The sequence below is a fragment of the Electrona antarctica genome (genome assembly GCF_951216825.1).
Source record: "Electrona antarctica genome assembly, chromosome: 7".
Taxonomy (NCBI): Eukaryota; Metazoa; Chordata; class Actinopteri; order Myctophiformes; family Myctophidae; genus Electrona; species Electrona antarctica.
In genome coordinates this window covers 57,604,627-57,676,715 of record NC_136812.1, presented here as the reverse complement: position 1 = coordinate 57,676,715, position 72,089 = coordinate 57,604,627, and the positions used below count along the sequence as shown (strand labels likewise).

Genomic DNA, 72,089 nt, shown 5'->3' with positions numbered 1-72,089 from the left:
CGATTCGAAACTGGCCCCTATAAAAAAGTACACATGTTTTTCCGCTGTTTTACTTTTAACTGTGTATATGATTAATTCCCTTTTTTTCATAGAAGTGTACGTCTTTAAATGTTATGAATTGAAAATGGAGGGCACTGTCGTAGTTGCTTTTCATGGTTTTAACCTCCAACTTCCAATCAATCAATCAAGACATTGAAAATAGTTTTCCTGTCTTGTTCACGAGCTGCAAATGTAGCTAAATGCAGCTGAGTGAGCAGATAATGGGGTTAACACATTTGATGCCATTGATATGTATACTCGTCCTGATTCATTAATTTTGTGCAATGCGCGTGGTGCTTTTGACGAGTAGCCTAGTATCGTATAAATTATACACCATAAAAATGTCCCTCACATTTGTATGAAAAATTACATGGTGTACTGTACATAATTCTACATGCATTAAAACTCTGAACTCTAACTAGTGACGGACTCTGGGAGATCGGTGAGGTTATTGCTGAGTCTAATGAATTCTAATGAAATTTAAATGAATGTAGACATGACACTCCGACTATCTAAAAAATAAAAATCACACCCGTGTGAAGTGAGGGGTGCTCTTAACGTACATCATGACGTAAAATAGACTAGTCTATTTGCTCAGACACTATGACGTTGTCCATTCATTGTCAATGAATGAATTGTGTAGGACAAAGTAGGTGGACATACACTAAACCTGAATATAGGAATCACACTTGTGTGAAGTGAGGGACACTCTTATCATAAAACATCAACACTCATAATTGTCGTCCCTACTTTTCTGTCATTCCGGCCAATAACAATCGGTGTCTTCACTTTTCTGCCCTCACCTTTTATCCACAAATTACAATACTTACTTTGCTCACCTTTCTCGACCAAACCCCTCTCACATAGTTTAATATTGTGTTTAGGATCCCAGATGGCCGCAGCACCAGGAGGGAGTGGGGTTGAGGTGAGCGGGCGGGGTCGAAATATGCCCTTACTGGGCTGCATTCAAGACAATTGCCTTGTGTCTGACACCTGACTTGTGTCTGAACACAGCTTTGATGGATGTGTTGTTCTGCCCCACTCCCCCCATCAAACAAAATGTTTGGTCAAACCATATAGGCTTCCATTGGAAATGCATTGGAGCGACCATTATACACAGACACAAGACAGACACAAGACAGGTGTCTTGAATGTGTGAACGCAGCCCAGTAAGGCCACCCCCTCCTGTTGCTGTGGCCATCTTGGAAACTAAAACACAATAGAAACAATGGGAGACAGGTGGGGCCTTATTCAAAAAATCGCTATGGGGTGATGATTGATTGTCTCTAAAATTCACACACACTGCTGGGCTCTCCATCTCTATCCTCTCTCTCTCTTTCCCCCACCCACCCCTTTTTCCTCTCACTGTATACGTTTTCTTCCCCTGTATACCTCCTATATGATGATTGTCTGTTTTTGGCTATATAGAAGTGTATATTTGTAGCCTGGCTCAAGCCCTGTATCGCTAGCCACGCCCATTAAGAAAATATGTTCTGGCGATTCAAAATAAATAAAGTGAAACAAAATGAAAATTCAGACTGAGTGTAAGGCTAGTATATTTTTATATTTGTCTCTAAATGTTGTGATGAATTGAACATGGCCTGAACTATTGTAAACTTGACGTGTAATGCTTTATGGTGTCAGTTAACAGTGTTGTATTGAGTTGTGCTTGAAATGTAGCTGTAATTCTCCAATCTTGTAACGTTTAGCACCCTGAGCTGGAATCGGACCCCGATCTCCAACTCAGCAGAGCAGGCAGGAAACAAGCCACGTAGCCAAGAGTTTTTGATTGATTGAAGTATTAACAGTTTGCAGAATTACAGTACATTTCAAGCACAACTCAATACAAAGACTGTCAACTGTGAGTGGACGACCCAATAAAGCATTACACTTGTTTACAAGAGGGTCCACCTTGTTCAAATCATCAAACATTTAGAGACGTACAAATAGACATTCTATATAGCCAAAAAGAACAGAACAGGAATTCATCATAAAAGGAGGTAAAAGGGAAAATAAACATATACAGTGGGTGTGTGGTGGGGGATTCAGATTTTTACAGGGGCCAGTTTCGAATTGCAGCCGTCCGTAGGTGCCCTTTGAGAGTGGTTTTGAAGGAGTCAAGGGATTCCCATGTCTTAATGACAGTTGGTAGGGCGTCCCACATTTTGGTGGCATAGGAGCGAAAATAATTTAGTCCGTTGTTTGTGCCGAATCTGGGTTGCACATGGTTTGTTGCACTCCCTCTGGTGTTGTGGGTGTGGACTTCGTTAACATTATAGAAGTATTTAGACAGGTACGCATGGGTATCTTGGTGGTATATCAAATATTGTGGACCAGACCCATTGCAAGATGCTGTACTCTGTCATCGACCCTAAGCCATTCCAGCCTGTCAAAGTGGGCAGGGGTGTCGGTGGGTTCGGGGGGTGAGGCCAAGTAGGAGCCTGACCAGTTTGTTTTGGGAAGTCTGGAGCCTTGTTTTGAGGGCCTTTGAGGTTCTGTGGTACCAAGAGGTGAGATGAGATTCAATTTATTGTCAATGCACAGCACAAGTACAGTACAGTACAGCGAAAAGTATTTTCGGATCTCACCAATAGTGCAAACATGTACAGTAGTAACAGCAGATATGGGCTGAGCAGTAGTCATTTAAATAAATAAATAAATAAATAAGGATATGAGCAGGAAGAAAAAAACATTGATATGTCCATATTGCACGTGGCCCAAAGCGCAAAGTGCTAAACTAAGGTCCAGAGACCATATTCCACAAGTCCAGTGACCATATTGCACGAGTCCACATAGTGCTATCGACTAGGATGTGTCCAGAGTCTTGGATACAACAGGGATGGTGGATGGGTTGGGGGGGGTCAAAGAAACCTTGCACAAGGGCTCCTGTTAGGGTCTTCAAGGTGTTTGTGTTGACCAGTGAGGAGATCCTGTAAAGGAATCTTGTTCTTTTTTTTTATTACGTTGGTGGCCATTTTATCACCGGAAACCTAGGTAGGTTATTGTCTCCACCAGGCCGAAGGCATGGGGAGAGAGTATGTTTTGCACTCCGTCCGTCCGTGTGTCCGTCCGTCCGTCCGTCCATCTGTGAACAGCTAATCTCCGGCACAATTAACCCGGTCGATGCCAAATTTCGCACACACACTCCCTGGGTGCCAACGATGAACCTCTGCCCCAGAATTTCCAGAACGGCCTGTTATAGCGCCACCAGGAGGCCGCTTTGTGCAAAACAAGGTTTTGGACAGTACACCTACAGATTTTGTCCAAACATCACGCAAATTGGTACACAGTCTCTCTAGAGACATTCAACGAAACCGGTCTTTCAGATTTCTCAGACTCCATCCTGATTGGCTAAGATTGGCTTCCAAAGTTCGCAGGAGTGCTCAGTTTCAAACAAGATGCTGCAAATCATGAACACATCGTGTGATTTTCGTGAAATTGTGCATGCACATTCCCACTAGGCCGAGGAAGAAATGCCACGTGAACACTATACCACGTATAACTGGCGTTTTCAACGCGCTATAACTGGCCGAAAAGTGGAAAAGGAAAAACCTTTGCCTGGAATTTTTCACATCTGCTCTTTATAGCGCCACCAGGAGGCAGACATATGTAAAACACATTTTCTAATATTACTCATTCAAATTTTATCCGAATTTCACGCAAATCGGTACACATGCTCTCCATAGTCATGTGATCAAGACGGGTTTGTATGATTTATCATAATCCACCTTCATTGCCTAAGATGGGCTTCTAAACTTTTCAGGAGTAGCCCGCTTTGTACCCGTTTTGTACAAATCGCCACAACTACTCAATGCAGCGTCCGATTGCGGTGAAACTGTGCATGCATATTCCCACTAGGCTGAGGAAGAAATGCCACTTGACAGTTTTCAAATCAGCCAGCCACACACACACACACACACACACACACACACACACAAAACATGATTATATTACTCCTAAACATTTTGCCAAACATCACACACACTCCTATCCTCCTGGTGGAGACCTGTGCCCAGAAGGGCACTTTTTCTAGTTATTGCATCTTTTCGTGTGATAATAACTCATAGCGTGTAGCTATCCCTTGGAGGAGCAAGTTACAAGATTATTACTGCTGCTAGTATGAACTACTGGTTGTTTATGGTCACATGTATAACAGACAAGCAGATATGAGAGAAATAGGCTACGTCTATTGTTCCGTGTTAAAAGATATATAAAAGGGTACATAGAGCAAACAACACCAGTGAATCCGTTCATCTTACCTGCTGTGTTTCAGGGTTGAGCTGCTTAACGACGATACTGTTTTCAAACGATACGTGTATGCCTATATTATATGAATATGAAGTGTGAGTGTCAACAGTCACACCAACACGTACAGATATGGTTGTCAGTTGTGTACATGCGCAGTCTAGCGCTGCTGCTGGAAGCGTGCACGGTCATAGAGTATATGTGCACGGTGCACGCACCCAGAGCCATCTAATAGAAGAGTTGCGACATTGAGGGGACAGAAAACAGCCCGGTCACGTGGTTCATGTACTCGCGACTGCAATGCATTCCGTAAACTTCCGGTTTGGCCCTATTTGAAGCCTTCAAATAGGGACAATTAACCAATAGAAGTCTATGTAGAAGAGCCGCCATTGGACTGGCCCCATGAAGTGAACGGAGTTTGCGTAACTCTGTCTTATTCTATGGCTCTGCACGTACCATAAACGGTCATTAGGGGGAGCCATGGTACAGTGTAATACAGTGGAACAACTATAGCCTACTGTGATCTCATCAAAGTCTAACTTCACTAAATCATTTTAAATATAAACTATTTGATGAATCAAATCTAACAATTAAATGTCTTCCACTCCTACACACTACACATACCTTTTTTCCTACTATGTATTTTTAATTTATACTGTGTGTATCCATTGTTGTATTAATTATGATGCTAAATAATGTGTTTGATTTATATGATTTATTTGTATTTGTGTTGCTGAAAATGAGCACCTGTGCTCAGCTACTTCCCTGGGTAAATAAAGGATAAAAAAATCACACCCGTGTGAACTGAGTGGTGTAAGGTATTATATAGCCTGATCAGCTGTGGTCTGACATAATGTCTGACGTAATGAAATCACACCTGTGTGAACTGGGTGACCATAGCAACCATGCTCATTTTTTCGTACGAACAGACACGTAAACCAACAAGGCTGAAATCACACCCGTGTGAACTGGGTGACCATAGCAACCATGCTCATTTTTTTGGTACGGACAGACACGTAAACTAACAAAGCCAGTTCAGTCAGACAACTCACGAATAGTTAAACCAATATTTATTGCAGAATGAGTAACAAGTGTGCATATGATATTAGACTTGGCGTTCGGCTCTGCTGGATTTCTCCCTGCTCGGCATGGTTAAGCAATAACACAGAATATTAAGAGCAGGGAGATAGATATACAATAACCCCCCATGGGGAACGATGTAGCAGAGCCCACTGGTGGTGCTGGGGAGGCAGTGGGAGTAAACAGGCGCATGCCAACAGACCGGGGACAATGACAGCAGGAAGATAACAGCAGGAAGAACAGAGACTGAGGTGAGCTTAAATAACATGGCAATTGGTCAGCTGACTGCCACGTCAACGTATAGCAGTAGGAATGAGCATGAGTGTAGTACCTTAGTAATGCCCGTGGACGTGGCAAGAACCCCCTTGAGTGTACCTGCCTGAACTAACTCCGCGAGCGACGTCTCATTTCAGTCAGACAACTCACGAATAGTTAAACCAATATTTATTGCAGAATGAGTAACAAGTGTGCATATGATATTAGACTTGGCGTTCGGCTCTGCTGGATTTCTCCCTGCTCGGCATGGTTAAGCAATAACACAGAATATAAAGAGCAGGGAGATAGATATACAATAACCCCCCCAACACACATACTTTCGGTGAACTCTCACCGTTGATCCGGGCAGGTGACCCACTATGGATACACAGTGACAAAATGCAAATATGCATTTCTGGAACCTGCCGGATATGCTAACCCCCCCCAACAAAGCAGAACCGGAACGCCATACGGGAATACTCAACCGATACACATCCATGCAGATGTCATACTAACCTTAAGCTTAAGCTGAAAAAGGCCTGCTTGGCTGCGCTCGCCGATAGGCCATTCCTCTATTGCCACTATAGAGGAATATTCTACGCTGCTTTCGCAGGGCTTACGTGTAGTGCAACCATTCACCGTTACGCCGACGTCCTCTGTCAGCAAGAGGAACGCCACCGGCCCTCTGTCAGCAAGAGGAACGCCACCGGCCCGCTGTTTCTCTAGAGCCGCTATAAACGTAAGCTTGAGAAGAGAAGCCGGTATGCTACTATAGCCATTTAAGCTTGAGATAACGACCTGTAAGCATTCCACCCAGTGACCACCATATATGCAGAAACAATTTATTGTACTCAGAAGAGAACATTACGGAACACTTGTACTCATTAGGTTTTGGGCCAGCACGATCTCTGCCTGGTTTAGGCGCACGTAGCGTTCATAGGCATCTGGAGACCACCGCCCCAAGGACTTTAGGGTGGCGACCGGCACTTTCAGGGATGCTGTAGTGGCCGCTCCAATGCGAAGGGAATGAGGAGAGTAGAGCTCGGGAGACTGACCACAGAACTGGCACAGCAACTTCAGCTTTCCGGCGAACCAGGACCTCGACATGGGTTTTGCACCGGGGGTGAGAAACAGGGGATCATGGGGGCGAGCCGTGGCTCGGTAATGCAGGTAGGCGGATATGGAAGAGAAGGGGCAGAAATCAGAATTTGTTTTAGAAATAACGACCGATACCCCTTTTTTAACTATATCGGCTTTAGAGTGCTTAAGAAACAAGGTGAACAAATTTAATTAAATTTAATATCAGAAATAGTGAGGTCATGCTGAGGATCGAAAGAGAGAGAGAGGGTGGTGAATTCCCCACACCTTAAGAACCCATAAAAAGCAGTGAGAATAATGGCTTCTAACATTTTGTCCTCGTAGATAGAAAAACACCCCAGCCTAAGCTTATGTGACCGGTGTCAAAAACAGGTTTCTCTTTTTGTTTTGCATATTTATTATTTATTGTATATCTATCAGTGACTTATGATATCCTTCCTTATTATATATATATTTACCACTGTCGATTGGATATATGATCTTATTGTGCAGGACTAAAGAATGATGTCAGCGTCATTAACTGACAGCTGTCAGGTGTGGGGAACGGAGGAGGAGGAGCTGCCTATCAGGAACAGACTTTTGTATCAGTTGAAAAGGACACTTGGAGAGGAAGGTTGTATGTGTGCTGCTCTTGTGCGTTATCGAGAGGTTGACAGGAGGACCGAGAGAGAGAGAGAGGGCCGTGGATCAGTTGGCGCACCACTGTTACGAGTCGAGAGAGAGAGGACTCGTGTGTGACCGAGCTGTTGATGACGGAGGGAATCGAGTGAGCTGAGCCAGGGGAGGTGTCATCAGAAACGTTGCTGTACCTTTGAACATCGGCGGGCAGGAAAATGTCCGTGTGAGTGAGTACCGCTCTATGCAACGTTGTCTGTCTATTCCACCACCCGTTAAAGGCTGCTCGCAGTGTATATCTATGGAACGGAGGAACTGGCTTTCTATTTATGTGATTTCAGCTCCATGAGGAATTGAAGTGGACGTATTGTGTTGATTCAACATATCTGATGCTGGACTAACCTGAAGAGCCTCCCTGTTAAGGAAAAGAACTGTCTAACCTAACGCACTTTAGCACACTTTTGTAGTTGAACGTTTTTAAGGATTTTGTATTTTGTTTCTTAGTTAGTTTTGCTACTGCATTTTAAGGATTAATAAATATGGTATTTTAAAGGCATTTTAGTAGCCCATGTATAGGACGAATAAACATTTGTTATATTTTGAGTTCCTGAGTCAGTGTCAGTCTCTCTCCGCCTATTTATGGTTTTTGCTCTCTTACCTGGTAAAACGTGAACCTGTGTGTGTCCTTGAACAAACTGAAGTTAAGAGTAATAATGACAAAATAGTTTCCGTTTCTCTTCAATTAAATAACGGATGGCGTAGTCATAGTACAGGATTGTTTATTAAGGTATACAACTTTGATATCTCTAGCACCTTAAATGGTGCAACTCTAATAATTAAAGGTTGTGTGTCTTATAAAATAATAAGAATATTCTCTACTGCCCAAATTCTGTGTGGCTGATTCGGCCTTGGTCGCACTTACGCACCAGCTGGTGCACCAGAGTAAGAGGCAATCTTTTATCTTTCCCTTGAGGTTGGTCTTTTTTGAGGCCGTTGAGCAGCAGGCGGATGGAAGGATGGCTGAGAATGCTACGAGAAGCGGGGTCCAGGCACCGAAGATGAAATTGGACGCCGGCTAACATGGCTTTGATAGAGGAGGGTTGCAGTTTGCGAGATTTTGAGGAGTGCACTATGAATGCGCATATGATGGGGATGTTTACTGGAGTTGTATTAATAGAGAAACTTGAACAGAAAGAGGAGAAGAAAAACGGAATCATAGCTTTTTAATGTATTTTTAGACAACCCTTTCTCATTCTCATGAGTTCAAAAGATCTTGCAGATAACATGAGTTTAGTCGAGGATCGCTCGGCAGAATGGAGGGCACGGCAGGCTGGTTGGATTGGCATTGGGGCACAGCGCTTTGAACTCCTGGAATTTAAAGCGGGACAGAGCATCGGCTATAGAGTTTTTAAGGCCCTGAATATGAGCAGCGTGCAGAATGAAATTATCATCGATACAAGTCCAGGTCAGTCTCCTAATTAATCTATTAATAATAGGAACGGAGGAACGACCTTTATTAATGATGCTGACTGCTGCCTCGTTATCGCATAGAACCAATATATGTTTACGCTTCCATTCCTTTCCCCAGATCAAGCACGCCAGGACGATAGGGTACAATTCGTAGAGTGCGATGGATTTTTCGTTAGGAGCCAAAGCTGTGATTTCGGGAGGCCAATGCTTAGCAAACCATTGATTGTTAAAAAACCCTCCGAACCCGACGGCGTCAGTGAAAAACCGTAGCGATGAGGAGGACTCGACAAAATCATTATAAAAAAACGAAATGCCGTTCCACTGATCCAGTAGCGCGGACCAGAAGCGGATGTCGGATTTGCAACCTTCGTCTAGCGTGATTAAATCATGAAGATTGGGAGCTGATTTAGCCATATCTAGGAGTCGAGAAATAAAAGAGCGGCCCTGGGGAATGATTCGCATAGCAAAATTAAGGTGGCCTAGGAGGGAAAGAAGCTGGCGTTTTGGCATGGAAGTTAACTCTAAACTCTTTTTAAGAAATTCCCTGGTGCGAATTAATTTCTCGACGGGCAGAGAAGCTTGCATGAGAATGCCGTCTAGTGAGATGCCGAGGAATTCTAGCCTAGTACGAGGGCCTATGGTTTTTTCCTCTGACAGAGGGACTCCTACCGCTTTAAATAGGTCCCTCAAAATAGAGATGCAGCGAGCTGGAGGTGAACGAGCGAAATCTACGACCAGAAAGTCGTCTAGCAGGTGGAGAACGAACGGCAGTTTGAACGTGTTTGACAGAATCCAACATAAAGCCTCTGACAGTGAATCAAAAATGCGTGGGCTACTCCGGCACCCGAAAGTTAGTTTGACAGCAAAATAGAATTTCCCACGCCATTTCACCCCGAAAATATGCCACTGGGAAGGATGAAGAGGCATGACTTTAAAAGCATCCGTTATGTCTGCTTTACCCAGCCAGGCGCCTGGGCCTGCGGACTTGATCATTTGAATGGCATTGTCAACGGAGGCGTAATAGAGGGAAAAAGGGTGCAAAGGAATTAACTCGTTAATACTAGGAACTGAGCTATTATGAGGGGCGGATAGGTCTTTGATCATGCGCTTTTTGCCAGAATATTTGCGAGTTGCTACTCCTATGGGGCTGACTCTAAAAGGGGAAAGGGGGATTTACTGAAAGGCCCGATCATATGAACTTTTTTAATTTCCTTTGCAAGAAGCTTGTCGACTACGGTGGGTTCTAGAAACGCGGACTGGAGGTTTTTGCAGACGTGGGATATTTTGGGGAGCCAGCACAAACCCTTGGACTAAACCAGACAGATAGTTCACAAAAGAGCGGTTGGGGTGGTTCTTGAGGGCCTTGGACAAAGCATGAACGTTCACAGGCGTGGATGGATGCTCCTTTATTATTTCGCCGATTTTACAGGCTGGCGGGCTCTCCGCGGGCAGACTGATCTCGGGTGGGCATCCCCGCACCAGCTGCAAATATGCATATATTTACAATTATTAAAAGAGCATACATTTTCATTGAAGTTGTTGCAGATAGGCGTGTGCATCCCTGGCGAATAACGCACCTGTTTTTTCGAGGTCCAGGGTTTTGCGGGATAATTATCCGAAGTAGGCCTATAACTGTTACTGCAAGCCTGGGGCTGCTGCTCCGCCTTTGGCTCTTTGGCGGGCATGGTTCTGGGGCAAAGGTTGGCCGAGTGGTTAAAGGAACCGCAAATGTGGCAAGCTAGCATCTTATGGCCGGTGAAATGTCTACTAATTAGAGCCAAATCAATAACCGCCCAGTCCACGCGCTGGTTAAATTTCTGAATATGCATGTCTGCTTTGGCGGAGAAAGATTTGTGGTATTCGTAAAACAGAGACCCGCCGTAGGTTAATGCTAGATCTGAAATAATGGCCAGATAGGTATCCAGCTCCTCTCTGCGCTGAGGAAATACATCGCAAATACAGTCTCTATAGACACCAAAGGCAGAAACAAATTCGGCTAGGGTGAGGGACTTGGTCAGCCTGGGATCCGATTCTTTTAACAAAAAGGAGATATCTCCGCATTCCACCAGTCTCCTATCAGAAGCATCCGCGTTAATCAGGATCTTGACCAGGTTAACGCCAAGCCCTGTCGAAAAGCGGACAATTAGAGGCGCGCTTTAATACACAAAAAGCTTATGCAGCTAAAATAACGCTCAGCTCAATGCTTTACCTGCGAGTATATGGCTCCTGAGGCCCTCGGAGATAGCGGCAGCTGGAGGGATGAAAGGAGAGCCTGCGAAGGGGGCCGGAACGGCTGTTCCCCAGGTTTTGCGTGGACACACGCCGGTGAACGAGCTATGAGTTGGAGCAGCAGGACTGACGGGTTGGAACAGAAAAGGCGTGGAGATGCTAGCGGCTGCTGGGGAAGCTGTAGCCGCTGGGAGGGAGCCTGCGGGCGGCGTAGGTGGCCCGGACGGCCCTGGGCTGTTGTTGTTGCTATTCTCGAGTGCGCTGATCCTGGTGTTCACTAGATCTAGCGACGATTTTAGGCTTAACAGGGTGGCCACAATGATGTCATCGTTATTCCTGCTGTTCACTGGAGCCGACACGGATGGAAAACTTTTGCTCTTTTTTGCCGCGGCAGCGGGACCGGGGGGGGGGGCCTGCTGAGCGTTTTTTTCACGGGGCCTTTCCCTTTGCCAGCATACGTGGCGGTGGGTGCTGTGGCTTGCTCGCCGGCACGGTTCTCCTGGACCTGATCCTCTTCTGCGTTAACCAGAACCTGCAGGAGGTCTTCGTGGCTCAGGCCTACGGGGGCGGGGACGCTACGAGCGTAAAGGCTTTCCAAAATGCGTTCGACCGGCCAGTCGGCTAATTTCTAATTCCGACTCGGAATGAGCGGAGGACATGACGACGATAAGGCTAACTAGAGCTATAGACAACAGGCGCATGCCAACAGACCGGGGACAATGACAGCAGGAAGAACAGAGACTGAGGTGAGCTTAAATAACATGGCAATTGGTCAGCTGACTGCCACGTCAACGTATAGCAGTAGGAATGAGCATGAGTGTAGTACCTTAGTAATACACGTGTATATGCGCCCGTGGACGTGGCAAGAACCCCCTTGAGTGTATCTGCCTGAACTAACTCCGCGAGCTAGTCTCATTTGTAGGAGTGGTTTACACCACTCAAAAAACCATATACCCAATATAACATTCAGGCAGCAGGCTAAGGGCTGATTCATACTCCTATTTTAGAGCCGAATAAAAGTCGGTTCGGCTCTGTAGAGCCTACAATGTGACGTCATTTGAGGTTCGGGGGGGGGGGGGGGGGGGGGGGGGGGGGGGGGGGGGGCGGGTACCGCCCTAAAGTCGGCTCTTCGGTGCTACTGAACATTTCTGACGAGCCGGCTCGTCACGCATTATATCGCGCATTATATAGTAGATAATTTCCAATAAGTAAGGGATAATGTATGGCTGATTAACCACCTCCGCTCTGTATCGGTGGTTCGCAACGCTCGGCACGGCAACTCGCTCGGCTAGCGCCTCGCTCGGCGGTGCCTCAAGTAGCTCAAGGCCACCAGGCGCGCCTCCGTCAGGACATCAGTGATAATGACAATCACTGATATTTGACATACTGAAACAGTGAGTATGCCAGTATGGCCATACTGGGCCCATAAGATGGATGATAACGGGACATACTGGGCCCATAAGATGGTATGATACCAGTCGAATGGGGTGCCAAAAGTGATGACCTCATCACATTTCTTAAGACAGCTATGGCTGTTTTTATATAATGGTTGAGCCCCACGGCAACATTGATCCGGTTGCTATTGCAACGCACCGTCACCACCAGCTATGGGGCATACAATCTGACCACCGTTTACCTTGGTTACAAACAGGATTTTCAAACCTCCATAAGTCGGAATTGTGGAGAGCTGTCATTGGTGGATCTTCTGACATCCAAAGTGTGGATGTCATTTGTGACTTTGTACAGCGCCACTCCCGACATGTAAACATTTCTGACGGCAGGTAAACAGTGAGCGCTTGCGCTAATGATAGCAGAGTGTGTGTGTTGATTGTGTGTCTTGAGTGTGTGTGTGGGGTGGGGTGCAGGAAAACTCCTCTTAAAGTGGACGTGGATGGTGGCAATGGGAACTGGGATTTATGCTAATAGCTAGCAGCACAGAAAGAACACATTCAAAACAGCGCAGCTAGGTTTCCTGATGAGTGTGAAGATATGACCATATTACACCCACCCTCCGTTCTCTCCACTGGCTCCCCATCACCTTCAAGACTGAATACAAGATTTCACTTCTCACTCACCAGTGCATTTACAGCATTTATTTTGCCTTCTAAAAGTTGTTAATGGCATGGTCACATATTATGCCAATTATGAAAATTGCTCAAGATATGCAAGTTAGCATCCGGCAGTTTCTACATGCTGGGGACTCATACTCAACATTTCTAACATAAAACCTTGGTGTACTCAACCATGGGGATCTATGGGCTGGCAAGTAGACTAATATGTTTTTTTTACTTTTTAGTTCTTGCCATGCATTTAACTGTAAGCACTCTGAGATTGTAAGCACTCTGAGATTGTAAAGAATGTAAAGTGCTAAATGAAATGCATTATTATTATTCAGTTTATCCAGACTTCAAAGTGTAAAATCATAGAGGAGAACATTGTTATGGCAATACAAGACATCAGAAGCCCCAAACACATTTATTTTATATATATATATATATATATATATATATATATATATATATATATATATATATTGATTGACAGGCAAAATCTCTCAACAATGACATCTGTACCTGTACACAAGGTGTAACAATAAAAGTCCAAACTTGAAACTTGCTGGCAAATTGTTATTTTTTCATTGCAGCTCAAAAGGCTTCAGAACACAAAGAAAACCCCAGACCACAGAACATCTACTGAATGTTCAAAGTTCAGGTTGTTTGAGTGTAATTGAGGTCATAAAACCAAAAAGAACAAATCAATGAAAATTAATGTCTGAAAGCTTTAAAAATGCATGCGTACATTGTTGTCCTTAACCAATATTAAATGAGTAAAATAATTGTGGTAGTGCCTCCCATTTGGTGTGTAACAAGATTACATTCAAATAAAACAACAAAGTAACATTCTATTTAAAGGAGCATTCAGTGATTTGGGTGATTTGGAAAACCACCCAGTCCGCCCCGGTAACAAAATGTGCACATGCACGCTCTACAGTGGGGGGGAAGTGCAACAGGCCAACAGCATGTGCACCAAGGCCCGCCCCCACTCGATCATGATTGGAGGAAGGCCCCTCTCATCCTGATTGGATGAAGGCTTTGCCACCCGCCACCAAAACTGAAACTAGGGTTTTTTGACCCCAGGGGCTCACTGGGGACAGGGAGGAACTCCTTATATGGTCAGCACACTCTATAGTAGGGATGATTATCCAGAAAAAAAGAAAAAATAAGTGAGATTTGAATTAAGTCAAATCACTGAATATACCTTTTTTTTTAAAAACAGCAAAATAATTAGCAGTGCACGACTGTAATGCAAACAATAGTAATAAAGTCAACATTTTAAGGGTTTAAAATGAGAAGAAAACAAAGGAGCAGGATAATGGAGGCCTCTATTGACATGATTGATTGATTGAAATTGACAGAAATGTAAAGACCGCAACAGAGTAGAGTCAAACAATTAATCCTAAAGGGATAGCACAAAAAGGTGGATTTTCAGGCCCGTTATAAAAGATGGGGAGGCATACTTTGATGGGGAGGCATACTTTGGTTCGACATATCATTGGTTCGAAGGAGCATTGGTCCGAGGTGCGTTAACACAATCAGTGCCGGAAGTCCTTCAAAATAGGAGCTCTGGGGTGCCGGAACAACATGGCCGCTTTTACTCGGAAACCCATGACCCGGAAACAATCCACTAAAAGTAGTTTACTTTACATAGCTGGCTTACATTGCGATCGTTTTAATTTGTACGATATATGATCCAAAAAGCGTTTATATTTTGCGGGAGATACGGATGAGGAGCAGAAATGAAGCGCCAGTATATTGATCCGTTCAACACCACGGAGAGCGCCCTGGTTTAGGAGAGACGAGTCATTATTTCCGCCGCGCTAACGGCTAATTCATTGGTAAGCTAACAATTGCCTAGAGTGTAGCATACGGTAGCCGAAAGGCGAACTGACAAATAAAAAAAGGAAAAAATTCAGAATATTCTTATCTCAACCCGTATCATTGAGGATGCGCTAAGACGTCCTCACACGTCGGATGTACGCGTCGATTGGGACCCCTAGGACGTGCTGACACGTCGGATGGACGGAAACGGTTAAGGGTCGGGAGAGGGTTAGGTTTAGGTATCCATAATATTGTCCTTGTCCATCGACCTCCCTACGAACATACAGCTGTTTAATTTGATCCTCCTAGTGAGCTCATTTATAGTGGAAACTGTCTTTCTTCGGTCAGCGAGTTATTTCAACTTTGGTCACACCGTTTAAAGTGGATATCTTTTTTCTTGTCCTGTGTGAACTGTGGACACAAAGGTGCCTCTTAAGATTACTTGGTAATTTGAAACTCTTGTCACAATGTTTACATTGGAAAGGTTTTTCTCCAGTGTGGATACTAGGGATTATTTATAGTGACTCATAGGAACAGACTATGTGACAACCGGGTATAGTCTGGTGACCACCGGAGACGGGTGACAGTCGGAATGTAGACGGCACCCGGGTGAGCAGTATGGGTTAATGCCCCAGCCTGTGTCCTCCGTGAGGAGGAAGCCCAACAAACCTTGGTGATGCCTTTAGGAGGGCCATTATAATCCACCACTCCTGAATGGAGTGCCTGGTGCTGGGAGTCTGGTGCAACGCACAGGTCCCGGGCCTGGTGAGAGCAGGAGTGGACCTGGTGAGACATAGTAGGGGCCCGGACAGGGTCAACCCACAGAGCCTAGTCCTTCCACGTGCCAGAATTTGGTTCTCCCAGTCCCGGCAGAGTAGTTCCGGAGCAATGGATTGTGTGGCCTTGCTCATTCCCTGATGGACTGATCGAGGGTAGCTACTGGGACGTAAATCGGGATTTGATCAACCCCGGCTGGGTCGCCTGAGTGAGGGGTATGATGTTGATAGACCCGAAACACTGTTGACCTCAGGAAACATCACTGAGGATACGTCCCAGGTGCATCCATGTGATGTATTTTTAGTTATGGGATGTCGCGGTTTACGGAATTTCGGTAATACCGCGATAGGAAAAGCCACGGTGTTGATACCGTCAGATTTCCGACCTTACGGTATTTTAATACAGCATTGGCGGGCGACGCATGCATAAGGTCGCAAAATCGCGAATACAAGCGGGCCAAATGAGTTTTCTTCAAAGGGTGGCTGGCATCTCCCTTAGAGATAGGGTGAGAAGTTCAGTCACACGAGAGAGACTCAGGCCCTTTCTGAAACCAGTCCCTTGACTTGAAGTGCTCTCGGGAGGTTCCCTCGTCAGGAAGTGCCCCTCCAGCTGAATCAAGTTCCCTTGATTAGGGTGCTGGGTATAAAAAAAGTTTGAAATACACTCGCCCTCCTTGTGCAGAAACAGGAAACAGACACCATTCGTTGCCATGGTTACCATCATGCAATTGTGTTACCTGTTATTTTGTTTGTACAGTTATATTGCATTGCATCGTGTATGTTTGTGTGACATGTGGATTTCATTATTATGGAAAAAGGAAATACAGCGTGACTGTCAAAAATGACATGTCATATACATCTATGGTGTTTATAAAGCATTGTGTTAAAAGTTGTTTTATTTGTGTGGTTTCATTTATAGTTTTTCACGGTGGGGTAAATAAAGAGCCCTTGTGAACATCAGTTGGAGCGTTGTCTATTCTGCATCAGATGAAGATTGTTTAGGAGCAGTTTATTTATCATTTATTTGTGGGACATTTGTAGGTCGCGGTTTCCATGCGGACAGAGAGCAGGGCTGCACAAGGCAATCGAGTCTAGATCGGCACAGACTCGCTCTTGAGGGCTTTATAAGCCACTTCCACTCAAGGCTGCTTGGTTTCGGACGACACTTAATATGGCGCAGCCTCGTGTGAACGCGCATATCGAGGAGGAGGTGGTTTCAGAAAGGGGGTCAGAGTAGAGTCGCTGCTTCTTTGCCTGGAAAGGAGCCAGCTTAGGTGGTTCGGGCATCTGGTTAGGATGCCTCTCGGGCATCTCCCTAGGGAGGTCCTCGAAGAACGTCCCACTGGGAGGAGACCCCGGGGCCGACCAAGGCAATACAAAATAAAAAATAAGATATGTACAGGTTGGGGAACAAATAACAAAGTCACTAGAGATGGGTGGGGGGGGGGCAATCTTTTTTATCTTTATTTTTTTTACGTACTGTAAAATGTCAAACCGTGGCCTGTCTAGTGGATACACTGGTGTGTCTTCAGGTTACATGACTGACTGAAACTCTTGTTACACTGTTTACATTGGAAAGGTTTTTGTCCTGTGTGGACACGAAGGTGTCTCTTCAGGGAACCTGAGAGACTGAAACTCTTGTTACACATTTTACATTGGAAAGGTTTTTGTCCTGTGTGGACACGAAGGTGTCTCTTCAGGGAACCTGACTCACTGAAACTCTTGTTACAATGTTTGCAGTGGAAAGGTTTTTCTCCAGTGTGGACATAATGGTGTTTCTTCAGGTGACCTGACTTACTGAAACTCTTGTTACAATACTCACACGGGAAAGGTTTTTCTCCCGTGTGGACATGAAGGTGTTCCTTCAGGTTACATGACTGACTGAAACTCTTCTTACATTGTTTACATTGGAAAGGTTTTTCTCCAGTGTGGACACGAAGGTGTGACTTCAGGGAACCTGACTGACTGAAACACTTGTCACACTGTTTACAGTGGAAAGGTTTTTCTCCAGTGTGGACACGAAGGTGTGTCTTCAGCTGACCTGACTCAACAAAACTCTTGTTACAATGTTTACATTGGAAAGGTTTTTCTCCAGCGTGGACACGAAGGTGTGTCTTCAGGTGAGCTGACTCACGGTAACTCTTGCCACAGAGTTCACATTGGAAAGGTTTTTCTCCAGTGTGGACACGAAGGTGTTCCTTCAGGCGAGATGACTGACTGAAACTCTTGTTACAATGTTGACAGTGGAAAGGTTTTTCTCCAGTGTGGACATGCTGGTGCTTCTTCAGGAAACCGGAGTCCCTGAAACTCTTGTCACGCTGTTCGTCATCATGGTCTCCACTGGTCTCCTCCCAATCATCACTGTCTTCAGTGACTTCAGTGTCAGATTCAAGTTCAACTTCTACTTCAGAGCAGTGTGATGATATGACTTCATCATAATGTTCTTCTTCCCCTTTCACTGCTAGTAATGACAACGTTGACCCAACAGGTTCCTCTGGTCTTTGAAGTAGTTCCTCCCATTCCTCGTTAAACTCCCAATCATCACTGACTTCAGTGTCAGATTCAAGTTCAACTTTAATTTCAGAGCAGTGGGAAGATATGCCTTCTGCATCATCATCATCATTATTGTCTTCTTCACCTTTCTCTGCTAGTAATATCAATGTTGACCCAACAGGCTCATCTGGTCTTTGAAGTTGTTGTTCCTCTTTAAGCTCCTCCTGCTCTTCTTTAATGTGTGGAAGCTCTGGTTCCTCCTGGAGCAGACTGGGGCTCCTCTCCTGTTCAGGAGAAACCTCCTCTTTACACACAGCCATGTTCAGGATGTCTAGGAGCAGAAACATAGCATGATGGTCAACACTGGATTCCTAAAATGTAAATCCATTCAACCCACAGAGCCTAGTCCTTCCACGCGCCAAATTGATGTGATCCTCCCGCATACCCAGTCAAGGCAGAGTAGTTCAGGAGTAGCGGATTGTGTGGCCCTGGTTTTTCCCTAATGGGACTGATCGAGGGTAGCTACTCGATGTAAGTTGGGAGACCCGAAAACCCGATGACCTTGGGATACATCATTGATGATACGTCCCAGGTGCATCCATGCAATGTATTTGTTTTGTTTTAGCGATCAAATATCACAAACTACTGTAGCGATCAGCGCCAAATGTCTTGTTTGCGCTGCCAGTCGGCTGACCAAGTTCCAAGTTTCCACACCTGAAATATATGGTAATGTTTTGGAAAGAGTAAGAAAGTGCAGACGCTAAGATTTCAAATACCCTGCTCTGTTTTTACTCACCATTGAAACGGTGGACACCGAGACTCACTCAGGGCAATGTTATTGATCTAGAAGCTGTTATGTGGTAACCATCTTAAACATCATGACTTGCAATCATAGACAGCCTCTATGCATCATCATCATCATCATCACTTTTGTGCATCGTTCTGGCACTAGCTGCTGCACTGACATATGTCAGTATAGGTGTCGAGTTTATTCCGTGAGTGGGATCATTATAATATTAAGTGCCGGCCCAGCTTATATTTGTAACTTCATGTTTGTGTCATTTATGTATAGATGTTGGTGCTATTAAGAAGTTCACTGCCTATACAGTAAATACTCTGTGTTATATAAGAACAGAGATCCTCTTATCAACCAATTACAGTATGTCTCAGGGATGTAGATATTAATACAGCTAATTGGGGGGTAAAATATGTTATACCAATACTATATGTGGAATGCGAGGTCGTACTACCATGGTATGGGACAGAGGGGCAGGAAGTGTCAGATGACAGAGAAAGAGGAAAAGGCGGGTGTAGAACAAAGCATGAAGACCTAATGTGTCGTTTCCTATTTCATTCAGTAGAAAATGTAACGGGCGGGATGACGCGTTTAAGTAAGTCCTTGTAATGTGTCATATGTTCATTAAATGCTCTAAATTCAGTCATAATGATGCGTTTATGCAGTCGCTATATCTGTGAATTAATAGTATGTATCTTGTGTTTCTTTTGTGTTTTCAGTTATTACCTAAACGCCACTACAGTCTCTGATAACCTTGTAATGATCAGATTTAAGGACAATCAATGCTATTGTACTAGATCTAAACACGGGCCAGACAAGGCAAATAAGGCTTTATACTGTACACACGTTTAGTAGAAGTATGTTTGTACGTGTGCGAGTGTGTTATGAGATAATAGTAATAAAATGGCCAAAATCAAGTGATTGTTTGCGGGCATTATTGCAACGCCGAGGCTATGTATGTTTGAGTAATGTAAATGTTACAATTGGTGTGTGTTAAATCACAATTACCAGACCTGTTTGTTATAACTCCCTTGCGGAGGGTTGAGTCAGTAGTTAAGCAAAGCTATGAAACAGCAAAGTTTAGTTATATCCGTACAATAGGCTAAGTCCTTAGCTGTCAGCAGTCATATTTACACTTGCATTGGACCATCTCAAGAATGGCCTTTGAGCTGTGAGGAACAATGATCGCTCTAATTTATTTTCGGTCTGAGCAAACATCAGCATCTACTGAGCAAACATACGTCACCTTGACACCAACTATCCAAACGTTAGAAAAATCACACAGGTGTGATTTATTTTGTTTTTTCAAATGGATTTTGGTATACGAGTGAATCAATGCATATTTACATAAGGTGCAATACAAGTTACAACATTTTTGAGTGGTGCAACCACTCCAAGGAACAGCAATGTCCCTATGTCCACATACGTGTCCCTATGTTTAGAGTACCAGTAGGGGCAAAAGTGGCGCTGCTGTGCTAGAAACGGAGAGAGAGAGAGAGAGATAGTGTTGCACTGTTGCCTGCTAATTACAGAGAGAGAGCGAGAGAGATCTGGCAGATGTTCCTGCAAAGCTAAGGACTTAGCCTATACTGACATGTGTCAGTGCAGCAGCCAGTGCCAGAACGATGACGATGCACAAAAGTGTTGATGATGATGATGCATAGACTGTCTATGATTACACGTCATGATGTTGAAAGACATATTCTCAATAAAAATAACTCAGTTAGTGACTGACTGCCTGGGCTGTGCTGTTTTATACCCATATGGTTGATTACGTATTTCAACGGGATGATACAAAAAATGAAATAGTAACATGGACCATTGGATTCCTTGACCCTGAAAATATAGGTTTAGCCATTAAAATCAATGTTCCATCTTATTTAGAAGCCAAGATATTACAAAACATACATTTTATATATGCCATTTTGTAAATTCCACAGACATCTGGGCAAATGCAAATATTGATTTTCTGAATCCTTTTGTAAATTCCAATGTGGCCACCACAGACATCTGGGCAAATGCAAACATTTTCTAAATGACAATACCCTTTCCAAAAATGTATAGTTTTGCAACTCTTCAGAAACAGACCAAAATACTAAATGGATGAATTTGAAGAAGTGTTGGCCATGTAGTATAAGAGATATGATCACGGTGATGGACTGAGAGGTTAAGGAGATATGAGCACGGTGATGTACTATGCTTGACCACCGTTTTGGTGATAGTGCAGGAACAAACCCTCAAAAAGGGATACCCCTCCCCGAGGTATAACAAAACTGGACATAGTGTTTTTAGGATGTTTAGGATGTCCCCTTCATGAATTGGATTGTCCCGAGATTTACTTTTACTGCAAAAGTCATGAAATTAATACATGAAGTGACTCACCACTAGGCATGCCACGGTATGAGATTTTACAGTACGGTACGGTGCCGGTATTGAAAACCTATACCTCGGTATTCCACGGTATTTATATTAAAAAAGAAAAAAAAGAAAAAAAAGATTGCCCCCCCCCCCACCTATGTCTAGTGACTACCCCCACCTCCTTATACGCCCTTTTTTGTTCCCCAACCTGTAGGCCTACATATCTTATTTTTTTATTTTTACCTTTTATGATAATTTGAATTTTGTTATTTGTCATGTGACTTGTCATGATTATGAATTGATTACCCAGGACCGAATGGAAACAAGACTGCAAGGACTTTTTTCAGTGATCCCTTTGGACATGTGTTTGACTGTACCCTATACTGATTACATTTCTGCCAATAAAGTATTCAATCAATGAATCAATAGCTATTCCCCACTGTATTTCACTGTACTATGGCTCCCCCTAATGGCCGTTTTGTACCCTGCACGCTGTAGTGCAATCTGCGCATGCTCACAACTGCGTGCCTCTGTGTTGACACTTGACAGTTCACACTTTTAGTTTAGTACATGTGGAAATATGGAATATACAATTGGATCTGGGTGTCTTTCAGCAACACTAACTCAAAGGTAGGAAGCAACTTTTCAATCTACTGCAGCTGTGTGGTGAAAATAAATGTTTTGCCTTAGTCTGGGAGTGGAGTTGCACTGCATGCGCCGCCCACCAACGCTGTATTAAAATACCGTAAGCTATAAGGTAAACCGCGGCATGCCTACTCACCACATAGGCAATGAAGGGGTGACACGCTGACACGCCGAGACACAAGTCTCTAAAACGGTCGATTTTACTAACTAGCCCTTACCCGTTGTGAGATATTGCACCCCCTTGTGACCGTGGGGGGTACTGCGCCCTGGGTGCGTTTTAATTCACTAATACATTCATTATTAATGCCTGTGTGAAAAGTGGGAGTGATTGGTGCAGGCACACATTCAGACACACATTCAGACATTTGGTTAATTATAGTATGATGATGATGATATGATGATTTATTTTATTCTGATAACTCTACTTTTAAGATCATGGCTGTTTTAATCTGTCTCATTGAATGCACCGTTTGTATACAAGGCTTACAACAGACCAGCTCTCACCGGGGCAGCTGTCAGCAGCCTACCACCGCTAACCTGACAGGTAGCAGGGGCTAACTTGACAGCTCTGCTCCTGCTGGTTTTTACTGTTGGTTATTTAATTTTCATGTTATAACGACATCCACACAACCACATAGACCTGGATCATCACCAGTACCAGGCCGTGGTGGCAAGCACGGTTCCTGATTCTAGCAACCGGCGTCAGCAGGGGCTAACCAAGCAACCGCTACCGGCTGAGAGAACTCAACGCAACCAGCTCTCCTTGGGTCTACCAACGCTGAGACTACACACCGCACCGGGCCACCTATGTGGCCCTCGCGGGTAGGTGCCTGTCTGGGCTGCTACGTGACTTCCCCTAGCCTTATTCATAACCTGACCTACTCAGTTCATTTAATTTATTCAATTTACTCGCAATAGCTACTTTTTATACTTTTTTTATTGACACCATTGAGCGTTTTTATCGGTACCAAACCCACTTTGGGGGGGGGGTTGTGGGGGACAGTAGGGTTATACTACACTTAAGAGTTATCAGTACAAATCTATTACTCTCAGTATGTAGAAAGATGTTCAAATTAATTCCCTGATCAGATCATAGAATAAAATGACAGATGATTTACTAAATCAATACAAATCTATAGTCAGATTTGTATTGAACGTTGAACGGGATCCGTTTTATTTACTAGTTTATGCTCACTTCCGGAAGTCTGGAAATGTGGCTTTTCAAAATAAGAGCTCAACTGGGAAACACGGGTGTGATTCTTTCACACTTGTTTCTGGAAGCAGCAGGTCCAACACTCCCACCTCAAAATCCCTTTCACTCTTCAACAGTTGAGCTGCATGTTTTCTTTGTTAATATATCTATTTTGTATTTACATACATGTAGGCCTACAAGTCGACGGGACCTGTGTTGGGGGCCCGGTCAGCTCTACTCCAGCCCCCTGGTCCCTCGTGGCAAACACGGAGGACACCCGCCCCCCTTACTTACATGACATGCCCAGCCTCTCACCACCAGAAATAGCTGAAAAAAGCTGTCAAGATAGCAAACGACCCCTCTCATCCAGTTCGAACTACTTCCCTCTGGTAGACGGTACAAAAAGCCCAAAGCTAACCGTAACATTTTTAAAAATTCCTTCATCCCAAACGCCATTAAGGCACTAAATGATACCATGTCTCGCTAGATTTGTTGTTTTTCAATGTATTTGCCACTGTTGTCCTGCACTTTTTTGCCATGAGAAAATAATTGTGTAAGTGTTGTTGCTGTTGTTGTAACCGTTTGTTTTTTACTGTTGTTGAGAACGAAGACAAATTTCCACACGTGGACAATAAATGAAACTAACTAACTAACTTCCTTCTACTGAGCAACATAGAATATTCCCCCACACTGTCCGTTCATGATGCTCCGCCAGCAAAACCGGGACAGTCCGATGGCTCACCGAGCACTCATCTCCAACTCCAAATGGTGCCCTCTCCACGCCGGCTACCACCCCCTAGTCAGTACTCAGTACAGTCTTCTCCAAATGTCCCGTCTCCAAATCCTGGTCAAATTATTCCAACATTAGCCAATATCTGGAAATGGCCCAGGAGTACGCCATCACAGAAGCCCAACCCTCCCCCAGGGCTCAGGCTTTCAACTCCTCATAAAAATCCCAATCCCCAGTCGGTCCCTCCAACAGTTCAAACCCCCAAAACAGGGTGATAAATAAAAATTCTCCGTCCACAGTGCATCCACCATCGATGGCGATTATTTGTGATTCGATTTTACGAAATGCGAGAGTCCCTCGAGCCAAAATCCACTGCTTTCCCAGAGCTACCATTCCCGTCATGCTCGAAAGGTTACCAGGTGTAATCGATTAATTACCATCATCAATCAATAAAATCATAGTCCATGTCGGGACCAATATGATATACCAATGATGATTGATATACTGGTTAACAGCAAATTGTATTTTCTTTTATATCCGGCCCCATTCCAACGTTGACTCGAGGCGACGTATACTACAGTAGAATCCTCAGTTTCAACACTTGGATCAAGCGCTTTTGCTCCACCCACGATTGTAACTTTATAGTTAGTGTGGTTGCACTATAGTAATTGTGGGCTCGCCCCAGCGACATTCTTTATAATGAGAGTCTATGGAAGAAAGGTCCCCCACAGATCACTTTTTTGTGCCCTTACTCCGTCATACTTTCACTTTGAAACTTCAAACTTTAGAATATTCACCTAACTTGAAATAGTTATTTTGAAAAAGTTTATACTTTTTTAGATATTTAACTTTATTTATCATTTTTCCTCCCATAGACAATCTATGGAATTTTATCCCAAATCAACCTCACTTTTGCAGCCTCATTACTCTGGCATACTTTGTCATAGAAATGTGATTTAAACTTTAGCAAGCTCACACGACTTTGGACTTTTTCGTGGTTCAAACCGCATTCGAATACGTTACATGTTTTTTCCCCGAAATTGCAGTTCAATCGCAGGCTGTTTGGCCTAATTAGTGCCCTATTACATTGCGGGCCTCCTCAGTAGTGTGTGGAAATTGAAATTCTTCCCTCGGAAATCTACCAAACAAATTGTCGTCCCGGCCAAAATATTCACTTTATACGCATGTTCTTTGTTCATTTTGTAGCCACTCCTCTTTCACACAATGTCACTACCAACGCACAGAGACATACAGAATGTGAACTACGGCCCTTACGTGACACCAATACCGTCAATCTTGCCTATTAACCTCCATTCTTAACTTGCTCTTATAACCACATTTGTATCGTACCAACACCACAATCGCACATGTACCTCAATATCTCTGGCCAGTGGCCACTCACAGCAAAAGAATAATTGCATTCGACTTCAACTTTTTACGATAGAGCAATTTGTTCTGACATAGGTCATGTCCATTGAAACCTACCAACTCATACTGCCTGCACTGTTGATGTCTGCCGCAGCTGATACATAATTACGTCTTAATTACAGGGCTGACATTAGAGTTACAAGCTCACTACGAGTTGCTCTGCAAAACCTTGTGAGGTTGTAGATCTGCTATTTGTGCAATTTGGCTCTACACACACCCGCATGCATGCTCACACGCCGCGGTGCACACACACACTCCCAAATTGCAGCTACTTGTAGATCAGCTATTGGGCTAACGCTCCCCATCACATAGCCCCTTTCGGGACCCTCGGTTACCTTTTCTTAATTTGGACGGCGGTACACTAGGGTCCCTCGTTGGTTATTCCACCCTCCATAGGACGCAGATTTACCTACTGTCTGTTCATGGAGACCTGCGCTGTCACTTGAGTGTTGGTGAGAAGTTTCAAAGATGCCTAAAACAGCTTTAGGAGACAACAGAAACGTGTGCAAAACAGCGCTAATCGGAGTTGCCGTTAAGTATTTTTAATCTTTTTTTAAAGTTTTGCTTCGCTGAGATTCTCTCTTCCACACTTCCCATGTCCTGCATGTACGCGGTCGGCCAATCAGAGGCAGTAACTAGGACGCGCAACTAGCCAGTCTCGGTGCGGGAGGCGGTACAATGGGAAGTCAACAAGGAAGTAAAGGAAGAGAGAGGAGAGAGAAGTTCAGCAAAGCAAAATTTTAAAAAATATATTAAAAATACTTAACGGCAACTCCGATTAGCGCTGTTTCGCACACGTTCCCGCTGTCTCCTATAGCTGTTTTATGCATCTTTGAAACATCTCACCAACACTCAAGCGACAGTGCAGGTCTCAGTGAACAGACAGTAGGTAAATCTGCATCCTATGGAGAGTGGAATAACCAACGAGGGACCCTAGGGTACCGCCCTCAACATCAGTAGGCCTATATTATTATAAGGAAAACAACATAGCCAATTAACATTGGATGTGTCTTGACTTACCTCCATCCACGGACCTTCTGACTTATTGAAAATGTTCATTTAGTAACACTGCTGCAACAGACTCCATTTTTACTGTTTATTAGGAGAGGGTTTTCAGACGCTCTTTGTTTCACCGCCATATAAAAAGTTGCCCACTTTGACAGGCTGGAATGGCTTAGGGTTGACGACAGAGTACAGCACCTTGCAATGGGTCTGGTCCACAAGATTCGCTACACCACCAAGATACCCATGTACCTGTCTAAATACTTCCTTAATGTCAACAAAGTCCACTCCCACAACACCAGAGGGAGTTCAACAAACCATGTGCAACCCAGATTCGGTACAAACAAGGGATTAAATTAATTTCGCTCCTATGCCACCAAAATGTGGAACGCCCTACCAACAGTCATAAAGACATGTGAATCCCTTGACTCCTTCAAAACTGCTCTCAAAGGGCACCTATGGACGGCTGCAATTCGAAACTGTCCCCCGTAAAATCTGAATCCCCCACCCACCCGTTTCCCCTCACTGTATATATTTATTTTCCCTTTTTACCTCCTATGATGATTTATTTTTGACTATATAGTTGTGTATATTCGTACGTCTCTAAATGTTTTGATTAATTGAAAATGGTGGGCCCTATTGTAAACAAGTGTAATGCTTTATGGTGTCGTCCACTCACTGTTAACAGTTTTTGTATTGAGTTATACTTGAAATGTACTGTAATTCTGCAAAATGTTAATACATCAATCAATCAAAAAAAAAGTGTTCCGTCAGCAGCAGTAAGGGAGCAGCAATACTACTTCCGCTCTTCAGAATAAGAGCACACCTTTAACCATCTGTAGCTCCTTAGAAATGCCTTTTGGATACGATATAGTGAGAAAAGGCTTTTCTCCATCTGCTTTTGGGATCCATTTGGGTCTACGCTTCCACGGAAGCTCTTCTCTGAGGTCTGAGCTAACAGAGGAGGAGGTTAGCCAGAAAGGCTAGCTATAACAGGGTGACGTCAGCATGCATGTAGCCCCCGATGCTAGCACACGAGACACGATACTAATAAATATCGTACAAATACAATAATAGTGTTACTTATGGTAATATGCAACAAAGACGCTTACCTGTAAGACTACGGCCGTTTGTCAACAGTTCGCCTCGGGAGTATCTCTACGTGTGAGGACTCAGTACTCCTAGACAGCAGTGTTGCCACATTGTGTGAGAGAAACAAGCAACCACGTCCATGAAAACAAGCCCAAAAGAAGCCTGCAGGCTATTTGAAAATAGCAGGTCTACAAGCTCACAACTCGTCGCAATGCGATGCGTTGTGAGCTTGTAGATCTGCTATTTTCAAAACTATCATGGAAAAATGTGACAAAATGTGGAATATTCTTTGAAACATTTTAACAACAACACAAATATTGTTCCTGGCACAAAACATTTTTAAATGTAGGGTCCTTGACGAATACATTGATCTGGAGGTCCTTGACATGGATATGTGTGAGAATCACTGGTAAATTAGGAAACAAGCCCAATTAAGCGGCTACACTTAACAAGCCCCATAAAACGCAACCAGCAACTAAGCAACTTTACAGAAAAACAAGCCCAAAGTCGCTTATACAATCCCAAAAGATGCCCAAACATGGGAACAATGAGACGGTGGAATAGCAGCAGTGTTGCCAACTCTTGTGAGAGAAATAATCCAAATCTTCCCTCGAAAAATCAATCCCAAAAGATGCCCAATAATATCGCCATATAATAGCCTACTATACATATTTGATGCATTTATCATTATAAATACTATGCATGTCTATAATTATGAATGTTTTTTCGTCATTTATTATACTATCACACACATAGTAGAGTCACTGTAACGAAGACTCTGACTAGGACGTTGGGCTATATGATATATGACATGTTTAGTATGACAACCCCTATATTTGGGCCCGAGCCGACCTAGTGCTGATATCGATAGATATGGTAGAACCATATATGGATAGAACCATATATGGATAGATCTAACTGGCTTAGTCATCGTGACAAGCCTGGTCGGAGAATATATAGAGGGTCGGCTTCAGGGAGAAGGCAGAAGTCGAAGCATCCTGGTTTAAGTTCTAACCGGACACCACTGCGGGGGTCCTAACCTAAGTAATCAGCAATACAGCCTTGAGCTATTTTATATGGTCCTTCGAGCCGGATTAGGGCTTACCGCAGTAACGGGATGCTGAAGTCTTCCAGACACATACGAACCAAGGTATCTGGCTTTACAACCCATATACCTTGAGTAGCCAACCCCTGACTCAGTGGCAAGATTCTAACCAGATGGTAACCCAGTTGCTGCCAGAGTCTGAACACTCTGGCAGTCCTGGCTGCTCCGCAGGTGAGCAGCAGTATCTCGAAGTTGTGAGATCCACTCTGTTGCCGCCAGAGCATGAACGCTCTGTCGGTCCTGGCTGCTCCTTAGGTGAGCAGCAGCGTCTCGAAGCTGTGAGATCCACTCTGTTGCCGCGCTCTGGCGGTCCTGGCTGCTCCTTAGGTGAGCAGCAGCGTCTCGAAGCTGTGAGACCCACCCAGTTGTCGCCGTCAGAGCATGAACGCTCTGTCGGTCCTGGCTGCTCCGTAGGTGAGCAGCAGCGTCTCGAAGCTGTGAGACCCACCCGGTTACCAGAATCTGGATGCTTAGAGTCAGAGAGCACTGGTGATGTGCAGGAGAGAGAGCACTGGTGATGTGCAGGTAAGAGAGAGCACTGGTGATGTGCAGAGCACTGGTGATGTGCAGGAAAGAGAGAGCACTGGTGATGTACAGGAGAGAGAGCAACCATTGACAGGGAACGCCCTTAATGGGTGGCATGTGATTTGATCTTGAGGTTTTTATGACCCACCGTAACAGCAAAGGAAGAAAGCGCGAAGCTTGGACGCCCTCAATGGGGTGGCTTGAATGGCTGATGTTTGCTGTTCAAGCCTCAGTATGCTTGTATTGGGGTGGCCTGAGGGGTCTACTGTTCAAGCCTTCTTGATATGGTACAGATTTCCATGGGAAATCTGGGGGTGGCAATGAATGAAGGCTTTCACCTAGAGCTTCTGAATGAAGGCTTTCACCTAGAGCTTCATGTGTCATCGTGTAACGAAGGCTTTCACCTAGAGCTTCTGGTGGATATCATGAGAGCATTGTCTGGACAGCATGATGATGCAAGGGCATCGGAGCTATATCAACCCTCCCATAGATGTTGGAGCAGTCGGAGGACGGCAGAGGCTTCGTTCACCGATAGGATATCGAGATGAAAGTGCAAGCTGACAGACCAGAAGTCCAGGTTCATAGGGACCGAAGTAGTCCAGCAAGGAGGCTGGACGGTCACTCTTGCAGAAATGACCATGAGCATAACCGGAGACGAACAGTCATCATGCATGGTACGGTAGTAGCACCCAATTCTGCCGATCGTACACCAAGTAACCAGCAAGACGGCAAGAAGCCGTATGTCAGTACTGTAATAGCGGCACACACCATCTTGGGGTATGCGGCAGGTTCAAACGACTGAGTTTAATGGTGAAACGAGATTTGATATGACAGATGAAGCTGTGTTATCAGCAATGGACGTCGTCATGCAGGCAAGAAACTGTAAACTACAGACTAGGAGTGAAATGTGGTGGAAGGCACCCTCTGGCTCTTCACAGTATTAATAGGAGCCGGACCCGGTTGAACCGGAGAGCAGATGAACCTTTGCGGAACCCTAGGACACCTAAGATCGAGACGGGACAGGATTTACAAGAGGAATTACCGCAGCCAGCAATCTTGACTATAGCAGGAGAGTCCTTGCATGTGGGCTATCCACCGCCTAAAGGGAGAAATGTCATGTTAAAGGTGTGCAAAGTTCTAATTTGCAATTGTGGCAAAGTAATGGAAGTATATGCAGTTCTGGATGATGGTTCAGGGCGAACCATTTTGTTACGCACAGTTGCCAAGCAGGTCGGATTGAAGGGTGGCTGTATCTTCCGAGGTATCTCCTGCCGTACAGCCAAACCAAGTCAATAATATTGAGGGAGCATTGATCGCCAAATAGCTTGGATTGTGAGCATACACAGATCGTCAGCAGACTAATGGAGAGAGATTAACATCTTCGAGAGCCTCCCTTGCTGGATAACTACCAGGCCTGGCCTGTTAGAACCTAGCCGAAAGAAAGGACAATTGTCTGAGTCTTCTGGATGCGGTATAGATTTCAACGTGAAATCTGGGGTGGCTGTAACGAAGACTCTGACTAGGACGTTGGGCTATATGATATATGACATGTTTAGTATGACAACCCCTATATTTGGGCCCGAGCCGACCTAGTGCTGATATCGATAGATATGGTAGAACCATATATGGATAGAACCATATATGGATAGATCTAACTGGCTTAGTCATCGTGACAAGCCTGGTCGGAGAATATATAGAGGGTCGGCTTCAGGGAGAAGGCAGAAGTCGAAGCATCCTGGTTTAAGTTCTAACCGGACACCACTGCGGGGGTCCTAACCTAAGTAATCAGCAATACAGCCTTGAGCTATTTAATAGTCACCATACCCATTCTGTCACTCAATGTGATTCAAACCGAAACCCGCAACTCTGGGAAAGTAATCTGCAACTCTGGAAAATGGGACACGTTGTGAGCTTGTAGATCTGCTATTTAAAAACAATATAATAATAATCTGGTAATAATCTGGAATCACTGGTTTAAACAACATTAGGATTAGGAAACAAGCCCAAATAAGCAACTACACTTTAGAAACAAGCCCCAAAAAACGCAACCCGTAACTACCAATAATCAACTTTACAGAAAAACAAGCCCAACGTTGCTTATAATAAGCGGAGATGGCAACACTGAATAGCACCGTACTTTTGATGACGTCACCATCTCAGCTTTCTTCACCCAAACTGGAAAGACCAGTGTCGAATGAGCTAGGATAAGGGAGCTAGGATAAGACTTCCGGTGGCCGAGCTCTTACCCGCTAAAGTAAACAAAAACGATTAATTTGCAAATTAAAACAATAAATTAAGTATTTAAACGAAAATATATAACAAATTATATTTCTGTGTATTTCTATGTATAACAGTTTAACATTAACAAATTATTTAAATGGATAAACTGTTCACTGGAGTGCATAGCCCTTACAAATAGAACGCTGGACAAAAAACGGCTCTTCATGCCAGCTGTTGTGACATGTGCATGCGTTCGGGGAGACCTCCTCTACATCTCCCCACTCTCCGCTAAGCGGGAGAGGTGTAAAATCAAAAGTTTTGGGCCTTCTACTGGGATCAGAGGTAAAAGAAAAAGTGCCGTTTCCAGACCAAAGTGGATGCTGGACAAAAAACATCTCTTCGTGCCAGCTGTTGTGACATGTGCACGTGTTCGGGGAGACCTCCTCTACAACGCCCCACCCTTCGCTAAGCGGGAGAGGTGTAAAGTTAAGAGTGCCAGGCCTTCTTCTGGGATCAGACTATGGACTGTATGGAGTGAAAATAGTCTGGTAGGTGTGCCGTTCGCACATTGTAGTCTTTTCATAACAACAAAATGCGTTTTGAGCTTGTAGATTGGCTATTTTTGCTCCGACCTGTATGCAGTGAGTGATTGTGGAAATATAGTGGCCCTCTCCATTGTCAAAGTTGCCCACCCCTGAAATAGGTGACGCTCCAGTCCACAGTAGGCCTACAGGGTTTAGAAAATGTGCCAAGCAGCCAAGTCAGTGTCCAATTCAATGGGATACTATAGCCATTTTAAATCGGTAAAAACCTTTTAGGGCACACATAAGTACTCTAGTGTACGCCATTTAAAAATACATATCATGAATGCATTTAAAAAAAAGAACACAAGAACAGATTCATTACGAGGTTTAACCTCATATTCTGAAGGCCTTATCCTAGCTAGCTCCCAACCCGGAGGTAAACAGGAAGCCTAATCCTAGCTCATTATACAGAGCTTCGGACAAGAGGGTCAAACAAAAACCATGTATTTTATTATTAGGAGGGTAACTGCGACCTCTGCTGGTCAAGGAGAGGAACAACACATTCAGGGTAATAACAGGCATTGGACACCTCCATGTAAGACTGTCTGTTTGGTCCAAAATGTTACAAAAATAAAATATTTGAAAAATCTCTTAGTAAAGTAAAGTATACATGATTAGAACATTGACAATTAAGAATTTGATTAATTTATATTTCTACAATTGCTATAAAACCTGTATATTATCCAGTCATTTTATAGAAGGCCAATATCCAGTCATTTAAACTTGTAGGTTTCATTTATTTTATTTTATTTTATTTTTTTATTTTATTTTACTATCCAATCCAACTCTAAGAAATCAAGACTGCACAGAGATTATTCACAGAAAGTTGCTCAAAACCCGGTGGAAGTCTTGACAGAGAGAAAGCTGTGCAAAATGAGTGATGATGACTATTGTCGCTGCATGTCTAATACAATCAGATTATAGTATATCACACTGCTTTTATTATTACGGCTAGTCTTTTTAATCATGGTTGAGACTATCTGACGTGACGATAAAAGAGAAGCAGCTAAGAGGCAAATCAAATGTATTACGTGAAAACAGTGAAGAGATGCCGTTTTCAAAGTTAACGTTACACTACTAGGATTTGAAGAAGAAAGCAAAAGCAAGCACTCGGTTGAGTAATTCCAGTGGTGGAAAGTAACTAAGTGCTTTTACTTAAGTACTGTACTTAAGTACAATTTTGAGGTATTTGTAGTTTACTTGAGTATTTCCAATTTCCAGTACTTACTTCTACTCCACTACATCTTAGAGCCAAAATTTGCACTTTTACTTAACTGCAATCATTTGAAAACTTTAGTTACTAGTTACTTTGGCGATTTTAATTTTGATTAGAAAACCTACATTAACCACTTCAACCCTGTACTTTTCGGCCATTTGAAAATAGCCGATCTACAAGCTCACAATGCGTCGCGTTGCGACGCATTGTGAGCTTGTAGATCTGCTATTTTCAATAGATTTTGTACACATTTTGAACTTGTGAAATGGGACATTCTGCAATATGAGTACTTTTACTTGTAGTACTTTAAGTACATTTTTATGCCGATACTTTTGTACTTTTACTCAAGTACATTTTCAATTCCGTACTTTTACTTTGTAACGAAGTAGTTCTAAATTGCAGTATTGGTACTTTTACTTAAGTAAAACAATTTAGTACTTTTTCCACCACTGAGTAATTCCACATAATAAAGTAACGGGTGCACGGTTCTGGAAGATACAGACTGTAGAAATGAATACCAGCACTGATGTTGTATCCTATAGGATTCTTGTATTATTTTGTTTCCCCCAGCAGCAAATAGCAACACTCTGTTTCTGTTTGCTGATACAACGTGAGTGCTGGTATTCATTTCTACACACTACTACTACTTGTTTACGACGCTGAAATGAGGCTTGGAGGCATAGGCCCTCATTTATCAACCGTGCGTACGCCAAAAAATTTCGGCATTTACGATTTGCGCCAACGTTTGAATTTGAACTTGAGCCAAGACAAAAACCACGTCTGGTCGGGAGCTGTTGTACGCTTTGTCCTCACCTGTTTTTCTGTCGTAGAACAGCGGAGCAGCATTGTTTGACCAGCTGAGAGGCTGTCACAGGCATCGAAACATATGTATTCACTCCTAAAATGTTTATATAAAACTGTATGTAGGTATGTATATGGGCTAAATATAAAAAAGAAAAAAAAAGTAAAGGAATACATCAACGATGTGTCTTTGTGTCATATGAAATTAGTAGGAGATTTCCAACTTTACAAGCAAGCAATTAAAATCGCGCATTTAAAAACAATGTTGCAAGTTAGATGCGTAAGCCATTTAAACAGTGTTTTGCATGATGAGCGCATACATGCGAGGATTTGGGCTGTCTGTGCTGAAATATTTCCATGACGGGACGTTGGAGAGTATAGTACAGCGCTGCAGCTGCGGAGAGTCCCAACATGGGTAGCCTACTGTAGCCGAATCTACAGCAGGCCGATGTCTTTCTGGAGTTACAGTAGCCTATGTGCAATCTCCTCCTCGTTTAATAAACCCGACGCGTCGCTCGAATGCCAAATGTGCCGTGCCAGCGCAAGTGGGAACGCATCGGAGATAGTATAGGCTAAGCCAGCCTGCAGCCCACCATACTACCACCACCACTGTCCAGTGCCACATGAGGCTACGGTTTTGGCTGCAATATTCATATAATTGACAGTTGACAGCGAGGCAATTTAAATTGTCGAACGTGCATGGTCAATTGGTCACGGTGTCACGGACGGACCACAGTGATAGAGAGAGACAGACAGGACAGGAGATGCACCTTGCAAAACAGCAGCGTGTGTGCGCGCCTTCATGGTACACAGGTTCAGGTTTTCGTTCACTAATATATCTTGTTGTATATTAAATGAATAAAGACTTTAATAATTGAATATACAACTAACAACACAGTGACAGTTGCTTGCAAATTGCGATATGTGCGTGCGTGCGGGGGGGTGAGGCGGGCAGCAAGGGAAGCGAAGCGAGAGGAGAAACAGACAGGGTAGTCCTACAGCTTTATTTAATTCATGCAGGTTTATTTATTTAAGATACAACAAGTTGCGTGTGCGTGCGTGCGTCTGTGTGTGTGTATGGGAGGGGGCAGCAAGGCAATTTAGGCAAGCGAGTGAAACTTTTTTTCCCCCTGTAACCATGGTTTCCAGGTCGTATTGCAGTTGTTCATGTCGCAAAAACGAGGGCGAGGCTTGATTTCATAGGGCGTGCCAGATTGATTTCAGCCGTCACATTTATCACTGCTAGGAATTAAATTAGGAAGGATCAGCTGTCTGCGATCACTTTATAAATGCCGACCCGACGTGGGTGTACTACGAATCCTACACTCGAATTTGGGGCAGATTTTACACTCAATTGATAAATGAGGGCCATAGACTGTAGCTTGGAGGGAGTCTATTTTGCAGAGCTTGGGAGGCGTGATTTTGGTACTGAGTGACTGCCCCCCTGGTTACACCCAGGTTCCACCCCCGCTCAAAATAAAAACCCACAAAGAAGAAGCGGAGAAGTCCCACCTCGCTGTCTGGGCCAGCCAATGGTACAGCTGGACCCAAACGGATCTAGAAAGATGGCGGCTTACAGCGCCCTGACAGACAGGCTTCATCGACTGCCCATTCTAGGATACCAAAACGCTTTGTCCATATTTTTGACAGTCTATGGTGACAACTGAATAATAAGTGTGGAGGAAGTGAAGTAAAGTAAGTAAAGCACACATCCACTTCCTGGGGACTTCTCAGGAAACAGGTGGATAGTAGGCCCACATCTTGACATCATTGATGATGTCGTTAAGTCCTGCACTGCTAATGGTCAAATATGGACATCTTTGACATCTTATGACATGTGACCCCTCCCCCAGCATCCAAATATGGACGTACACCAAGGTCAGGCTAGTATAGAAGGAAGGTGAACTAGCACTCACAGCTCACAAAATCAAATCATCAGATCAGCCAATGAAGCTGTATTTGACAATACAAAGCAATCTAGATAAAATATATCTGGACTGTGCACTCCTTTGTTACCACACACACACACACACACACACACACACACACACACACACACACACACACACACACACACACTCCTGAGTGTCGATCATATAGAGCTGAAGTGAAAGCCATTGGACCAGAATCCATTCCATCCATCTTCAACCGCTTATCCGTAGCCGGGTGGCGAGGGCAACAGCTCCACCAGAGAGCTCATTATGCAGTGCTGGACACTTCATGGGGAAGGAGCAGGGAGGACGTTCCTCACTGCCGTGGCAGTGCAGCAGCAGGAGCAGCTGTACTGCTTCGGAGGACCCCACTGCGCCAACAGGTACCAGACCAGGTACCAGACCAAAGTCCACGTCTTCAACACAGTGTCTTTATGCTGGAGGACGTTACCGGCGGTGACCATCAAGAAGGGAACGAAACGAGTCGAGATTCCCTCCCTGAATTTGACATGCACAGCTGTGCTGATTGAAGACGTTATCTACATCTGGGGAGGAGGCAGGCGGCTTTATGCCTTCGATGTCGACACCCACCGTTGGTTGAAGAACGAGGTTTCTGGGACTGTTCCGAAGGGCCGTTGCAACCACTCTCACTCTGCCTGCGCCTTGGGGAAGGTCATGTATACCCTTGGAGGATTAACCCAGACTGGACGCACTAATGACATCAATGACATCTACAAGTTGGACACCAACACAATGGTCTGGTCTATAATGAACACCAGAGGAACCCCACCTCCTGTTTCACCACGTCACTCTGTCACCATCATCGGGACAAATATGTTTGTATTTGGAGGTCGGAGCGAGTGGGATCAGTCCCCTATCACCGTCAGAGTGTTTGACACAGAGACCAACCAATGGCTGAACACAGCACAGCTTCTTCCAGAAAGACGCTGTCATTGTTCAGCCTTTACCTACAAAGGAGAGCTGTACATATTTGATGGCCACCACTATGATAACCAGTACTTCAATGAGTACTTCAATGATCTGTGGAAATTCAGTCCAGATACCTACTCCTGGAATAAGGTTGAGCCCAAGGGGAAACGCCCAGATGGGATGTTGAATATGTGCTGTTGCATGCTGGGAGATCGTGTCATCCTCTTTAGAGCAGACAACATACCAGGTGACCTGTATGTCTTAGACTTCAGTCCTAGCCTCAAGATATTATGCAAGCTAGCAGTTATTCAGTACGGTCTGGATCAGTCTGAACTCCCACACAACATCAGGTGGGAACTGGCAGCCATGACTAGCAAAAGCAAATAGGAACTGGCAGCCATGACTATAGCAACGACAACACACCACAAGAACAGAGAGCAAACTCCAGCCCAGGGAACAAAAGAAAGAGAGAAAACTGACGCAAAGAATCAACAATCCCCTCGGACCACTGGCATAGCGGCCCGGACAGCTAGGCTCAGTGAAGCCTGATGCGTGTCGCGGGTTCGAGTCCCGATCCTGAAGGCCTTTTTAGTGTCACTCTCTATATCTCTCTCCATTTCCTGTCTACCTACTGTACTGTCAATAAAGGCCAAAAAATAAATCTTAAAAAGTAGAATAAAAAAATCACACCTGTGTGAAGTGAGGGGCGCTAATATATTAAAGTCTAACTCATGTTGATTAGGTGATGTAATGGTGATGTAAAACAAATGGTGCCAACACAAACATTAAACGCCATTAACAATAAAGACACAATATGACGTAATAAGTTACATTATGACGTAAGTTAGTTGAATAGACATGGATTGGATGACCATTGAATAAAGGAACATTTAGAGCTATCCCTCCTCGATGTTGTAAGATGATAAGAGCGCCCCTCACTTCACACGGGTGTGATTTTTTATCTTCAATGTACATCATCAAAATCACTATGTGGTGAGGAGGGGCTAGCTTTGCCCCCCAACAAAAATGCAATATCATCAATCATTCAGGTGATCAGACACCTATGCAATCTCATTTTGTGAAGAATCATAATATGCAGAACTAGTTGGCTGTCCAATTAATTTTAGTTACTCTTGTTTTTTTCTAATAAATATTTTCATGAAACAAAATGTAATTGAATTTCACACAATTTCCAACGCTGAATTTGAACCAATTCGGTAGAATGACCCATATATTAAAGTATAAGAATAAAATTAGGGAACAAAAATCGCTGCAAGCAGCAATAAGGCACGACGAAGAAGGAAGGCAATAAGCAATAAGAATAATATGCACAATAAGCCATAGAAACATGGAAGACTAAACTTGAGAAAAAGAAGACCATGGAATTGTGACAGGGTCGGTTTTTCTATAGTGGGGGGCAGGGTTCTTGAAGAGTTATACACTGAGTTCGTGGTGCCCGGATTTGAACCCATGTCCTTGTGTTGCAAAGGCAAGAGCTCTACCTACCGAGCTAACTGGACACAATCAGTTCTTCCATTTTTAACAGCAAAACCATTCAGTGTTTTTGTAGCAAGTTGTGCAAGGATAATTAATGATAAGGGTATAAAGATACATGACTGCGTATGAACCAGAAAATGTACCAGATTCGGACGAGGAGCTCAATGAGTGCGTGAAAACCAATGAAATGAGAGTCGGAAACGGGGATTAAAGGTTAACTGAAAAATTATTAAACTTCACACAGAAAATAAACAGCTTTGAACATTCATGAAGAACAACAAACAAATGGGGGCTAGCAATTTTAGGAATATTCAGGTAGTCAGTGGTTCTCAACCTTTTCAGGGCGGTGACCCCCCCAAAGTAATCATATTTTAACTGGGGACCCCCCACCTAGACAAGCAACAGAATGGTTCCACAGCATGTTCTCCCCGTGTCCCCAAGGGTAGGTACAGTACGCTCACAAAAAACATGCAGTAATCCTGGTCTCTAAACTACCTGATGGAGGGGAAAGGAACTGGTCGGAATAAACGTGTTCCTTACATGTGCTACGTCCGGCCGGGGATATTCCCCCCTGTCAGGTGAAAAGAAGCAGCTTGGACTCTGTATGCATAGAAGGAAGCATGAGGTCAGTCTGCTCGCTAAAACAAGACTGCTTGATCCTTTAATAAAAGGAAAACTGAATACAGACTCAAACCTCAGTAAAAAGCATATTGGGCTTTGATTTCAAACAAAGTTTTGTAAATGTGACAGGAGTTAGGTTAGGTAGAGGTTCTGCCAGGCTGTTGAACACTCAACATTGTTTTACTTACTTTATTTTTTAATTCAAGATTGAATATGGGCCGATGTTGGCCTTAAAATGCAATATCGGTATTAGCTGATATTCTTTAAAATTTTAAATAAAAATACTACTTCGAAGCTGTTTATGTTCAGACATGGGCTAACATTTCAATAACTGTGAATCCCTAGTTTTGGAGAAAAAATAATCTTTTAATACAGACAGAACATTTCGACATTGGTTTATATCGGTTATCGGCCATAACAGCAATTAATGATATCGAATATCTATATCGGCCAGAAGTTTCATATCGCCAGATGTGAAGCGGTGATTTCAAAGCACTGCAACGGGTCACAGACAAAAGAAGCTGATAGAGCCGCCGCATACACAGCATTTAAAACAACGTCAAATGTAACCTCTGCAAAACATCCAGCCGCAATCGTCCGCATTAGTTCACCGCGAGGATGTGTCGTCGTGTTGAAACCTGCAGTGAAACCACAGTGCTATGCTACCGCTAATCACAAAGATTGGATCCATGTGTATATGGTCCCATTAAGACATTACCACTCAAAGTAACTATGAGGAGGCTGTACAAGATCTCCACACAAGTTTACTCATCAAAACTGGTTATAAAACTGTAACCAATCTCCTTGTTCAAGGTCAAGGTCAAGTTCAACTTTATTGTCCACAAGGGAAATTTGTCTTGGGCTTTCACCCCAGCTACAGCCACACATAAAACGTCAATGACAAACAAAAATACATTACAGAGGAAGACACAACATTACACAATTGCACACATGATGTGGATAATCTAGCCTCACACAGTTACTGCTGTTTCAGAGCCTCGTTCAACATCTTAGTTGATGCTGGTACAAACAATTTTTTAAATCTGATGTACTTCCACTTTGGTTCTTTGTATCTTCTCCCAGAGGGCAGAAGTACAAACTCGCCATTTAAAACATGGGTAACATCACTGACGATTTCTTTTGCCTGTTTTAATGTAGCCTGCTCATACATAGACTGCAGAGAGGGGAGTTGTCTTACCCCTATGATCTTCCCTGCAGTCTGCACCAATCTGAACAATTTGGACCTCAGTTGCACTGATCTCATAATTAGCCCCTATGGAATCGTCAAGATGGAAATCTGTTGCGTCTCTAATAACCTAAAACATGAACCTTCGTTGAAAACAAAAACAAAGTTGTCCTTTAAGGGTTTAACGTGAGGCAAAAAAAAAAAGATCAGGAGAATGGAGGCCTGTTTTGACAGGATTGATTGATTGATTGAATAGTGTATTAGACATAAATGTAAAAACAGCAACAGAGTTCAGTCAAACACAGGGATAAAAGGAATAGCACAAAAAACAACACTTGTTTCCATTCAGGCCCTATGCAATCAATTCATAATAGCACTAGAACAACAAAAATCACACTTGTGAGGTGAGGATCATACATCACATTCCATGCTCAGCCAATCAAATCATCACAAATGTCATTCGGCCAATTACTTTTGGCGTCTTCACTTTTCTACCCTCACCTTTTATCCTCAATATGTCAGCCAATCAAATCATCGTGTTTGTGTTCACACAAAGACAAAAGCCCAATAGGAGGGGCTAAAACAAATCAATATTATAAACAACAAAATATATCATTATGGGAAAAATAAAACACTATGGGCTTCATTTGTCACCGCTAAACCCCTTATCCCTAAACTTCTTTGCCTTTTTTTTTTTTACTATTTTGCTAAACATTTTTGAATAGTTAAAATGGCCAGTCTACAAACTCACAACGTGTCAATGTAGATCGGCTAGTTGTTGACTTTTCCATGCGCCTACAGCATGTATTTGTGTGTATCCAAAACGTTTGTATTATGCAGTAGACATTTTGGAGTTACTCCTTCTATGAATGGTATAATTCAAATTCTATATGATGCCTTTAATGAACGAATAATCAGGCTACTTTTGTTCCATTTATGGGTAAATTAAATTACTTATTTTGAGAGAGGGGTGGTCTTTAATTGTTTAATTGAGATGAGAGGCCCTAAGACATGCCCTCTATTAATCCTTTTAAACATGTTTTTTAGCGGGTTTTGTTGCTCAACCTGTCTTCTCAACAAAGAATAAGCCTTGTCGTAGCCACTTTGGCATTTTGAGTCTTTCTACTATTTAGTACTTAACTCCCCCCTCCTCTTTAAGGTTTCAGCCTTATGAATTTTCTAAATCGTAAGGAAAAACATTACTTGTGATATGGACTTAATTTGTGATTGCACTTTTGGGTTCAGCTGGGTGTATGTTGTTTGTATTGACCCGGACTGGGGATGGTGTCGCACCGACGGGACAGTATAAACGTGACACTTCCTTTGTTTAAAGCATATACAATGCTGACGAAGGCCGTTGGCCGAAACGCATTCGTTGTTGTGCTGCCTATTGCAGTATACCTTACCAGAATGAAACTATAAATAAAGTGTCTTAAAGGACTAATCCGTGAGTGCAGGTATTCTCCTTCTTCAAGTCACTGAAACTCTTGTCACAATGTTTCCAGTGAAAAGGTTTTTAAATTGTGTGTGCACACGAAGGTGTGACTTCAAATGACTTGAAAGCTTGAAACTCTTGTTACAATGTTCCCAGTGAAAAGGTTTTTAAATTGTGTGTGCACACGAAGGTGTGACTTCAAATGACTTGAAAGCTTGAAACTCTTGTTACAATGTTTACAGTGGAATGTTTTTTCTCCAGTGTGGACACGAAGGTGTGTCTTCAGGTTACTTAACTGCCTGAAACTCTTGTCACAGTGTTTACATTGGAAAGGTTTTTCTCCAGTGTGGACATACTGGTGTGTTTTCAGGTTACCTGACTGACGGTAACTCTTGTCACAATGTTTACATTGGAAAGGTTTTTCTCCTGTATGCACACGAAGGTGTGACTTCAAATGACTTGAAAGCTTGAAACTCTTGTTACAATGTTTACAGTGGAATGTTTTTTCTCCAGTGTGGACACGAAGGTGTGTCTTCAGGTTACTTAACTGACTGAAACTCTTGTCACAGTGTTTACATTGGAATGGTTTTTCTCCTGTGTGGAGACGAAGGTGTCTTTTCAGGGAAGTTGATTCAGTAAAACTCTTGTCACAATGTTTACATTGGAAAGGTTTTTCTCCTGTGTGGACACGCAGGTGTGACTTCAAATGACTTGAATCCTTGAAACTCTTGTTACAGTGTTTACATTGGAATGTTTTTTCTCCTGTGTGGACACGAAGGTGTCTTTTCAGGGAAGTTGATTCAGTAAAACTCTTGTCACAATGTTTACATTGGAAAGGTTTTTCTCCTGTGTGGACACGCAGGTGTGACTTCAAATGACTTGAATCCTTGAAACTCTTGTTACAGTGTTTACATTGGAATGTTTTTTCTCCTGTGTGGACACGAAGGTGTCTTTTCAGGGAATATGGTGATGTAAAACTGTTGTCACAATGTTTACATTGGAAAGGTTTTTCTCCAGTGTGAATATGCTGGTGGTGCTTCGTCAGGGAACCCGACTCACTGAATTTCTTGTTACAATGTTTACAGTGGAAAGGTTGTTCTCCAGTGTGGACACGAAGGTGTGTCTTCAGGCTACCTAACTGTCTGAAACTCTTGTCACAGTGTTTACATTGGAAAGGTTTTTCTCCAGTGTGGATATACTGGTGTCTCTTCAGGTGACCCGACTCACTGAAACTCTTGTCACAATGATTACAGTGGAAAGGTTTTTCTCCAGTGTGGACACGAAGGTGTGTCTTCAGGTTACATAACTTCCTGAAACTCTTCTTACAATGTTTACAGTGGAAAGGTTTTTCTCCAGTGTGGACACGCTGGTGCTTCTTCAGGGATCCCGAGTGCATGAAACTCTTGTCACGCCGTTCGTCATCATCGTCTTCACTGATCTCCTCCCAATCATCACTGTCTTCAGTGACTTCAGTGTCAGATTCAAGTTCAACTTCAACTTCAGAGCAGTGGGAAGATATACCTTCTTCTTTTTCATCATCATCATCATCATCATCATCATCATCATCATCTTCACCTTTCACTGCTAGTAATGTCAATGTTGACCCAACAGGTTCCTCTGGTCTTTGAAGTAGTTCCTCCTGTTCCTCTTTAAGCTCCTCCTGTTCATCTTTAATGTGTGGAGGCTCTGGTTCCTCCTGGAGCAGACTGGGGCTCCTCTCCTGTTCAGGAGAAGCCTTCTCTTTACACACAACCATGTGCAGGATGTCTAGGAGCAGAAACATAACATGATCAACATGGTCAACACTGGATTCCTAAAATGTAAATTCATTCTTCTTCCATGTTCCATATTACCTACCAAGATAAGATTGACTAAACTGTTACTACCTACAGGTTATTAGGGTTCTGAAAGTTTTAGCAAAATACAATAAGTAATATATTTAGTTACTTTAACAACAAAATAAATAATGGTGTTACAGCATTTTTTTATTTGAATAGTGATATTCTGAAACAATTTCAAAACAAGACACTTTACACATGAGCTCTAATCTGATAGTAAATTAGTCATGCCACTCAATGCATGACGTTATGAAACAATAACGTCTATGTCACAGATTCCCATGGCGTAGCTGTGTATGTCTGTAAATGTGTCAGTGATTCTGTCTGCCTGGGGAAAATCTCACAAACTACTTGTCAAGGCCCGGGATTCACCCGGGACCCTAAGAACATGGCCCCTCGTTCTTCTGAGCCCTACTACCGGGAGAGGGACTACAGGAAGAAACCACGTGATAACCACCATCGTCCAGCGAGCGTGGAGAGACAACAGTCACCCACCCCTGCTCAGCCGGCTGCTATCCTGATGCTGCCCCCGATGACACCACCGTCATCCATTGTGCAGGTGCCAGGAGGAAGCTACCAGTGGACCCTGGCCCAAATGGCCTTCCAACCCCCGACACCTGTACCTGTGCCGCAACCACTCCCCCCACCCCACCATTGAGAGAAAGGAGCGGAGGCACTCGGGCAAGAAGAACAAACACAGGAATTGACACTGCCGAGCAATAAAAGCAATAAAGAGGGGACCTGCAACATCAGCATCCTGGTGTCCTTTGTTTGAACTGTATGCTCCTTTGTTTGAACTGTGTGCTCATATGTTTGAACTATGTTCTCATCTCACGCGCTTACCTGCTACACTTTGCATGCACTACCGCTGCACAGGATGTAAGGTACTTTCTATAATGATGTAACCGGTACCAGGATGTACCATCCACCATCTGCCATGTAAGGGCGTGGGCCAGAGAGATAACTTGACCATTGCCTTGTAAGGCTGGGGGTTAGGAAAGATAGGGCGTATACTGTTGTGTGATGCAGCAGACTGGTGTATAAAAAGAGACGCCTAACGCCTCGAAAACTGTCTTGTCGAGTCTTGCCCTGAACTGCTTAGCTGATTTTTGCAAGTAGGCTACTCATCTATCCATTTGTAAACTCTTCTTTTAAATTTGTACTTTGCTCTTTAATCGCCTTTGGTTGAGAGTTCTACATTTGTAACCTGCTTCTCAATAAACCTCTATTTTTACTGAAGTTGTTTTTGATCCAGATAAAATCTTTCATAGAAGGAGAGGTTTTACCTCCAGGGTTTCCATAACCTATTCCTCCGCTTCATGGTCAGAGATTGAGATTCTCTGGGTACCTACCACTGCTGTTGGGACCGAACTAGACTTGGTAAGATACTAAATAAATTAAGTTTCCATATTCCAGGTCTTGCACCTCTCAGGACTTACAGTGTGCGGGCACTGATAGTCTGGGCGTGGCCGGCAAAAAGGTTAATACTCTCAATCCTCAACGGGGAGAACACTGTTCGATCAGAGAGTCACATGCTGGCCTAGCGCTTACCACGAACAACTTCCTGGTGATAAGCCACAAGAGAGCAGACCACCATTAAACTGTTTTTGTTGGGTTTATACATTCTCCAGCTTGACTTGTAGTTGTCACAATTCACTCAAGAAAGGTGCCACGCCTGGTCTCTAAAATAAATGGACGTGCTGTAGAAACAATATGTTCAGAAGCGAGAGGGTCTCCTAGACAGTTGTTCTCTATTAGGAGACATAGTTAGGAAATAGATGGTTATGCATTACAGGTCTTGGGACCTCTTTGTGTAATAACTGTAGCGTAATTATTAGGGTATAGTTTAGTAAAAGGATCCAGCAACCGAGTGAGATTAGCAACCTCACGAGGGGGACTGGGCGGCGTCAGGGTCAGCCTCAAGAGGTGTAGAGGCTTTCTGTAACCTGAAGCTCAGGACACTACTGTAGTGTTCAAATCTCACAAACTACTGTAGCGATCAGCGCCAAATGTCTTGTTAACGCTGCCTGTCAGCAGAGCAAGTACTTTTCATGCGATCAAATCTCACAAACTACTTTAGTGATCAAATCTCACAACTACTGTAGCGATCAGCGCCAAATGTCTTGTTCACGCTGCCAGTCAGCAGTATTTTTCACACCTGATGGAAATTGCATTGCACATAATGGTAATGTTTCAGTTTTGTACAAATTAAGAAAGTGCAGACGCTAAGCTTTCAAATACTGGTTTGAAAGTTGTTAACCACTTAAACACGCTATACTTAGTGAACTAACCCTCTGTACTTAAACACTCTATACTAACTAATTCGGCAGCAGTAACATTTGTGTTTTCTCTCAGTCAGTTGATTCTTCATATCCATATCAGTGAAAAGGACAGGATTATGTGTTTAATTTTCAAACACAGTTCTTATATGAGGCGATCTAAGATCCCCCCCTTGACGTCAACTTTGCAGCCCTACAGAACAGAAAATATTAAAGAAAGGAAGAGCACATGAAACTTACTGAGGTGTGGCTGGTCTTCAGCTTCCTGTTTAATAGAAATGTCTACAGCTTCCTGTTTAATAGAAATGTCTTCAGGTTCCCGTTTAATAGAAACGTCCCTGGCTGAGTCTGGAGAGTTCATCTTCACCTGCAGTCTGGACTCCACACACTGCTCTGAAATCAAGTGAAGGAAGGACTTTAATAACTGGAGAACTGGTGGTGTTAGCCCAACTCTCCAACATGTGAATCTGGAGATTATGGGATTCATTCATTAGGGAAGAAATCACACATAAAACTTAAAGGGATATTTCAGAAGTTTGGTCATTTCATCGTCTATTCAGGCTTATGTAAAGCCGTTTTTAAGTCGCTCGATTCAGCTTGTGACGTCATGTTGTAGTTCGGTGGTCACCTCACCACCGAAAATCCAGACTATGTATGAGCCTTAAGAAGTGCTGATTTGTTACTGTCGGATGTTTCACTTTTTTATTATGGGCTGCTTAATTCATTGTGTGTCACTGCTTTCATAAAGCCGGCTGCTACACATCCTGCTCATTTACAAACTACGTTTGCACCTTTGACAGGTTGAAAAGGCCCTCAGCTCTGAACTCGGTAGAATATGCACCTGGCTCGCTGATAACAAACTATCTTTACATCTGTGAAAAACTGAATCCATTCTCTTTGGATCAAATAGTAATCTCACCATGCTGTTAAATATTGTCACGTGAAAAGATGAAATTACATACCAAGGTTCCACCCTGGAGGCAAATCTTTCCTATGATAAAATGCTACCAATTGATGTAATCAAAAAAAGTCAACCAAAGAACAAGATTCCTGTACAGGATCTCCTCACTGGTCAAGAAAAAACACCTTGAAGACTCTAACAGGAGCCCTCAAACAAGGTTTATTTGACTACCATGCACCTCTTGGTACCACAGTACCTCAAAGGCCCTTAAAACAAGGCTCCAGACTTCCCAAAACAAACTGGTCAGGCTACTACTTGGCCTCACTGATTACAATCTACGTCCGTCTCTAGACACGGTGACCCCCCGGCCCCCGCCTGCCTCTGATTGGCCTACAGACACTGCTCGTCTTACCAGACTTTCCTTCGAGGTGGATAGCTATGGTTGATAGTCTGACACGAGGTTACTCCGTGGAGGGAAACATTACAAGTACGGTTTGATACAAGATAATCTAATTATAGTAAACAAATACTATTACTAAAAAGGATTACTAAAAAAAGTTACAAGGCTGCATTCTGGAGCGTCATCTGTTGCATCGTACCAAGCTGTCATTATCCTGTATTATACCGTACTTATATTATTCCCCACCACGGAGTAACCTCGCGTCAGACTATCCGCCATATAGCTATCCACCTCGGAGGCAATTTAGGAAAGTCTGGTAAGACGGGCAGTGTCGGTAGGCCAATCAGATGCAGGCGGGTGTTACCATGTCTAGAGACGGCACAAATTACAGCACAAAAAGCACTACATCATACGACCATTTTTGTTCAATTTGAGTTGTGCTTTCGTTTGAAATGTACCCATTCTACATACTGTGAAATAATGAAATGTACTCATTCTACATACTGTGAAATAATGAAATGTACTCATTCTACATACTGTGAAATAATGAACTGTACCCATTCTACATACTGTGAAATAATGAAATGTACCCATTCTACATACTGTGAAATAAATTAAATGTACTCATTCTACATACTGTGAAATAATGAAATGTACCCATTCTACATACTGTGAAATAATGAAATGTACTCATTCTACATACTGTGCAATAATGAAATGTACTCATTCTAGATACTGTGAATAAAATGTACCGAGTGTATTAGTCAGTTTAGTATTCACTTGATCATTGTTTGCAAACTGTCATGTGGGTTTATTGTCATTGTTTAAAATGTGTTAAGTGTCCTTCCTGTAAGTCCATATATGGGCTGGGCTTCTTCGGAAGCATGACACTTAAATAAAGAATCAATCATGTACCCATTATATATATACTGTGAAATAATGAAATGTACCCATTCTAAATACTGTGAAATTAAATGTAGCCATTTTACAACTACAGTACATAAAATTAAATGCAGCCCTTCTACATGCTGTGAAATAAAATTAAATGTAGCAATTTTACATACTGTGAAATAATGAAATGTACCCATTCTAAATACTGTGAAATAAAATGAAATCTACCCATTCTACATACTGTGAAATAAAATTAAATGTACCCATTCTACAAACTGTGAAATAAAATTAAATGTACCCATTCTACAAACTGTGAAATAAAATGAAATGTACCCATTCTACATACTGTGAAATAAAATGAAATGTACCCATTCTACATACTGTGAAATAAAATGAAATGTACCCATTCTACATACTGTGAAATAAAATAAAATTTACCCAGTCTACATACTGTGAATAAAAATGTGAATCAATCAAATAAACCTTGTTGCTTATATGGAAAGATTACCTTCTGTACTCTGTAATAGTACAAAACACTGATGTAATAAACTATAGGGTTAAATACTTAAAGGACAACTATAGTTTGTCAACCAAGGTTCATGTTTTAGGTTGTTATTAGATCATGTTTAAAAGGCAGGTGGCTAGCGCACATCCAGTTCCTGGCTGGTGCCGGACCAAGGCAAGTACAGTGAAAAGAAGAGAGTCCGCACACAGGATTGCTCCAATGGTGTTCTTTTATTGAAACACCATAGTTAAGACACGACGTTTCGACCGCAGGCGGCCTTCATCAGGTGATAATTGTTAGTATGTGACAACCTCCCTTTTATCTAGGTCGTCACGTCACGTGACTGATGCTGACTGGGTAGGTAATTTACAAACACCATTAAGTGACATGACAATACATATTACAATTTACAATTTAGGCATTTAGCAGACGCTCTTAATCCAGAGCGACTTACATTAGGCAAGAACAAAAAGCATGGGAATACATCACATATGTAAAATGCATTTATCGCGAAACATGCGTAAGCTAAGAACGTGACTAGAACATATCTATATAATGACACTATACATATAAACTATAACTAGAACATATCTATATAATGACACTATACATATAAACTATACATATATGCTATACTATGCTGTACATATATACTATGAAGTGCTATGACTACATACAATGCACTTATTGTGCTGTCTACATGACATGCTATAAGTCTGTTTCAAATGCTATATAAGTCTAAGAAGTGCTGTCTAAGGGGGGTAGGGTAAGTGCTATGGGCCATGATGGAGTCTGAAAAGGTGGGTTTTCAGACTACGGCGGAAGATCGGGAGTGATGCTGCAGTTCTGATTGCAACGGGAAGTGCATTCCACAGTTTTGGGGCCAGAAGGGAGAAGAGTTTGGGACGTGTGGAGCGTTGTCCCGGCGTTTTTAGTGAGGGTACTTCCAGCTTCCCTGCGTTGGCTGATCTGAGTGCGCGGGAGGGTTTGTAGGGTTCAATCATGCTGGCAAGATATGGGGGAGCCATACCTTTGGTTGCTTTAAATGCCAACATCAGAGTTTTGTATTCTGTGCGGGCAGCGACCGGGAGCCAGTGCAGGGAGCGGAGCAGGGGGGAGACATGTGAGAATTTTGGCTGGTTGAAGACCAAGCGAGCTGCGGCATTTTGGATCAGTTGGAGAGGCTTCAGTGCACATGCCGGTAGGCCAGTAAGGAGAGAGTTACAATAGTCAAGTTTTGACAGGACTGTTGTCTGGATTAGGAGCTGGGATGATTCCTGGGTGAGGAACGGTCTAATTCGTCGTATGTTATAGAGTGTGAACCTACAGGATCGAGTGACAGCTGTGATGTGAGTTTTGAACGAGAGCTGACTGTCCAGGACAACACCAAGGTTCCTGGCTGTTGGGACAGACGTTACCAGGGCGTTGTCTACGGAAATAGTTAGCTCCCGCATCGGGCAGGACTTAGCTGGGAAGAAGAGAAGCTCAGTCTTGTCTGGGTTCAGCTTGAGGTGGTTGGAGGACATCCACTGTGAGATGTCAGCCAGGCAAGCAGTGATGCGCTCTTCCACCTGGGTGGCAGAGGGGGGGAAGGATAGAAACAGTTGTGTGTCATCGGCATAACAGTGATAGGATATATTGTGAGCAGAGATGATAGTGCCAAGGGATTTAGTGTTCAGTGAGAAAAGGAGGGGACCAAGTACAGATCCCTGTGGGACCCCAGTTTGGAGGGTTCGGGGGGATGATAACAGACCTTTCCAGGAGACCTGGTAGGTCCGGTCGGTGAGGTAAGAGGAGAACCACTTTAGTGCCGTCCCGCCGATGCCTAGATCCGCTAGGGTGTCTAGGAGCAGCTGGTGGTTCACTGTGTCAAATGCTGCTGATAGGTCTAGGAGAATCAGGACTGCAGAGTGGGAAGCAGCCTGGGCAGCATGTAGTGCTTCTGTGACTGCCAGCAGGGCAGTTTCTGTGGAGTGGGCCTTTTTGAATCCGGACTGGTTGGGATCCAGCAGGTTGTTATGTGAGAGATGGAGAGAGAGCTGGTTGGAGACAACACGTTCAATGCTTTTTGATAGAAATGAAAGGAGTGATACCGGTCTGTAGTTCTTGACATCTGAGGGGTCAAGGGTTGGTTTCTTGAGGAGTGGTGTTACTCTGGCTGACTTGAGGGCAGATGGGACGCAGCCTGAGGTTACTGAGGTGTTGATGATGGAGGTGATGAAGGGGAGCAGATCAGGTGCGATGGTCTGGAAGATTGGAGACGGGACAGGGTCGAGAGGACAGGTGGTAGGTCTAGTGGAAGTCACTAGTTGTAGGACCTCGTCTGGGGAAAGAGGAGAGAAGGAGGACATGCATGGTATGTTGGGGTTAGTGTTGGTTGAGTCAGATGGCACTTTATGGGGGAGGGGGGGGGAAGGAGCTGCTGATATCGTCAACCTTCTTCTCGAAGTAGTTGACAAAAACATCAGCAGTGAGGGATGAAGGTTGAGTGGGGGGAGGGGGCTTAAGGAGGGAGGAGAAAGTGGAGAAGAGCTTCCTTGGGTTAGAAGTACAGGATTGGATTTTGGTGTGGTAGAAAGAGGTTTTAGCAGTGGTTAGTGAGAGGGAGAAGGCAGAGAGGAGTGAGTGAAAGTGGGATAGGTCATCAGGTAGCTTTGTCTTGCGCCACTTCCTTTCGGCTGCCCTTAGAGGTGTTCGTTCAGATCTGAGAGTTTCAGATAACCAGGGAGCCGGTGGACATGAGCGAGCTGGCCTGGATGAGAGCGGGCAGTGTTGGTCGAATGCAGATGAGATAGAGGAGAGGAAGGATGAGGTTGCAGAGTCAGGTGAGAGAGAGAGGAAGGACTCCAGGGAGGGTAGAGAGGACAGAATAGAGGATGAGAGGGAGGAGGGGTTTAGGGATTTGAGATTGCGTCGGGTGGTGACGTTAGGAGGGTTAGTGGGTTTAGGCGGGAGGGTGGAGAGAGAGAGGGAGAAGGCTATGAAGTGGTGGTCAGACCTAATTAACGGAGTAACAGAGAGTGTAGAGGGAGAGCAGGCTCTGGAGAACACAAGGTCCAAAACATTACCAGCCTTGTGAGTGGGAGGGGAGGGAGATAGTGAGAGGTCAAATGAGGCCAGAAGGGATGTAACGGGAAGATACTTCTCTGCTGTAGGTAGGTTGAAATCGCCCAGTAGGATCAGGGGGGTGCCATCTTCCGGAAATGAACTAATCAGGGAATCTAGTTCTTCCAGGAAGTTCCCAAGAGTTCCTGGGGGGCGATAGAGCACAATGAGGGTGAGGGGGACTGGTTGTGATATTGAGATAGCATGGAATTCAAATGTGGACAGAGAAAGGTGAGAGAGATTTAAGACACGGAAATTCCATTTGGGGGACATTAGTAGTCCTGTGCCACCCCCTGCACCTGTTGGGCGAGGGGTGTGGGTAAACTTGTGGGAAACAGAGAGGGCGGCCGGGGTTGCAGTGTTGTCTGGGGTAATCCAGGTTTCAGTCAGAGCAAGGAAATGCAGAGACTTGAGGGAGGCGTGGCCTGAAATGAATTCAGGCATTTTCTTTTTGGTAGCTGCATGGCAGTTCCAGAGGCCTCCCTCCACCACCATGTGGTGACTGGGTGAACGAGCTGGATAGATGAGATTTGAGGGATTTCTGAGACGGGGGAAGTAGTGACTAGGACGGCATGAGGGGGAAAGTATGGGGATGGTGGGAAAACACATTGTACAGAGAAAAATAGGTAATATATATATATATATAGTGGTAGTAATAATAATAGAACAAAAACCGTAGTAATAATGATAATAATAATAATAATACAAATAATAATAATAACAATAATAGTAATGACAATAATATGTAGTGAAAAAGGATGATACAAAAGGTTGATACAAAACCCTGGGAGGTGGTTTTCTTCGCTGGATGTGTCTCTGGATGTCCGGGTCTTTAGCTTGGGCACTAGGCTATACTAGATAGCCTGTGAGAGTTTGTTCGATGAGGATGGAGATTTAACCAGTCGTGAGCCAGAGTATAGCGTGGGGGCACAGGGAAGACAGACGGGAGGAGAGGAAAGGAACTAAGAAAGCTCAGAGAAGTTTTAAAGAGACAGACAGACAGAAAGAGTGAGTGACCGACCGAAGGAGTGAACGATAAACAGATGTAGATGTTATTAAAAGAGTGGCCGAAGAAAATGAACAATAAACAGATGTAGATGTTATTACAAGAGAGACAGACAGAGAGTGAGTGACCGAAAAAGTGTCACACCGCTGGTCAGAGTGTTGTTTGATCTGAGGCATATATATAGCAGTGCTATATATATGCCTAGGAGCTATTAAGACAGGATATGCGAAGTCCAAAAAGGGCTGATTGATTAGCCTAATGGTGATTGTATATCCTTCTTGCCCTTTGTTTCAGATCAAGAGGACAGATTGGTCCAGGGTTAGGAACAAACAAAGAAAAACAGACAGAAAGACAGAAATAGTAAAAAGACAGAAATATTAATAAAAGAAATATGACTATAAGTATGAATAACCACCACAATTTACAATAGTACAACAGTTTCAAAGCAAAAAAAACAGTTTCAAGAGAACTTGTTAGTTTGTTGCAGACTGATTTAATATTTTTTATCTATTTTATAAATATTTTAAATATTTTAAATATAGAGATTTTGCAATATTTTTTGTTTTTAAGATTTAAGCAAAGGCTTTTGGTACCAAAAGTAGTTTACAGTTTGGGCAATCTGCTCCAAAATAGTGTTGGTCAGAACAATATCAAAGAGGATGTATACGGGCTCTGATAAATAAAGGTTCACATTGAAGATTCATCACTCAATGATTCTCTGGACGAATTTAAGTGGATGAACCCAGGTAACTGACACATACAGAGAAGTATTACATGCATCTCAAGATGCAAAATAAAACAGCAAAATAAACCGGCAAAATAAAATGAAAGATCAACATACAGTTCACACAGGGGAATCTGATTGCTAAGTCCTTGCTCACTATTACAGGGTTTACAGGAAGGCAGATAATTCATAGTCCTCATTTAGTCCATGGGGTTGTAGTGTGCGGAGGGTGTAGGTCCAATAAGCCTCCCTTCTCAGGAGGAGGTTATGGATATCTCCACCTCTCCGGGGTAGCTGCACCCTCTCTATGCTGATGTGGCAGTTTTGTACACACGAAACGCGTGAGGAATCATGAGGCAAGCAAGATGGTTTATTTAACGTGCACAGCATTGCATCGATGCTGCAGCACCGGCGGGTCTCAATGTAGCCATAACCTGTCACAATTCAGAGGTACAGTTTATATGCAGTGATAGACCACACCCAGAAGGTGGGGCAGAAAGAGACACGAGAGAAGGTTTTAGGGACAGGATGACAGGATGCAGACAGGAATACACAAAGATGAAAGAACCATTTCCTTATAGACTAGAGGAAGAGAGGGGGGTGGGGGGGGGGGGGGGAACAGGTGAGAAGGGGGTTCCAGGTCACCAGAGCCAAAGTGTCAGACACACTGTGTTCTCACAGCATGGTTTCAGAGCTTCAAAGTCAGTAGAGATGGTCACAGGTGACAGGAAGGCATTGTGTTTGGACAGGCCTTGGCGTTATCTGGGGGCTGTGTGAAGACCGTATTTGAGTGAATGCATGATGGGAAATTCCTCGTCAAATCCCTCCTTTTGTTAATTAAACAACAACTTAATTAAACAATAATTGTGAATTTTCCATCAATATCAAAATAATACATCAAGAAAATACATAACAAATAGAAGCACTTGTAACATAATTGAGCTAAGCAAAATAATGACACAAGGGTTTAAGCATATAACGTTAAGAGTACAGTGATACTTTTTTTTCTTTTTTCTTTTTTTGATCGTGGTCAGTCCGGGCTGTCAGGTGCCTTTGTGGTACTCGGCTGAACGTTTGGCGCGTCCAATGGGTGCGAGGCGTGTGTGTGACGCGTGTGCGTGCGTGCGTGCGTGTGTCTGGTCAGTGGTCGTACAGTCCTCCTAGCAGGCCGCGTGCACTGAAGACCGTATGGTGTGACTGGGGCATTTTCTTTGGGCTCAGGCTGTGCTCCTTTCCTGTATGCAATGCATTGTCTATTCTAGGTGCGGTTATGAGTGTGTACTTGTCAAATAAAGCTCCTTGTGTATGTGTGAGGACTGTAATCACCATTGCAACCTGGAGACAATGACAATGTCTCAGCAGATCATGTTGGTCAGCGCAGCCCATAGGTGCAGCCCCACTAAATGAGTGTATGGCGAGTCAACACCCTCCTCTCCGCCACCGCTCACATTCGGGACCTCTCTTTGACCGCCGCTGAGCATAGGTGACGTGATGACTGTTCCGCTGTCCATCCATAGGCTGGGCAGAGTAGTGAGGCATTTCGCAGCCCGCTCTGGCGTAGGCCGACATTCTCCGCTGCAGTGCTGCACCGAGGTGCACGTGGTGAAAGCCTGATGATGATCGCTTCTCGCTTCTCCATCCGCTGGGCAGGTATAACAGCACGCTGTCTGCTGCCACTGGTAGATAGTAGCATGTATCACCTGCTTGTTGGCTTGACTGCGGCGCGCAGCTCCTGGGCGCCATTGTTCGTCGCTGTGTAGACGCGCCGCTGCACACCGGATCTGGTTCTGTGTCCTTGCAATGAGGTCACCGGGCTAAACAGTTAGGGGGCAGGGCTTGCTGTCCTGTGCTGTGGGGGGTTTCTGTTAAAGCAGGAGATGAGACTGCACAAGTCCTTTGAAGTCATAATATGTATATTCCCTAATGTAGGTCCCCCCTTGTAACTATGAAATACATCCAGTCATTCATTCACACATTCATTACTGTCTAATAGCAAACATTTCACACCACGCAATACGCCAGGCATGTGATCGTCTCATCGAAACCTCCTGGCTCCCCTTACCCCAAACTCAGGCTTTGACGGCAGGGCGAACTAAGTTCCTCCCGACACTGGATGTGTACCCAGCCGTTCCCACCACCAAAATAAGAAAATTTGGTAGAAGACTGCGTCTAATACCACTATGCCTATTTCAATGAGTCGATTCCATGCCTGTACAAACACACATTTACAGAATTGATTTAAATGCTACCATAAGTTGTATTAGTAGGAGTATCAATTATCCAAGTCTTCAACCATAAAACTATTTTTATGGGAATACTGAGCTAAACTTACGGAAAAATAAATCTACATGTTTGATCAGCTGCTGATAGTGAGAAAAACCAGGTGATAGCCTCCTGACCTATACTGTATGGTGCATGGCTTAGCAAGGCTCACTTCTCTAGGAACTAAAGAGCCACTTAATTTTAAACACTTAAACTAACTTTTAATATCAATCAGGGCATGGCCTGCCTGGGGAATTTAGATTAATTTCTTTCTACATAAAACAATTTCAAATTTCACGACAACTCCCCTTAAAGGGAACCGTAATAGCCCTCAGGGGCTAGCTACCATGCCATGTTAAGGATAAATAAGTCTATATTAGACAGTCACTTGATCAAAATGAAGTGATAACTAGTAAACCAGTCATCGATGCTACTCTTTCATCAAGGCTACTTTAGCCCCACACTCAGGATAACTGAGTGAGGTAATAGATTAAACTATTTTGACTACCATTTCACCTGTTGACTACTCTAGCCCACATTTCGACACAGAAACTGCCCATAAATTCACCTAGATATCTTCTCCAGAAATGTTCTTCACAAATTTGAGCATTTTCAAACATAACCTATTTTAACCACTTTAATCCTATAAATCCTATTATTTTTGGCCATTGTAAAAGGGTCAATCTACAAGCTCAAAATCACAATTAGTCTTGATGTGAGACATCCTACATAATGAGTACTTTTACTTAACCTGGATGATGATTGAATCCTCGTCTGGACGTGCAGCCCCGCATCGGCTCAGCTCTCCCGTCCGCCACCCCCCGCCAGTCAATCCGGCTTCTTCATCCCTCTGGTCTCTGTTTCCTTGGAGTTGCTTGGCCCCTCTTTTTGGCTGTGGGCAGGCCGGTCTCCAATGGTCTGGGCTGTTGCAGTTGAAACAGCGCCCATCATTCAGCTGAGTTTGCTTGGTCACTCTCTGACCTCTAGTCTTTTTCAGCTGTGGGCAAGCTGGTCTTCTTGGCTGTGTGCAGGCCGGATCATTCAGCTGAGTTTGCTTGGTCACTCTCTGACCTCTAGTCTTTTTCAGCTGTGGGCAAGCTGGTCTTCTTGGCTGTGTGCAGGCCGGTCTCCAATGGTCTGGGCTGTTGCAGTTGAAACAACGGCCATCATTCAACTGTTGGTGGTGGTTCATTCCACGTCCCCTGCCATCATGGTTTGAAGATGGCTCAGGTGATGGGCAACGGGGTTGAATGTCACTGTTGCTGCTGACTTTGTCACTGTCAGCCAGCACTGGGTTGGAAAAGTCAATGCAGGATGAGCACTGGCTGCTGTCAGCGTCACTGAATTGTCCTTTCTGCGTTTCTTCTAATAGGCTGAGAGCAGCAAACATCTGTGCTCCTTCCAGAATGGATAGAACTGAGGAGTAGGCTGTGCGGTTGCAGAGGCTGCAGGCATGTGTCACTCCAGGAGCATCCTCCTTGTCGTTGGAGAGGGCAGAGGGCTGAGGTGTTGCCTGCTGCTTCGGCAGGCTGGTATGGCGAGTGGATGGGACAGCTGTCTGTAGAGAGGGGGTTTGCATGTTCTGTGGCAGGCTGGGAGACATGACAATCACGTGCTGGAATGCTGGCTGTTTTGCTGGACGGGTTTGGATGGCTGGCTTGGGGTGGGGGCAGTCAAGGCCTGGGCCGATCCGTGGCAACACCTGCAGACAGGAGGAAAACGCAGGCGAGTAGGAAAAACTACATATGCAGGGGGGAGTCTATCACTTTTCTAATACTTTTCCAATAGTTTATCACAATCACTGAGACAGTAAAACGCTCCTAGACTATTTACTAGTATTTTCCCACCATGTTAATCTGTCACCTGTCCCTGTTCTCTGGGACCGGCACACTTTTCTCTCAGTACACAGCAATGTGGACTGTCTAGTCTTAAGTAACACGGTATCTTTATGTTATCCTCTGATAAGGTGTCTTTCTGGTGTCTTTCTGTTACAATTTTGACTGCAATGTAACACGGTATCGTTATGCTACTCTGTGAGGACAAAATGTCTTTATGTTGTTTTATACAACAAGGTATCTTATGTTTTCCCACAGAGTAACAAGGTGTCGTTGTGTTACAAACTTGACTTCATGCAACTATCTTTATGCTATTCTGTGAGGACAGCAAAATGTCTTTATGTTGCTTGTGCAACAAGATATCTTCTGTTGTTTCCACAGTGTAACAAGGTGTCGTTGTTTTTCAAAACATGCAACTATCTTTATGCTATTCTGTGAGGACAGCAAAATGTCTTTATGTTGCTTGTGCAACAAGATATCTTCTGTTGTTTCCACAGTGTAACAAGGTGTCGTTGTGTTATTTAATGCAAGGTCGTTTTCTGTCCACTAGGCTAGATTTACACAATAGATAGGCTGGCAAAATATGTTCTTAGAATTTAGCATACTTAATTAAACCCTTTAAAAATGTAGCACTTCAATTGTCAGGAATATGTTTGGAATTTGGAAATTTCTCACCGTTTCAGTGTAGCCAACTAGCCACGGGTTTTTTTAAATCCAGGCGCTGAACTCCGTAGATCGCAGCCGCGACTCCCTGTTGATCTCTGTCCTTTTTGGAGCCGTTCGTTGATGTGATGGACAATCAGTCGTGATTGATCTTCCGGAGCTCAGACGACACTGGATCCCACTTCTAGACACCAAATTGATGTGGCAGTTTTGTACACACGAAACGCGTGAGGAATCATGAGGCAAGCAAGATGGTTTATTTAACGTGCACAGCATTACATCGATGCTGCAGCACCGGCGGGTCTCAATGTAGCCATAACCTGTCACAATTCAGAGGTACAGTTTATATGCAGTGATAGACCACACCCAGAAGGTGGGGCAGAAAGAGACACGAGAGAAGGTTTTAGGGACAGGATGACAGGATGCAGACAGGAATACACAAAGATGAAAGAACCATTTCCTTATAGACTAGAGGAAGAGAGGGGGGTGGGGGGGGGGACAGGTGAGAAGGGGGTTCCAGGTCACCAGAGCCAAAGTGTCAGACACACTGTGTTCTCACAGCATGGTTTCAGAGCTTCAAAGTCAGTAGAGATGGTCACAGGTGACAGGAAGGCATTGTGTTTGGACAGGCCTTGGCGTTATCTGGGAGCTGTGTGAAGACCGTATTTGAGTGAATGCATGATGGGAAATTCCTCGTCAATGCCCACATATCGGAGCGATGCCACGGCATGGCCCATTCTATTAAAGTGTTGGGCTACTGGGCTTTTGGGATTGGTGTTTCTGATGTTGGATCTGTGTTCACTAATACGCGTTTTCAGGGCTCTGCTGGTTTGTCCCACATATGAGAGGCCACACGGGCACGTTAACATGCATATGACATTTGTGGTTGAGCACGTAATTGTTCCTCTGATCTTAATGGCCTTGCCTGTGTGTGGATGATTAAAAGTGTCACATCTGGTGGTGAAGTTACACTGTGCACAGGATCCACATTTAAAATTACCTATGGGGACATTGTCCAAGAAAGTACGAGGTGTTTGGGGATTATGATCAGATCTCACCAGCATAGATCTGATGTTTGGTGCCCTTTTGTATACTATCTGTGGTGGTCCTTCAAAGGTTGATTTAAAGGCATTGTCAGTTTGGATAATGTGCCAGTGGCCCTTTATGATGTTATCAATTTCCTTTCCCTGTGGTGAGTAAGTCAAGAAGCACTTGGCTCTTTTCATTTGTGGTTTGTTTTTGGTGTTTGTATTGAGACACTCTGTCTGAGAAATATGATTAACCTTGTCTTTAGCCTCCTGGGTCCATTGGTCTGGGTATCCTCTCTGTGTGAACCTTACTGTGCCGACGAGGAAGGGGTGCAGGAGGGGGAAGAGGAAGAAGAGGTCAGTCACAGATATCGAAATTGCAGCACTATGCAAAGGTCTCTCTTTTGTACCCACGACCACATGCAACAGTTTTGAAACTCATATAGACTTGAGCAAGTTTTTCAGATCACTCAGGCTGACAGAGTTCTTTAACAAACCCAACAACACTGTGCATGAACCAATCCGTACTAGTGAACATGACACAGGTACCATAGATGAGACTAATTCGACCACTGTGGCGACCCCCAAGAATGTGTTTCGTCCAAAATCCAAATTTATACCTTATAAGGGCAGGAATGCGTCCCTTCCACTTACTGCCGCCTGGTGGAAAGAGATGTATATGCGGCACTCAACAAGAGACAAGAACAGAGAATCCACAACAATATGACAAAAGCTGAAAGAGAGGCCCTTAAGGATCTAAAAAATGACACCACAATCATCATTAAACCCGCGGATAAAGGGGGAGCTATAGTTTTACAAACTGTTCAGAATTATGAGGGAGAGATTGAGAGACAATTACAGGACTCTGATTTCTACCAAAAACTGACAAAAAATCCCTCCACAGAGTTCAAGAAAACCATCCATGGCGAACTACAAGAACTGCTGGACAAGGAAGACCTCAGCAAAAACGAGCACGATTTCATGAAGGTAATGCACCCCCGAATCCCAGTGTTTTACACATTACCTAAGATCCACAAGTCATTACAGAACCCCAAAGGCCGACCCATAGTTTCATGCATTGGATCACTGACTGAAAACATATCTTCTTTTGTAGACCACCATCTCAAACCCAGCGTTGCCGGACTACACTCATACATCTGGGACTCCGGTGATTTCCTCCAGAAACTCCAGGAGATCGGACCAGTAAGTGAGAATGACTTCCTAGTCACCGTTGATGTAGAAAGTCTATACACAAATATCCCTCACCAAGGAGCCCTAGAGGCTATCAAACATTTTCTCGAACTACGACCCAATGACAACCTCCCTAACACTAATTGTATCCTCGATCTGACAGCTTTGGTTTTGCAACACAACTACTTCCTATTTAAAGACACCTTTTATCTACAGAGGGTAGGCTGTGCAATGGGCAGCAAAATGGGCCCACAGTTAGCCAACATATACATGGGACTATTTGAAAACAAGTTCATATTGAACCCGGAAAATCCATTCCACAAACTAGTCAAGTTCTACAAACGCTTTATCGATGCCATCGTTATTGTGTTCTCAGGCACAAAAGAGGACCGCCAACTTCCATAGCTACCTCAACAGCCGCAATGAGCATCTCCGCTTCACGGTGAACGCAGACAAAAGTGAGTCTAATTTCTTAGATATAAAGGTAGTCAAAGTTGGCAACACGCTCACCACCAACCTATATTGCAAACCAACTGATCATAATACTCTCCTCCGTCCTCCGTTCCCACAGCCCTGAAAAGGAGCCTTCCCATCAGCCAGTTCAACAGAGTGCGACGAATATGCAGCACAGAGGAAGCCTATGAGGAACAGTGTCAACGTATATCAGTAAGGTTCACACAGAGAGGATACCCAGACCAATGGACCCAGACAACCCAGGCTAAAGACAAGGTTAATCATATCTCTCAGACAGAGTGTCTCAATACAAACACCAAAAACAAACCACAAATGAAAAGACCCAAGTGCTTCTTGACTTACTCACCACAGGGAAAGGAAATTGATAACATCATAAAGAGCCACTGGCACATTATCCAATTCTGACAATGCCTTTAAATCAACCTACGAAGAACCACCACAGATAGTATACAAAAGGCCACCAAACATCAGATCGATGCTGGTGAGATCTGATCATAATCCCCAAACACCTCGTACTTTCTTGGACAATGTCCCCATATGTAATTTTAAATGTGGATCCTGTGCACAGTGTAACTTCACCACCAGATGTGACACTTTTAATCATCCACACAGGCAAGGCCATTAAGATCAGAGGAACAATTACGTGCTCAACCACAAATGTCATATACATGTTAACGTGTCCGTGTGGCCTCTCTTATGTGGGACAAACCAGCAGAGCCCTGAAAACACGTATTAGTGAACACAGATCCAACATCAGAAACACCAACCCCAAAAGCCCAGTAGCCCAACACTTTAATAGAATGGGCCATGCCGTGGCATCGCTCCGATATGTGGGCATAGAAGAGAGGGTGCAGCTACCCCGGAGAGGTGGAGATATCCATAACCTCCTACTGAGAAGGGAGGCTTATTGGACCTACACCCTCCGCACACTACAACCCCATGGACTAAATGAGGACTATGAATTATCTGCCTTCCTGTAAACCCTGTAATAGTGAGCAAGGACTTAGCAATCAGATTCCCCTGTGTGAACTGTATGTTGATCTTTCATTTTATTTTGCCGGTTTATTTTGCTGTTTTATTTTGCATCTTGAGATGCATGTAATACTTCTCTGTATGTGTCAGTTACCTGGGTTCATCCACTAAAATTCGTCCAGAGAGTCATTGAGTGATGAATCTTCAATGTGAACCTTTATTTATTTATCAGATTTCGGCACTACAGCGCCGAAACAGCGGTAAAATAGGAGTATGAATCGGCCCTTACAATTATCACCTGATGAAGGCCGCCTGCGGTCGACATGTCGTGCCTTAACTATGGTGTTTCAATAAAAGAACACCATTGGAGCAATCCTGTGTGCGGAATCTCTTCTTTAATTCACTGTTATTAGATCATGTCATAGGCTCAATGTGTCAAACTGACATATTGAGCCTATGACAGTGTGGCTTCCCCCCAGTAGAATACCTTCACATTCAGTATAGATCATGTGATCTTCTGTGGCCAGATGTAATTTATTGGGGTCTAGTAGGACTATAGTAAATAAAATATATTTAGCCCTATGTTTGAATGTCCCCGCCCCCCTGTCAAAAACAGCTAAAATCCCCAAAACGAAAGAAAGCAGCAAATGAAAAAAAAATAACTAATCTTTTACTTTCTCTAATAACAACCTAAAACATGAACCTTGGTTGAAAAAGAGTTTAAAGGATGAAAAGGTAATTAATCAAGGTTATATCTCAACTGCATTTCAAAGAGAAACAGGATAATGGTATGAGCTACAAGTCCAACATGGTTCTGACCCTAACAGGATAATAGAGCTGCAAGTCCAACATGGTTCTGACCCTAACAGGACAATAGAGCTACAAGTCCAACATGGTTCTGACCCGAACAGGATAATAGAGCTACAAGTCCACCATGGTTCTGACCCTAACAGGATAATAGAGCTACAAGTCCACCATGGTTCTGACCCTAACAGGATAATAGAGCAAGTCCACGTTGTGAGCTTGCAGATTGGCTGTTTTCACTACTTCGTAAACATTTGTTTTCTAATTTATGGAATTTCTTTAAAAAAAAATATATTTTTTCTTTTGGGGGAGTTTGGAAACAATAATAATTTAAAAAAGAAAAAATGTAAGAAACAAAAAAATAAAGGCACCCACTGCTTCCCTGCTTTGACTGTTGGCCCTGCTGTGGGAGAGTGGAAGGAGGGAGAGGAAAAGTTGCTCTCTTTTTCTGCAGCTTCGGAAGTTCGGAAGTTCGAGGAGATGGGGAAAAAGGCAGCATACCAGGTCTGTGTCAAAGTGTGTCACGTACGGTCCTTGGAACGGATGAAAGTGTCGAGGTGGTCAGAGTTCTTTGGCACAGACAAGTCCCCGAAAGGCTGCTGGCGGGCCCTGTACAATCTGCCCATAAAAAAACGGACAGCTGACCTCCAGTGGAGGATAGTGCATGGAGCGATAGCCACAAACAGACACATAGCACACTCAATCCTAGTCATGGGGTGTATTGTGTCTTCTGTACTCACAAGTAAGACGCGCGAACGCGGGAAGCGAACACAGCTCGTAAATTGCAATAACAACAATTAGAATAAATTACGTACTTTTTTAAGTTCCCTTTTTTTTGGTTTTTTTAAGATTTTTTTCAAGTTTTTTTTCAAGTTTTTTTTCAAGTTTTTTCTTTTTAAGTTTTTTTTTTAAGTTAAGATTTTTTAAGTTAAGTTTTTTTTTTAAGTTAAGTTGTGTGTGTGTGTGTGTGCGTGCATGTGTGTGTGTGTGTGTTTTTGTGTGTGATACAGCTGCGCCCTCTGGTGGTGGGCGGGTGGTGTTACAGCGTGACACACACACACACACAGACAGACAGACAGACATGATCTGCTGGGTCTCATAGTAAATGATCACTGCGTTCGCAATCACTGCGTTCGCAATCACTGCGTTCGCAATGAGGACACCTTAGAGCATCTTTTCTTACAGTGTACCAGGCTAAGGGATTTATTTAGATTGATGTACTCTTGGTTTCTGGGGTTGGGAGAGGTTTTCTCACACAAGTTATTTGTATTTGGTCCAAAAAAAGTGTCCATGTGCTTAATGAACTTTATGTCAGCCTTGTCAGGGGTGGCGAAGTTGGCCATCTGGATAAGCAGGAAAAATAAAACCAGGGGTGGAGTCTGTAGACCCTGTGCAAGTGATGCAAGGACTGGTGGCAGCCCGCCTCAGGGTTGAACATGCCTATTAACAGTGGACAATTTAGAGACTTTTGATGCAACGTGGGCTGTGGGACGGGTTTTGTGTATGGGGAACTCATTCTCTCTTTATAATATTTATTTTTAAGTTTTAATGAAGCATGTCCCAGCTAACATGTCCATATGGGCCCCACTTGGGTATTGACATGGGCTTATGGGCTATGGGCTCCAAGTGGGCCGTGCACCCACTTTTCAAAAAGCACCCACCTGTGTTACCCCATATGGGCTTACGTGGGTTTCTAACTGGGTCTTAGGTAGTATCCAAATGGGCCATTTTATGTCAGAACCATGTGTGCGCCACCTGTGTTTGCCTATATGGGTTTTAACTGGGATCTGATTGGGCCTTAAGTGGGTACCAGCTGGGTAAATTATATGTGACCCATGTAGGCCACACTTGTGTCCTTCCATTAAGGGCTCCAAGTGGGCCGTGCACCCACTTTTCAAAAAGCACCCACCTGTGTTACCCCATATGGGCTTACGTGGGTTTCTAACTGGGTCTTAGGTGGTATCCAAATGGGCCATTTTATGTCAGAACGATGTGTGCGCCACCTGTGTTTGCCTATATGGGTTTTAACTGGGATCTGATTGGGCCTTAAGTGGGTACCAGCTGGGCAAATTATATGTGACCCATGTAGGCCACACTTGTGTCCGCCCATTAAGGGCTCCAAGTGGGCCGTGCACCCACTTTTCAAAAAGCACCCACCTGTGTTACCCCATATGGGCTTACGTGTGTTTCTAACTGGGTCTTAGGTGGTATCCAAATGGGCCATTTTATGTCAGAACCATGTGTGCGCCACCTGTGTTTGCCTATATGGGTTTTAACTGGGATCTGATTGGGCCTTAAGTGGGTACCAGCTGGGCAAATTATATGTGACCCATGTAGGCCACACTTGTGTCCGCCCATTAAGGGCTCCAAGTGGGCCGTGCACCCACTTTTCAAAAAGCACCCACCTGTGTTACCCCATATGGGCTTACGTGGGTTTCTAACTGGGTCTTAGGTGGTATCCAAATGGGCCATTTTATGTCAGAACCATGTGTGCGCCACCTGTGTTTGCCTATATGGGTTTTAACTGGGATCTGATTGGGCCTTAAGTGGGTACCAGCTGGGCAAATTATATGTGACCCATGTAGGCCACACTTGTGTCCGCCCATTAAGGGCTCCAAGTGGGCCGTGCACCCACTTTTCAAAAAGCGCCCACCTGTGTTACCCCATATGGGCTTACGTGGGTTTCTAACTGGGTCTTAGGTGGTATCCAAATGGGCCATTTTGTGTCAGAACCATGTGTGCGCCACCTGTGTTTGCCTATATGGGTTTGAACTGGGATCTGATTGGGCCTTAAGTGGGTACCAGCTGGGCAAATTATATGTGACCCATGTAGGCCACACTTGTGTCCGCCCATTAAGGGCTCCAAGTGGGCCGTGCACCCACTTTTCACAAAGGGCCCACCTGTGTTATCCCATATGGGCTTACGTGTGTTTCTGGCTGGGTCTTAGGAGGGGTCCAAATGGGCCATTTTATGTCAGAACCATGTGTGTGCCACCTGTGTTTGCCTATATGGGTTTGAACCGGCATCTGGATGGGCCTTAAGTAGGTTCCAGCTGGGCAAATTATATGTGACCCATGTAGGCCACACTTGTGTTCGCCCATTAAGGGCTCCAAGTGGGTTTTCGCCCAGTATCCACTCAGGGCCCAGCTGTGTTATCCCATATGGGATTACGTGGGTTTCTGACTGGGTTTTAGGTGGGGTCAAAATTGGCAATTGTATGTCAAACCCATGTAGGCCTCACCTGTGTTTGCCTATATAGGCTTGAAGTGGGATCTGAATGGGCCTTAAATGGAGTCCAACTGGGCACTTTGAGACCGATGTAGATCCCACTTCTAGCAGCACAAGTGGGTAACACCCGGGAACTTTGCCAAAATGGGTTTCAAGTTGGCCCTGAAGGGATTTAAATGGGAGAATGTAGCAGTATATTTACATGAACCCTGTTTAACAACTGCAAACACATTAACATAAGATGTAAAAAGTACCTAAGGTTAGCCAATTTAAGTTTTACCAGAGTGAAAAAACTATATCAGACAATATATCTTTTGACAAAGTTTATTGAAAAAAATGGTCACATGGAATCTATTGGTTGCAATATAAAAACCAAGCTTTGTTCTTTCAGACCAATTTTCTGTTAATGTTTTATATTGGCCTCAATAACATAACTGTCATAAATGAAACGTAGGAAAAACAAATGATTCACAAATTGTGTAAATAACACTTGTGTGAAGTGATGGGCGATCATATCATACATCACATTCCGTGCTCAGCCAATCAAATTATCGCTATGGGGTACACACATTGCTCAGCCAATCAAATAATCGTTATGGGGAACACACAAACACACAAAGATGGGCATAGGAGGGGCTAGCACCCCTCAAAAATAAACAAATAAAACACTATTGCAAGCTTATTGGGCAATGTTGAGCAATTTCAAGAACTTGAACCATCAAGTGAAGATAGTGTTAATTTAAAGGATATTTAACTTTCAAACATGTTTGGGGTCATTCTAACATTGGGGTGTTTTTTGTCACTGTACCCATACTTTAAGGAGTAAGGAGCAGCCATTCTCTCTGGGAGCTGGCGCTCGGGCAGCAATTAGGGGTTACGAATTTTGCTCAGGGACACACTTTGACACATTGCTGGCCTAGCATCATGCCAGGGACAACCAGGGGCTCTGGGTCCCCAGGCAGGTTCATTAACTTGTGAGCACCCAGTTTTTAAGTTGCTTGATTCAGTATTTAAATATTTGATATTCATATTATCAGACACTCCTCCTTCCTATGTAAACCTATGGTAACTTTAAACTCAATTTTAATCATGTTAGATTCATTGAAAACAACACTTAGCCTACTGCAAGACATAGATACATTGACAGACAATATGGAGGAACCCCAACTGAAGTACTAGGGCAGGACAGGAAGAAAAACAAACCATGGGCCACTGATAACATCCTAGATCTACCGGGAGGCAGTAAAGTGGATCACATAATCCACGTGTGGAAGCATAGATGCAGGGAGAAGACAGGGCAACAATAAAGCAGCCTACACAACACAAAAGAAACGAGAAGGACACAGCAACATAGAGCCACAATAATAGAAGACAAGCATGACTCTCTACTAACCGAGAAAGCAGCAATATCCAAGTGATGGACAGAGTATTGTTAGGAACTATACAAATAATAGTTCCTAACAATAAGACCAGATCCCAACATACTAGTGCCATGAAGTCCAGTAGTGCATGTGGTAGGATGCCCCAATACTTCACGCTGAAGTAGAGGAGGTAGTAAAGAGCCTGCTATCGATAATGTCCCAGCAGAGCTTTGGGAGCATGGAGGGCAATACATGATAATAGCATTGACACGCATCTACCAAAAGATACCAAGCAATGTACCCAATAAAATACCCCAAGAAAGGGAATGCAGGGCAGTGACAAAACTACAGAAACAACTGTTTTTTCTGTCTGGCTAGCAAAGTAATGCTGCAGATCATCTTGATTCAGACCAAAAAGGAGATATTCAAAGTCAGAATACTGATTGAGAAGCACCTTTAGCACCAGCACGACCTGTACCACAACAGGTAATTCAAGCACTATACCCAAGCAGTGCAGTTCTTATAAACAACATCATGGAGGAAGCACTCATAGAATATCACACCACCATATCCATCAGAGGAAGACCCTACCATCTCCAATGACATCAAACTTATGAGAAAACACAAGGCAGAGCATATGGCATGGAGATGAAGAGAAAAGTAATATCCTGGTCACCAGCCACAGCCATACATATATCACCAAGGAACAGGCCACTTGCCTGTAGGAAGTAAAGGACTTATATACCTTGGGTCCTTTGTGAGTGAAGATGGCAGCTCCACAAAAGATAAAAGCAAGAATTGGGATAGCAACATCAGCCATGACTAGACTATACAGTATTTGGAAACAAAACAAATAATAAATCAGCTTCTCAGTGACGGTCAGACTTTACAAGTCACTTGTACTCTCCACCCTATTCCATTGGCTCTGAAAGCTGGGCACAGGATACAGTCGTTTGAAAGCAAGTGTGAGAACAGGAGCCTCTACTCTCATGGTCATGTCACAAGACATACCTCCCTGTCAAAGACCAAAGTACAGGGGACAGTGGAGGGAAAGTGGAGAAGAGGTAGACAGGCCTGAGTGGACAACATCAAGGAGTGGACTGGCTGCAGCTTTCAAACCCTGATATGGACAACAGAAGATCGAAAGCACTGGAGATACCAGAGTGCCCAAGCATCCACCATGACACCTGTACAACCCCCTAGGCCATGGGATGAGTGAGTGTGTGAAATACTGAATCAAGCAACTTAAACTGTATGGGGTGTTCACAGAAGCCTGTGTAGACGTTAAAATGACCCCAACACAAAAAAGCCAACTTATCAGGAGGTAGTTGTTTACGCGTGTGTGTGTGTGTGTGTGTGTGTGTGTGTGTGTGTGTGTGTGTGTGTGTGTGTGTGTGTGTGTGTGTGTGTGTGTGTGTGTGTGTGTGTGTGTGTGTGTACGCGTGCGTGTGTGATACCAACCAAGACTGTGTCAGATGGTGTTTTTTTCTAGTGGGGCTGTGCCCCATTGTCCTGTGTGTACTCTCTGAGCTCTTGCAGCCCTATTCCCACCTCAAGCACGAGCTCCTGTGAACCACTTTGACCACTTCTCTCCCTCCTTCTGGTGAATGTCCTGTGTGACTGCCACTGTGTTCTTCTTTAGTGTCCCTAAAAATAAACAACAAGAAGCTGACTTAGTAATGCTAGCTTGATTCTGACATTATGAAACATTATGAGACGTGTATATTTTAAATAATATAACTGAGGCCACTAATGGATTGGCCACCTTATTAAAGGCCTATTCATAGTCTGGATTTTCGGTGGTGAGGTGACCACCGCTCCGGTGGTGAGCTGACCACCGAAGCTGTAATAACGTGGAGCGGTGGTGAATAAAAACAGAGAGAAGGGCTGGGGAGAGCGGTGGTTTGCTCTTCACCGCGGCTCCGTGACGTCATGTTGTAGTTGCGGTGGTCACCTCACCACCAATAAAGACTATGAATAACGCTTAAGAATGTATCATGAAAGTTGTACTACAATCTAATCACACGGCCAAATGCTACAATAAATTACATGATTAATTATACATCAAGAATAGCTATGGTCTGTAAAGATATTTTTGCTGCATATTGAGGATTATTTTCTGAACAGAAAATTAAAAACAAACCAAAAAACAGTAATTCTAAATGTCTTGAGCTATGGTGGCAAATTTGTGAAATACAAACGGTGGCCTCTGTTCAGAATTGTTGTGATCCCTTTTCAGCAGTTACAGCTGTAATACTGTGGCATGCTTCTACTTGTGTACATCAAACATCAAATGTTTTGCCAAACACCATTTCAAGTTAGAATGACAAGAGGAAAGTTCAAGATAAATGTACAGTGGAGCAACCATTCTGTGCATGCAATCAAATTAAGGGCAAGATCCTATCAACTATGTGATTGTGATTAGAAACTACAAGTACATTTTGAAGTGAATACGATATTTCAACTTACAACTGGTTCCAGTAGGGCGGCTCCGTCTCTGTGTCCCACTTGAGGTGCTCACATTCAGGGTTCCAACAGCTGATCAGGGTTTCAGGTGGGCAGCAATTCCACTGTGACTCAGGGTTCCTACACATAATTTTACATTTCAAGATGTTAAATTCTCTGTATGTTTAAAGAAATGAAATAAATCTAATTCCATAGTTTACATACTTGCATGAGAACCTCCAGGGGACACACTGGGGCTGCTGGTTATACTCAGTGTCCACTTTCTTGCGGCTAACTCTCTGGGACACAGTAGTCAGTCCAACGCTGTTCATTCCACAGGGAGGTGTAGGTCACATGTCTTTGCGATGGCCTACAGTACATTCAATAAAAAAACGTACATTTTAGCAAACATAAAAAACTAACTTTAAGCAGTAGCATGGTGTGGGCCACAATGTCAAACAGCTCAGGAGAAATACAGATCACATGACATGCATGCAGGAGGAGTGAGCGCGCAGGAGTGTGCGGAATTGGAATGTGGCAGCCTGTCAGTCCAACCTACTTGATTCATGCAGACTCACATTGAATCCTCACTTCCTTGCTCAGATCGAGGTGGGACTTATGTGTCTAATAATAGAAGGGAAATTCCAGGTTGTGTGCCAATGTACTTGGCAAACACTTCAACACAGTGGTTTTGAAAGTGGGGTCTGGGGATCCCCAGGGGTCCTTGAGGGGATTCCAGGGGTCTCCAGATAAATTATGGATAATTGCGAACCAAATGGACCCTAATGTTGCTGCAACTCTGAGAACCAAATCCATTTTGTTTGACCACCATAACTGTACACTCTGTTATGGTGGTCCGTATTCTAATGCAGGGGTTCTCAAAGTGGGGTGCGAGGACCCCCACGGCCCTATATTGCCACAAAATATTATTAGAACCATTGCCCTAAAACAGCCATTTTACCTCCTCTGTCGTTTCAACATCAGTCTGTACATCAGATGGAGTCTCTGCTTCTGACATCGCATGTGTCTTCAAAAGAAAAGAGCACAAAAACAGGGGAAAGAGACATTAAAGTTAAAGCAATATTATGCCGAACCTTTGAATGGCATAGGGCTATCATACGCCTATCATATAGCCTCTCATTGCCTACTTACTCACACATGTGTTGTATTACACCTTGTAAAAGCTTAAAAGCTACTGGTGGGAAACTTGTTTTCAATGTGGAATAAAAACAGTTCTGGAGCCTTGTCAAAAGTAACAAGTTGGGTGCATGATGGCAATATTAAAAACCTATGTGAAATGCTAACAGTGGCCTATTTACAGATTTGTCACACACCCTATTCCACCAGTTATATAGCAGCTGTATGCTGTGGCATGCTTTTACTAGTGTACATCAAATGTTTTGCAAAATTACATCATTAACTCATTCTAGGCGGGAACCCCTTTTTGTAACCCTACCCTTCTGGTCAGGAACCCCTTTTGGGTTTCTGTACACTATGTACAGTATTAAAACATTACAAACAAATGATGCCGCTATATAAATATTTGAAGTTTTTCTGAAAACTTAGGTCATGATTTAGAAGGATTTTTTTTTGAATCGGCCTAAGTCCAAAATGGGTTAACCCATTAAGACCTGGAATGCATCTGTCACTTTAGCGTTTAACCACATTAACAATTATTTTATACTTTAGCTAATGAGAGGAAAGCTGAGTGACAACGTTTCGGTCTAAATTACTTTCATCAAGTATCTCAGGTCGTTTAGAACGACACGTTGTCACTCAGCTCAAATAAACTGTGGCTCTATAAATGATTTGCTATTTTTGGAACTAAATGCAAATCTTTGAATATATATTCTTTCACAGCAAACGATTTTAACTCAAATATTTGCTTCTGGTCGGTCCCTGAAACAAAATATTTTCAGCTGGGGGTCCACAGGGACATGAAAACATTCAAGCACCACTGATAGGGTTTTCAAAAAACTGGCAGGATTTAAGACATTTTGTAGTGTGGTCTCATGTAGAAATTTACATTTTAAACACTCAATTTTACCTTATGCACCATGAAAAAGAACTTCTTGTTATGTCCAGACATGGACACAGAACACAGCTAGTAATTTGTGGACTGGATCACTGGACATCTTCATTTCCAATTTACTTAAACAAATAGACGAAGAGAAGAATTACCCAAAAGAAACACAGACAGGCACATAAAAGCCCCCCCCCCCCCAGCCTACCGTACTTCTAAAATCAAGACCTCCTTGTGACTGGTGTGGTGTCAACAAAAACAAATCAGGTGCACATACACAGACACATGCACAGGCACACCTTACAAACCTAAAACTTAAACAAGTGGTTCTCAACAAACTTGTTCATGTCAAGGACCCCCAAATTGACACTTATTAGCCGCAGACCAACATTTGAAAATATATGCCAGGGACCCCCATAAGAGAAGATTTTCTCTCTTTTTTTCAAACATTTTCTATTTCAAGGACCCACAGTTTGACATGCATTAGGCTACGGACCCCCATGGCAATTCTATCTCTGGGACCACAATTTATATTGTAAAATCACACCCGTGTGAAGTGAGTGGTGCAACTCTGTGTGGGGGTCCCCGGAAGGTCCAGACCCACAGGAACGGGGCCAGGGGGTCAGCCGCCCCACGTCCGGAATGGTTGAAAAATGACAGACTTACGGTGTGGGGGTCCCT

General features: G+C 43.6%; 3 protein-coding genes across 4 annotated transcripts in view; 1 reads left to right on the top strand and 2 right to left on the bottom strand.

Annotated features, from left to right (window-relative positions):
- Positions 1-17,132: 17,132 nt before the first annotated feature.
- Positions 17,133-27,540, bottom strand: LOC306927006 (uncharacterized protein). Its single transcript, XM_079506580.1, has 2 exons — positions 27,442-27,540; positions 17,133-18,509 (listed from the first exon to the last, which is right to left on the bottom strand). Exon 2 carries the CDS (start codon positions 18,496-18,498, stop codon positions 17,191-17,193), a length of 1,308 nt encoding a protein of 435 aa, XP_079362706.1. The 5' UTR covers positions 18,499-18,509; positions 27,442-27,540; the 3' UTR covers positions 17,133-17,190.
- Positions 27,541-36,073: 8,533 nt separating this feature from the next.
- On the top strand, positions 36,074-42,182 carry LOC306926382 (kelch domain-containing protein 3-like; the record flags this gene model as incomplete). The annotated part of the gene is made up of 2 exons (XM_079505645.1): positions 36,074-36,987; positions 42,167-42,182. 2 exons carry the CDS (start codon positions 36,074-36,076, stop codon positions 42,180-42,182), a joined length of 930 nt encoding a protein of 309 aa, XP_079361771.1.
- A 25,476-nt stretch (positions 42,183-67,658) lies between these two features.
- LOC306926100 (uncharacterized protein) overlaps positions 67,659-72,089 on the bottom strand; it is a 5,611-nt gene continuing 1,180 nt past the window's right edge. Inside the window, exons 1-5 of one of the 2 annotated variants that reach the window (XM_079505358.1) lie at positions 71,433-71,531; positions 70,347-70,412; positions 69,611-69,755; positions 69,410-69,526; positions 67,659-68,587 (exon numbers count right to left, since the gene is read on the bottom strand). In XM_079505358.1, coding sequence (XP_079361484.1) covers positions 68,482-68,587; positions 69,410-69,526; positions 69,611-69,717 — 330 coding nt within the window. In that variant the 5' untranslated portion in view covers positions 69,718-69,755; positions 70,347-70,412; positions 71,433-71,531 and the 3' untranslated portion in view covers positions 67,659-68,481. Of the gene's footprint in view, positions 68,588-69,409; positions 69,527-69,610; positions 69,756-70,346; positions 70,413-71,432; positions 71,532-72,089 lie in introns of those variants that run through there. The other variant, XM_079505359.1, reaches the window with a different exon arrangement.

Coding starts and splice junctions, on each gene's coding strand:
- LOC306927006 (XM_079506580.1), bottom strand. CDS start 18,498: ATGGCTGTGTGTAAAGAGGAGGTTTCTCCTGAACAGGAGAGGAGCCCC.